At 52.9% G+C, this 70,813-nt stretch overlaps 1 protein-coding gene across 2 annotated transcripts; it reads right to left on the reverse strand.

The window, feature by feature from the left end:
- Positions 1–16,938: 16,938 nt before the first annotated feature.
- Positions 16,939–59,557, reverse strand: ARHGEF10L (Rho guanine nucleotide exchange factor 10 like). 2 transcript variants are annotated; one of them, XM_054294849.1, is made up of 27 exons: positions 59,530–59,557; positions 56,811–57,029; positions 55,181–55,208; positions 54,577–54,662; positions 54,152–54,235; positions 52,932–53,110; positions 51,586–51,702; positions 48,368–48,476; positions 43,190–43,296; positions 41,336–41,413; positions 41,083–41,262; positions 39,661–39,777; positions 39,470–39,562; positions 36,732–36,905; positions 35,173–35,318; positions 33,388–33,578; positions 32,187–32,302; positions 30,767–30,894; positions 29,521–29,621; positions 27,906–28,027; positions 26,931–27,017; positions 25,998–26,218; positions 24,708–24,862; positions 21,617–21,759; positions 20,441–20,615; positions 19,047–19,169; positions 16,939–17,881 (listed from the first exon to the last, which is right to left on the reverse strand). In XM_054294849.1, the coding sequence occupies exons 2-27, from the start codon at positions 56,995–56,997 to the stop codon at positions 17,391–17,393; spliced, it is 3,738 nt and encodes a 1,245-aa protein (XP_054150824.1). In that variant the 5' UTR covers positions 56,998–57,029; positions 59,530–59,557; the 3' UTR covers positions 16,939–17,390. The 2 variants fall into 2 exon arrangements, with proteins under 2 accessions (XP_054150824.1, XP_054150825.1); XM_054294850.1 differs by lacking the exon at positions 51,586–51,702.
- Positions 59,558–70,813: the final 11,256 nt, after the last annotated feature.

Genomic DNA, 70,813 nt, shown 5'->3' on the forward strand with positions numbered 1-70,813 from the left:
CCAGGGAAGGGGGAGGCGGATCCGCCTCCGAAGAGCCAGGATGGGATAATCACGGTGAGTGCGAGCAGCAAAGTGGCATCTCCACATCTCCTCGCTCCCTCCCGACCTCCTTCCCTGCCTCCCTCCCTCCCCTTCCCTGTTTTTCTCCCCCCCTGCACGAATCCGTCACCTCCCCCTCTTTTCGGAGCCGCTGTCATCACATTGTCACCCGGCGATGCCGAGTTAGGCTCTGAGTGAGATGGGAAAAAATCCGGAGGAAAAAGAAGGGGGAAAAAACCATCAGAATGCTCCAACCCCGCCCCAAACTCGATTTGCCATCCCGATAACACAAAACCTGGGAATTTATTCCTAAACCGGAGGCGATTTCGGCAGGAGGAGCTGACAGCGGCGCCCGAGCCGGCAGAGGGGAGAGGGATTGTGGAATTGGGGAGGTTGGGAAGGATCTCCAAGGTTGTGGGGTCCAACCACGAATCCAGAGCTGAACATCCATGGGGTGTGAACGCTTCCAGGGGTGGGAATTCCATCATTTCCTTGGGAAAAGAAGGACAAGGAAGAACGGAGACGGGCCAAGCCTTGCTGGGGGCTTCAGGAAGGAAAGGGCAAGTGGGGCTTTGGGAAGGAAAAGCCAAGTTGGGTTTTGGGAAGGAGAAGGCCAAATTAGGCTCTGGAAAAAAAAAAAAAAGGCCAAATTGAGCTTTAGAAAGACAAGACCAAGTGAGGCTTGAGGAAAGAAAAAGCCAATTTGGGCTTTGGAAAGAAAGAGCTGAGCTGGGTTTGGGAAAGAAAGACCCAAGCGGGGCTTTAGAAAGACACGGCCAAGTCGGGCTTTAGGAAGGAAAGGTCAAGTCGGGCTTTGGAAAGGAAGAACCAAGCGGGAATATAGAAAGGAAGGAATCAGGACAGGCTTTAGGAAGAAAGGGCCAAGCTGGGCTCTAGAAGGAAAAGGTCAAGTTGGGCTTTAGGAAGGAGAAGGCCAAGTCAGGCTCTGGAAAGGAAGAGGCACATGGGGATTTAGAAAGGAAGAAAGAGCCAAGTTGGACTTTAGGAAGGAAAGGCCAAATTGGGCTCTGGGAAAAAAGGACAAGTTGGGCTTCGGAAGAAAGAGCCAAGCAGGGCTCAGGAATAAAAAAAAGCCAAGTCAGGCCCTAGGAATGAAGAGCTGAGCTCGGCTTTAGCCCGTGCTGGGCTGGGGTTAAATCTCTTTGCCAAGCAGAAACGCAAAGCCCCTCGGGTTTATGGCTTTTCTCGCCTTCCCTCCCCTTTCCCGCTCCAGCCTGTGGAATGCGGAGGAGGAGGCCGAGCGGGATCTCCCCGGGCCGGGCTGACAAGGGCAGGACAAATGAGAGCGTTTAGGCGCTAATTAGGCACTAATGACCCGCTCGGAGGTCTCGGGAAAGCAGCGCAGCCGGGCGGCAGCTCAGCAATTTGTCAGGTTCTTGCCAAGCCCGGGGGAAGCGCGGCCGAGTCATTGACCCCATTACGGACTCGGCCTCTTCCAGACAGCCGGCTGGGAATAAAAACCGGCTTTATTCCCGAGCTTTTTCCAAACAGAGCTCCTTGAGCAGAGCTAAGAGGCTTTTCTGGGGTGCTGAAGGGTGCGGCGCTGCCTTTGCTGAGCCACCGTGGGGAAAAAAGGGGGTTTAGCCCCAATTTTCCAGCTTTTCTTCCCCCAGAAGAGCCTTTGGAAATATTAAAACCTCTTCCCGTCGCTATTTATAGAGGATATTTATAGACGAAAGGAATTGATTGTACTTTGGGGGGGAGAAAACCGCGGTTCTGTCCAAGTTTCAGATTTAAACCCTGCCAAGCTCGTTCAATTTTAACGAGAGCTTTGGCGCTCGGCTCGGCTGGAGTGAAACCTCATCGTCCCTCTCCGCTCCGAGAGACCCCAAATCCGACCGGCAGGGCCTGGATGGGATCCCAGCCTCCCAGGAAGGAGCTGGATCCAAGCGGAGCCGCCCCGGGGTGGTTTTGGCAGGGAAAGACGCAAAGATGAGCCCCCACCGTGACGGGAGCAGACAGCTCCAGGCCTGGCACCAGCAGCGCTTGGTTTCTGCTTTGGATCCAAGTCCAAGCTTTTCCTCCCTTCCGGTTGACTTCCTCCCTGCAGGCGCCAGCGGGATCCAGGCGTTTCACGGGAAAAGGATGGAAAAAAAGGCAGGAATTGGCCTTTTTGGGCAGTGCTGGTGCCCAACAAAAGGAGAAACCCAAGGTGGGTTCACCTTCAACTTCACCTTCAGCAGCCAAGGCGGGGTTTGGATAATCCCAACTCATCCGTGACTGTCACGCTCCAAAGGAGGAAAGGGAGAGGTTTGAGCAGAAGGGGGAGGAAGAGGACGTTGATTTGAGATAACAGCGCCCCAAAGGCTCGGATCTCACGGTGGGAATGTACACAACCTGCTCCAGCACCAGGATCATCCCCACAGGCACCAAACCCTGGGAAAACTCATCCCTCTTCTGCCTTATCCCCCCCCAGGAGATCCAGGGATAGCCTGGATTTGGCCCTCAGGGATCATCAAAGCCTCGTTAATTATCCTTTGGCTCTGCGGGCTGGGATCATCTGTGGGCCAGGATCATCTCTTGGCTGGGATCATCTTCCAGCTGGGATTATCTGTGGGCTGATGTCATCTCCTGGCTGAGATCATCTATGGGCTGGGATCATCAGCAGGCTGGGATCATCTCCCAGCTGGGATCATCTGCGGGCTGGGATCATCTCCTGGATGGGATCATCTGTGGATGGGCCAGGATCATCTGTGGACTGGGATCATCTCCCAACCGGGATCATCTGTGGGCTGGGATCATCTCCCGGCTGGGATCATCTCCGGGCTGGGATAATCTGCATGCTGGGATCATCTGTGGGCTGGAGTCATCTCCCAGCTGGGATTATCTGTGGGCCGGGATCATCTCTTGGCTGGTATCAACTCCTGGCTGGGATCACCTGCGGGCCGGGATCATCTGTGGGCTGGGATCATCTCCCAGCTGGGATTATCTCTGGGCTGAGATCATCTCCTGGCTGAGATCATCTCCTGGCTGGGATCATCTGTGGGCCAGGATCATTTCCCAGCTGAGATCATCTGTGGGTCGGGATCATCTCCTGGCTGGGATCATCTACCACCTGGGATTATCTGTGGACTGGGATCATTTGTAGGTTGGGATCATCTCCCGGCTGGGATCATCTCCCGGCTGGGATCATCTGTGGGCTGGGATCATCTCCAGGCCAGGATCATCTCCCATCTGGGATAATTTGTAGGCTGGGGTCATTTCCTGGGGATTGTCTATGGGCTGGGATCATCTGTGGGTCAGGATCATCTCCTGGCTGGGATCATCTCCCAGTGGGGATCATCTGTGGGCTGGGATCATCTCCCAGCTGGGCTCATTTATGGGCTGGGATCATCTGTTGGCCAGGATCATCTGTGGGCTGGGATCATCTCCAGGCCGGGATCATCTCCCGGTGCCACCACGGGGCCTCCTCACACCCTTAATGCGCTGTGACTTCCGCGGCTCCGGCGGCGGCTCCGCCGCAATCCCGGGGATCGACGCCACCGATCCAGTCCCTGACCTGTCACGGAGCCTTAAAATCAACCAGGGACGGCTCGGGGACACGGCGGCACCCGCGAAGGGTGGGAAGGATTCACGGAAGCGACAGCGCGGGAGCAGATCCCGGGGGAATGAGATGAGCGGGGTGGGGAGCGCACGGCAGATCCGTTGGGAAAGGGGAAAGGTGGGAAAGGCTCGATGCTGATAAATTAATGAATTAAGAGAAGAACGAGAGGTTTGGTGTTGCTGTGGTTCAGCCTGTCCTTGTCTCCAGCCTTTGCTTCCCATAATGAAAATTCTCATGGTTGTTTTAGGATTTATGAGCATTATGTGCAACAAAATCCCCCCAAAAAAATCACAAAAAAAAGGGAGAAGTGACCCAGCACACGATGGGGTGGGACCAGCCCTTATCCAGGGATTATTCCCAAAAACTTCAACATTTAATCCCAAATCCTCCCTTTCCCCAAAACCTCTAAATCCAGGAAAAGCCATGAAAATCCTACTTGGAACAGGAGGAAAACAGCCTCTATTGAGGCTTTACTTCTACTCGAGAACTTCCGGAGCTCACTTGAATTTATTGTTCCTGTTTTCCCAGCAAATACAACCAGGAAAGGGAACAAAACCCATCCCAATCCCAGTTTGAGACATGGAAAAGGAACAAAATCCATCCCAATCCCAGTTTGGGATGACACTAAACCCATCCCAATCCCAGTTTGGGAGACAGGAAAGGAACAAAATCCGTCCCAATCCCAGTTTGGGAGACAGAGATGGAACAGAACCCATTCCAGCCAGGAAAATTCCCAGGATGTTGTCCAGGAAGTGTCATTGACGATCTCAGGTTGGGATGGGGCCTGCATCACATTCCAGGAGCATCCCACTGGATAATTGCCTCCTCCCGATGCTTCAATCCCATTATTTTGTTTATTTCCAAATTATTTTTTCCCTTTTCTCCCTTCCCATAAACAAAACCCGAGGCTGAGCAGGAGAGGGAGACACTCAAGGTCATCCCTGAGCTTTTCCAAGGGCTGACACGGAATCGATGCTCCGGAGCTTTTCTCCTGCTGTTCCATGCACCAACTCTGTCATTTTTTTGGGAAAAACGAGCTGGATTTCCCTCCAATCCCAATGGAACCGTAACACTTCCATTATCCAGCTCCCAAATCCCTCAAACGATCCCATTAATTGCTCTTCCCTCCCTTTTCACGGGAGCTTTTCCACTCTGAGTTCATCCCATTACGGCTCCCAGCTCATCCCATTATGTCGCTTCCCATCTTCCTCCCGGCCCATTAAAAGCTGGAATTAGGCTTTTAGTCCCGGTTCCAAATGGAACAACTCCATTGATTCCCTGGAATGTTCTGCACGTAAAAGGTTCCCGAACGTGCTGGGAATGCGGCGTTTTCCTCCTTTCCAGACCCATCCGAGCCTTATTCCCTATTCCTTGTGCAAAATTTCTTTTTATCCTTTACAAAATTCCTTATTCCTTCACAAAATTATTTATTCCCGCTGCAGAATTCCCTATTCCCTCCACAAAATCCTTTATTCCGTCTGCAAACCCCCAGGAAAACCCCATGGAGGGAGTTCCAAGATTCCTTGTTCCCTCCACAAAAATTCCTTTTTCCCTCAGCAAATTTCCTTATTCCTTTCCAAATTTCCCTTTTCCTTCGCAGAATTCCTTATTCCCTCAGCAAATTGTTTTCCTTTCAAAAATTCCTCATTCCCTCTGCAAACCCCCAGGATAACCCCACAGAGGGGGTCCAGCACTACAAAAATTCCCTCTTTTTCCCAAACTTGATGATTTTGGAGACCTTTTCCAAGCTTGGTGCGCCAACAGGGAGCAATTCACAATTCCCAGTCCTAAAATGTTCCCAAATGTGCTGGGACTGCAACATTTTCCTCCTTTCCTGCTCCATCCAAGCTGGAATTTCAATCAATGCCAGATTCCACAGAATTTTTGTTCCCTTTCCTCAGGAAAAGCTCAGCTGGGCCTCCCCCACCTTTGGGGTTTCCACCACAGTGGGAAAAAAATGAGGGAAAAAAGGCAGATTTTTGGGGTTTTCCCCAAAAATTCCGGGCGTTTTACAGCCGTTGTTGGTGCAATGCAGCACAAGGGACTCGGAGCAATTCCTGCTTCCCAAATTAATGCCCTAATTCCAGGCCCTGCTAATTAAAGTCCTTCCCTGGCCAGAGGACGGAGGAAATGGAGCAGATCCCGAAATCCAGGACGCCGCTGGCACAGGGGCGACCCCAAAAAGGAGGTTGGGACGTCAAAGGTGCCCTCAGGGAGGTGTCCCCCATTCCAGAGGCTTGGAAAAGCTCCAGGGCCAGCTGGGATTTATGGAGCAGCTCAAGGAGAGGATGAAATCCCAGTGTGGAGGGCGGGGAGGGCAGAAAACACAGCCCAATCCCAGTTAGGATCACTGGGATGGCACAAATCCCATCCCAATCCCATCCTGGAAAATAGGGATAACACAAATCCCACCCTGGAAAACAAGGATGGCACAAATCCCATCCCAATCCCAGTTTGGGTCACTGGGATGGCACAAATCCCATCCCAATCCCAGTAAAACTCAAAAAAGAGGGAAATTGGGAATAAAAAAGGGGAAGTTCCAAAAATAATGGGGAAATTAAAAAAAAATAAGAATAAAAAGGGGGGTGGGGGGGGGGAATTAGGGAGAGGAAAAAAGGGGAATTCCTTAAATAATGGGGAAATTTAAAAAATAAAGGAAAAAAGGGGGGGAATTGGAAAGACATAAAGGGAAATTAAAAAAAATTATTAGCATTTTTAAAAATAAGGGGGAAAAGGAGGGGAATTGGGAAAATGAAGGGAAATTCCAAAAAACCCCAGGAAAATACTTAAAAATTGGGGAGAAAGGGGGGGAAATGGAAAAAAAATAAAGGGAAATTCCATAAATAATGGGAAATTCTAAAAAGGAAGGGAAAAAGGGGGAAATTGGAAAGATATAAAGGGAAATTTAAAAAAAATCATTGTAATTTTTTAAAAATGAAGAGGAAAAGGAGGGGAATTGGGAAAATGAAGGGAAGTTCCAAAAATAACAGGGAAATTTTAAAAATAGGGAGAAGGGGGGAATGGGAAAAAATAAAGAGAAATTTCATAAACAATGGGGAAATTTAAAAATAAAAAGGAAAAAAGGGGGGAAAATTGGAAAGCTATAAAGGGAAATATAATAAATTTTTGGAAATTTTTAAAAATAAGGGGGAAAAGGGCAGAAATTGGGAAAATGAAGGGAAATTCTAAAAATAACAGGGAAATTTAAAAAAATAGGGAGAAAATTGGAAAAATAAAGAGAAATTCCATAAATAATGGGGAAATAAAAAAAAATAGGGAAAAAAGGGGGGGAAATCAGAAAAAACTAAAAGGAAATTCCAAAAGTAATGGGAAAGCTGCAAAATTTAAGAAAAAACTTGAAAATTTAAATGGAAACTGCCCAAAGCTGCTGCTTCCTGCAGGAAAAATCCTTTTTTTTTGCGTCCTTAGGGAAGGATTTGCAGATCCTGCTGAGGTCAAAGCTGGGCTTAAACCCAGCCTAGGCCGAGCTTGACTCCCTGTCCCCAGTTCCTGCTGCCAAATTTTTTCCTTTATTATTTTGGAAAAGGTTTGGGTTAAAAAGGTTTGGGGGCAGCTCCAAATCTGAGCATCCTAAAAACCTCTGGATCATAAAAAATCTCCCTGTGGTGAAAACTCTGGCACCTCAAAAATTCCTCTGGGATGAAGAAAAGCGTGAAAACACAGAATTCCCAGGGGATAAATGGATTTTTCTCGTTTTCCCTCCTGTTGCAGAGCAGAATTTGCAATATTTTGCTGGAATGAAGGGAAGGGGCTCAGCAGAGCCTGGATTTTCCCTGGACACATCCAGAGGGAATTTTTTCCCCTTTTTCCCAGACTGGCTCTGACTCCTGGGTGCAAATGGGAGAAAAATGGGAACAAATCGGTCACGGTGTAAAACAAGGAGTGGGATTTCCTCCCTCGGCTCTTCCCTCCTCCCCACGTGGCTCCAAAATCCCAGATCCATCCCAAATCCAGGCTTTTATTCCTTATTAATCACCGTGGAGATGTTTAAGTGCTTCTCAGGCTGGGATTCAGGGGGAATTTTTAGCTTTTGTGGGGCTTTTGGGAATGTGCAGGAGGGGTTTTTTTATCCTTGGGTGAGGAACAGGAGCGTTGAGGATGGGGGGAATCCAGGGAGGATCGCAAGGGAGTCCTGGAGAAGGAAAGTCCTTGGAATGAGGAAATCCAGGGCAGGAATATTTGAATTATACATCGAGATTTAAATATGGATGGGAATAAATCCAGCGGGAAATAGGAGGGGGGAAAGGGGAATAAAACCAAAAATTTTTGGGAGGGGAGACCCCCCCACATACCCAACACACCCCAAAATTCCTTCTTTTATCCCAATCTATTGGGATTTAAACTCCATCTTGGAGCCTTCAAAAAAGAGAAATTCCTTTTTTTTCCATTATTTTCTCATATTCTTTTTTCCCATTATTTGCAGGTTTTCCTTTTCTCCCGTTCCCAAATTTTCCAAGAAAAGGTGGGGAAAAGGCCCAGGAGCTCTTCCCAAATGAAGGGACAACACAGAGTGGAAAATCTCACCATTCCCTCTTTTTTTCCTCCCACAGAAGGGTTAATCCAGCTAAGAAAAGGAAAAGGGAATAAAAACCCACTCGAGCCATTCCATCCCATCCCTCCCGGCGGATAAATGCGGGAAAATTACCTGGAGCAGCTCCATGACCCCGAGTTATTTCCAGGCAATTTCGGGGGATAACGGTGATTTATGGACAAGAACGAGGAAGGGCAAATGATCCCGGATCCTGGATTCTGGATCTTGGCTCTTCATTCCAGGATCTTGGATCCTGGATCTTGGATCTTGGGTCCTGGATCTTGGATCTTACATTTTACATCTTGGATTTTGAATAATGGATCCCATATTGTGGATTTTGGATCCTGGGTCCCGGCAGGACACGGAGGAGCTGCCAGGCCTGGAGCTGAGCTGCTCCTTCCACAGGGAATTCTAAACCTCTGGAATTATTCCCTCTGTTTAGAAACCTGGTGGAAAAACTGAGCCTGTGCCGTGGAAGGGGGAATTGCTGGAATTTGGAGCACTGGGAATGCGTTCCCATGGATTGATCCTCCACTCAGCATTCCTGGGATGGGGGGAAAATTGGGAATGGGGAGTCTGAGCTTCCATGTCCTGGGATGGAGGGACCTGGAGTATTGGACTCCAGACCCAATTCCCACTTTCCATAAAAATCAGCATTTATTTCAAATCCCTTTTCCTGGAGAACTGAAGATATCAGGGATTTAATTTTTTTTCCCATGGAAAACCCCACTGTATCCACGCCCAGGGGAATGGGATAGGGAATACGGGAAGCCAAGAAAAACCTGGAATTTTGGAGCACTGCCCCCTCCCTTCTCCTGCTTCCTCCAAGTCCCCCATGAGGCCTCTCCTTTGGATGCTGGAATTCCCTCATCTCCCTATCCGAAGAATAATTTAATTAACTTGGAGAAACATAATTAATTTTAATTGTGGGCGATAATTCATTGTTTCATGGGATATTAATAATTATATTTGGGAAATTCAAGTGCCTGGGAAGTGCTCTGGAACGTCCTAATTAACGGCTCGGATGGGAAGCGTTTAATTGGAAACGTTGGGAAATTGGTTCTGCTCCCCAGGGCCGGAATCCGTGACCCGAGGACATGGAAAAGGAGGAAGGGAGGCAGATTGAGATTCTCCCGCTGCTTCCCAAATCCCAAATCCACCTGGATATTAATTTTTCCTGGGATTTTTGGCTCCCAGCCCTCTGCCCCCCAGGAATTTTGCAGGTGGGAAATGTTCTTTTTCCATGTTTTCCGTTGTTTTCATAATCGTCTCAAGTACCTGAATATCCCAATTCCATGAGGGAATTACAGGCTCAGAATTTCCAGCAGCCTCAGAAAGCCAGGAAAGGACCCCCCATGGAAGTGTTTGCATTCCTGGAGTGGGATCAGCCCCGGGAAGGATTTGTCCTCTAATTGCTCCATCTGTGCCTCGGGAAGACGCAATCCCAGCCCTGCCTTGGCTCCAGTTTTCCCGTTTCTCCTTCATTTTTCACCTGCCTGGGAGGAAAACTTGGGAATTTCAGGTCCTGATGTCCCCCTGATCCAGGACTGGGATGCTCAGACCCTCCAAATCCTGATGTCCTTTAATCCAGGATTTGGATACTGGGACAACTCCAGGTCCCAGTAATCCCCCAGGCCAGGATTGGGATGCTTGGAGCCCCCTGATCCAATATCCCCCCTAAATCCCAATGTCCCCACAACCCAGGACTTGGATGTTTGGACAATCCAGATTCCAAAATCCCCCCACCCAGGCTGGGATTTTGATGCTTGGAGACTCCTGATCCAATGTTCCCCTGAATCCCAATGTTCCCTCGAATCTCAATGCCCCCCCCAGTCCAGGACTTGGATGCTCAGACCCCCATGTCCCAGTGTCCCCCCTAAATCCCACTGTCCCCACAGTCCAGGGTTTGGATGTTTGGACAACCCAGATCCCAGAATCCCCCCTCAAGCTGGGATTTTGATGCTTGGAGACTCCTGATCCAATGTTCCCCTGAATCCCAACATTCCCCTAAATCCCAATGTTCCCTCAAATCCCAGTGTCCCCCCCAGTCCAGGACTTGGATGTTCAGATCCCTCAATCCCAATGTTCCCCCTCAATTCCAGGACAAGGATGCTCAGACCCCCATGTCCCAATGTGCCTCCCTAAATCCCAATGTCCCCACAATCCACTACCTGGATTTTGGACAACCCAGATCCCAGAATCGCCCCTCAGGCTGGGATTTTGATGCTTGGAGACTCCTGATCCAATGTTCCTCTGAATCCCAATGTTCCCCTAAATCCCAATGTTCCTGCAAATCCCAATGTCCCCCGAGTCTAGGACTTGGATGTTCAGATCCCACAATCCCAATGTTCCCCCTCAATTCCAGGACAAGGATGCTCAGACCCCCATGTCACAGTGTCCCCCTAAATCCCAATGTCCCCACAATCCAGGGCTTGGATGTTTGGACAACCCAGATCCCAGGATCCCCCCATCCCAGGCTGGGATTTTGATGCTCAGACCCCCACCCAGGTCCCAGTGTTCCCCCAAATCCCAATGTTCCCCTAAATCCCAGTGTCCCTGCATCTCAGGACATGGAAGCTCAGACTCCCCAATCCCAATTTTCCCTCCACCCCAGGACATGGAAGCTCAGACTCCCCAATCCCAATTTTCCCTCCATCCCAGGACATGGAAGTTCAGACTCCTCAATCCCAATTTTCCCCCCATCCCAGGACATGGATGCTGAGACCTAAACGTCTGAATTTTGGTGGCTCCACCTGCTGGAAGAGGCTCATGGACAGCTCCCAAATCCTCATCCCTGAGCAGTAGGGGTGGGAATGGTCCAAATTCATGGAATACTGCAGGGATGGGGTTAAGGAAGGGGGGAAATTCCTTAAAATCCAGTGACTCTGAAATACTGAGGGGGAATTTTTTCCTTAGGGAATGGGAGGACACTGGGAGCAGCTGGATGCTGAAGGGACTTGAGCCTCGTCCTCAAACTCCTTGAGGAATTCCAATGTCCATGGTGGGGATTGATGGATCCACTGGCATCTGGACAGGCTGAGTGATGCAGGACCAACCAGTGGCTCCCAACCCTTGGGAATTCATCAAGGAAATCCGGGAATTGCCCCATAAACTCTTGGAGCCCGCAATAAAAAAAATTAAACACTGACGGCTCTGCTGCGTAAACACGGCCAAGAAAACTGGGATTGGGAATGGGGGAGAGGAAAATGATCCCACAATTGTTTTGTTTCCCTGTTTTTTCCCAGAAAACAGCACCGAGAAAGCCAGGAGAGGAGCGACGCCTTCCAGCCGCATTCCAGACTCATCCAAGGACCGGTGGCTCCGTCTCCTGCAGGAGAAGGGCGAGGGGGGTTTATTTTAAATCCCTTTCCTGCCCTAATCCATGTGACGCTAATCAGGGATCCGGCCCCTCGGGAATCAATGATTAATGGAGTTAAATTTAGCGGGAGCTTGCCGGAGTAAAATTAGGCGCCATGCATAAAACATCACAGCTCCTCGTTAGCACGGCTAATTACACTAATGGGGGGCGCTCACGCGGGCCTGGAATTAGGGATGGACCTCCCGACCTCCTCCCAGCTGCCCAAATCCGTGGTGGAGCTGGGAAAGAGCCTGGCCTGGAGCCTTAATGAGAAGGTAATTAGCATACAATTAATGCTCAGGGGTGGGGGTGAAGAGGGGCTCGGACATCCCGGAGGTCCAGGGTGTCCTGGGGATGGGTTTGTCCCACCCCCAGGGCTTGGGGGGCTGAGGGTCCCCATGGTCCAACATTCCCAAGGGTTGGGAGGAGGGATTGGTGCAGCACATGGCCTCTCATCCCAATGGGGTGGTTGGGATTGACATCAATTATGGGTTTCCTCCACTGTGGGTTTCCCATGGAGTCAGGAACCATGATGGGCTGGGGTCTGGCCACTGATCCAGCATTCCCAAGGATTGGGATGAGGGTTTGGATCCCAATGGGCTGTTTGAGATTGACATTGTTGGGGGTTTCCTCCACTGTGGGTTTGCCATGGAATCAAGGACCATGATGGGCTGGGGTCTGCAACATTCCCAAGGATTGGGATGAGAGTTTGTTGCAGCACGTGACTCCTTATCCCAATGGGATATTTGGGATCAGCATCACTGTGGGTTTGCTATGGGGCCATCATCATTATGGGTTGGCTTTGGCCAGTGGCACGGCCATGATTCCAACATCCCCTTCCACCATGGCTGTAATTTCAACATCCCCCTCCAGAGTGGCCATCATTCCAACATCCGTCATTCCACTATGGCCATCATTCCAACACCCATGGCTCCAACATCCCATTCCACTGTGTCCATCATTCCAACATGTTCGTCATTCCAACATCCGTCATTCCAATATGGCCACCATTACAACATGGCCATTGTTCCAACACCCATCATTCCAGCATGGCCACCATTCCACCACGGCCATCATTCCAATACCCATCATCCCAACACCCACCATTCCAAAATCCATCATTCCAACATGGCCATCATTCCAACATCCCATTCCACCATGGCCACCATTCCAATACCCATCATCACAACATCCACCATTCCAATATTCATCATTCCAACATCCTCCATTCCACCATGGCCATCATTCCAACATTCACCATTCCACCATGGCCACCATTCCAACATTCCACCATGGCCATCATTCCAACATCCACCATTCCAACATCCCCTTCCAGCACCGCCATCGCTGTTTCCTCAGCCCAGCTTCCCAAAATCCCTGGAATCCCGCAGCTCCCGACCTTGCTGCTTCCTCATCATCTCCCAACCTCCTGGTCAACCACCAGCTCCATGGGAAGCGATTCCAGAGCCCAAATCCAGAGGGAGAAGGAGGGGGAAGGCAAAGCCATCAGCATTTCCAAGTGGTTCCTTCAAACCCAGCGCAGAGAACACAAATCCGGCTGTAATTAATCCCATTATCTTGGGAAGAGGGAGCTGCGGAGCGCTGAGAGGGTTGTCAAAAACCAGGAATCTGGCCGGGATAAGCCTCTGGGGGAGTTTAAGCTTGGACAGGCACCAGCTCTAAGCTGGTTTTGGGGGAGATGGGAGTGACAGGGAAATAAAGACGGGAGGACTTCAGCCTGGAGCAGGAAAATCCAGGAATGATTAATCCACCGCCCTGTTCCTTAAGGAATGAGACAAAAATAACCCAAAAAGGCCTCAGCAGCAGCTCCGTTGAATTCCCTGCAAAGCCCAAGTCAGCGGGCAGGAGTAGGATGGAATGTGGGATAGCCAATGGAATGTGGGATGTCCCACGGAATGCGGGATGTCCCATGGAACGTGGGATAGCCAATGGAATGTGGGATGTCCCACGGAATGTGGGATGTCCCATGGAACGTGGGATGTCCAATGGAATGTGGGATAGCCAATGGAATGTGGGATGTCCGATGGAACGCGGGATGTCCGATGGAATGTGGGATGTCCGTCTCCCACCCAAGGATCCACATCCTGCCCTGTGGAGCTGCTCCACATCCAACAGATCCTTCAGGAGAGGCATTTTGGGGCAGGAAAGGCTTTTCCAGCGAGCTCAGGGGATGAGGTCGGATTCCAGAGCCGGAGCAGGATCTGGAATGTTCCCAGCTCCCTCAGCTTCTCCCCTTGGCACCCTTTGCTGGCAGAGCCCAATTCCCAGGAAGAGCAGGGAACAATGATCCCTGATTGAGGCAGCTGCCTCGGATCTGGAAACTTGGAAAAACTCCTCCCAGCAGCTCCAGATCCCAGGAACAAAACCTGGAGCATTCCATGTCCATCTTTTCCATCTCCAGTTCCCGTCAGACCGGAGTGTCCCATGAACATCTTTCCCATCCCCAGTCCTCACCACACCTGGAATGTTCCATGTGGATCTTTTCTATTCCCAGTTCCCACCAGCACAGCTGGAACGTTCCATGTCCATCTTTCCCATCTCCAGTTCCCTCCACACCTGGAATATTCCGTGTCTGTCTTTTCCATCCCCAGTTCCCACCACACTTGGAATATTCCATGTCCATCTTTTCTATTCCCAGTTCCCACCAGCACACGGATGGAGCCAGAGAGGAGTTCACATGGAAGTGCTTCCTTGGGAAGAGCAGCCAGGAGGAAAACCCTTGGAATTTCCTCTGCATCCCAGGAGAGCATGGAGAACTGGGGTGAGTTGGGATGAGCTGGACAGGGACCTCCTCAGCAGGGACTGGAAAACTTGGGAAGGGCAATTCCTGCTCAAGGAAGGGGAAAAACTCAACCGAAGGCAAAATATTCCTGGATTTCTCCCCTGAAAATGCCTCTGCTCCCTAGGAACCCATACTGGAAATCCTGGGAAGGGTTTCCAAATCGGATGAGCCCCCAGTTTCAGACACTCCAGATCCCAACCCAACCTTCTATGGAAGCTATGGAAGTCCTTCCATAGCCCATTTTCAGGGTGGAATATTCCTGGATTTCTCCCTTAAAATTGGCTCTGCTCCCTATTTACCTCTACTGGAAATCCAGGGAAAGTTTTCCAAACGGGATGAGCCCCCAGAAGTTGCAGATTCCAGCTCCTCCTTGCATGGAAGGCAGGGAAGCTCTGCCCACCTTGAGGGTGAAATATTTCTGGATTTCTCTTCTAAAACTGGCTCTGCTCCCTATTTACCTATACTGGAAATCCAGGGAAAGTTTTCCAAACGGGATGAGCCCCCAGGAGTTGCAGATTCCAGTCCCTCCTTGCATGGAAGGCAGGGAAGCTCTGCCCACCTTGAGGGTGAAATATTTCTGGATTTCTCCTCTCAAATTGGCTTCGCTTCCTGTGAACCCACACTGGAAATCCTGGGAAGGTTTTACAAAGGGGATGAGGCCCCACAAGTCATGGACATTCCAACCTCTCCATGCATGGCGAGTATGGAATTACCTCTACTTGCATGGAACACCAAGAAGCTCTGCCCACCTTGGGGGTGAAATATTCCTGGATTTTTTCCCCTAGAATTGGCTCTGCTCCCTATTTACCCATACTGGAAATCCAGGGAAGGTTTTCCAAACGGGATGAGCCCCCGTGAATCTCAGATTCCAGCCCCTCCTTACATGGAAGGCAGGGAAGGCTCTGCCCACCTTTGGGGTGAAATATTTCTGGATTTCTCCTCTCAAATTTGCTTTGCTTCTGTGAACCCACACTGGAAATCCTGGGAAGCTTTTCCAAAGGGGATGAGCCCCCACAAGTCATGGACATTCCAACCTCTCCATGCATGGGAAGTACGGAATTATCTCTCCTTGCATGGAATACCTAGAAGCTCTGCCCACCTTGGGGATGAAATATTCCTGGATTTCTCCCCTAGAATTTGCTCCGCTCTCTATCCACCCACACTGAAATCCCGGGAAGTTTATCCAAAGGGGATGAGCCCTCACGAGTCCCATTTCCAAGCCCTCATCCCGCGGAATTCCCAGGAGCCGCTGCCGCCTGCAGAGCTCGTCAATCAGCCCCGAATGCAGCCAACGTTGATTATTTTTAGCCGGGGCCGCTGCGGTGTTTGTGCGCAGGAATCAGACCATGAAATCCCTGGATCCGGAGCATTCCCAGCTCTCCGGCGCCCGGAGCAGCTGAGCTGTGCCGGGGTGAGGCATCCAAAGCCTCCGAGTGTCATTCGATGCCACCTGATGTCCCCAAGGCGGGCGGCGCAGCTGGTGCCGGACACAGGAGCCCCGGGGCAGGCAGGAGCGGGGTCTGCCCTGGAATCAACCCCTGACCCCAATTCCCAGCCTGGAATGGGAAATGTGGGAAAAGCAGCACTGGCATCGGACAATCCAGCTCGGTGCCCGGCTCAGAGGGAGCGGGGGCAGCAAATCCGCTTTTTTTGGGATCGTTTCGGCCCCTGGAGCTGGATCGGCCCCATGGGGGCAGCGGCTGCTCCGTGGATTCCAAGGATGCAGTGAGGGCTGGGACAAGGAGAGGGGAATATCCCTGAGAGGTTTGGGATGAGGAGGGAGGGAATATCCCTGAGAGGGTTGGGATAAGGAGGGAATATCCCTGAGAGGCTTGGGATGAGGATGGAATATCCCTGAGAGGGTTGGGATGAGGAGGGAGGGAATATCCCTGAGAGGCTTGGGATGAGGATGGAATATCCCTGAGAGGGCTGGGATAAGGAGGGAATATCCCTGAGAGGGCTGGGATGAGGATGGAATGTCCCTGAGAGGGTTGGGATGAGGATGGAATATCCCTGAGAGGGTTGGGATGAGGTTGGATGGAATATTCCTGAGGGGGTCTGGATGAGGAGGGAATGTCCCTGAAATGGTTGGGATAAGGAGGGAATATCCCTGAGAGGACTGGGATGAGGAGGGAATATTCCTGAGATGGTTGGGATGAAGACAGGATATCCATCAGCATTTCCCATTACAGGGCTTGGGAATATCCATCCCATCACTGGGATGCTCCCCATGGAATTCCTGTTACAGGCAGGAATGGATCCAGTCCTAGGATGAGTTCCCAACTCCCTGGGCTGGGATTTTTCCAGTGCCGATGGAGAAGGTGGAAGTAGAGGAATGAGGGATGGATTTTCCCTCCATCCCACCCCATTCCTAGTGGGAAAAGAGGAAATTTTGGGGGTTTTTACCTGATTTTTAGGATGTGCAACTCCAGGGGGGTGCATCAGAATTCCAGAATTCCAGGATGGGCTGGAATCATCTGGAAGCTCATCCCATTCCATTGGAAACCTGCATTCCCAGGCTGCTCCAAGCCCCATCCTGGAGCATTCCCAGGGAAGCAGAACCCTTGGAATGCTGCTCCCAAATCCCAGAAAAGCCCCGAATCCACAAACCAAGGAAACCACAGCCATTCCTATGGGATTTATTTCCACGCTCCCCCTGTTTTCCTTTCCTCGGAAGCCGAGCGGGCTCGGCTCCCAAATCCAGGGGATTCCAGTACGGAAGATCCGCAAATTCCCAGTCGGGAACAGGAGTGGATATTGCAGCCAGAGCCGCTTTTTCGGGAGCTGCTCCCTCCCTTCCCGGCATTCCCAATATATACAGATTCCTTCTTTTTACAGGTAATAATTTACATCCTATTTATAATCCAGGGATTTCTATCTCTAGGGATTACCCACACACACACACACACACGCAGGGAAACCGGGAAAACCCCGCCGCTCCCAACTCCAGATCCGCTGGATCTGCTGGAGAATCCCGCGTTTTTCCCAGTTTTTTTCCTCGCAGCGGCTCGAGCACTGCTCCCGGGAATTCGGGGGACTCCTGAGGTAGGAAATTCGGGAATTCCGGGCGGCCTCAGAGTGCCAGCGGGAGCTGCCAGATGAGCAGGGAGCTGTCGGCAGCTCCGGAGCGGCGCGCGGATTCCGCACGGAAATCCCGGTACCCGCGGCCTCCGGAGACGATGGCCACGGAGGAGATTTCCTTGCGGGAAGAATCCCGGGAGCACGGCCGGCTCCGCACCCACACGTCGGGATCGTCGGCCAGCTCGTAGATGGATCCGTCCTCCTCGGCGTGTCCCGGCGTTCCCGGCGTTCCTGGTGCCGCTTCCCGCACGGAGAGCAGCTGGCCGGGCAGGTGGGATGTGGAGCGCAGCCGGTATTGTAACAAAATCCCTTTTTTCCGCATTTCCCGCGGCTGGAGCCCCTCGGGATCCGGGGATTTCTCCCCCTCGGCCTCGTCGGGCTCGTCCTGCTCGGCCCGGAGGGCGTCGGGGGCCAAAGTGCTCAGAGCCAGCGCCAGGAACTGCACGGGGCCAGCGTGGCCGTTCAGGGACACCATCCCCTTCCCTGGAAAACAGCGGGATCAGCATGGGAACGGGAACAGGAACAGCGGGATGGGAACGGGAACAGCAAGATGGGAACAGAAACAGCAGGATCGGGATGGGAACAGAAACAGCGGGATCGGGATGGGAGCGGGAACGGAAACAGTGGGATCGGGATGGGAATGAGTCTGGGAATGGGCTGGGAATGGGCCTGAAATAGGCTGGGAACAGAAACAGCGGGATTGGGATGGGAACAAGTCTGGGAATGGGCCAGAAATGGGCTCGGAACAGAAACAGTGGGAAGGGAACAGAAACAGTGGGATAGGGATGGGAATGGGAATGAAAACAGTGGGATCAGGATGGGAATGAGACTGGGAATGGGCCAGAAATGGGCTGGGAATGGAAACAGTGGGATGGGAACAGAAACAGCGGGATCGGGACGGGAATGATTCTGGGAATGGGCTGGGAATGGGCTGGGAACAGAAACAGTGGGAAGGGAACAGAAACAGTGGGATAGGGATGGGAACAGGAACAGAAAGAGCAGGATGGGAACAGAAACAGTGGGATCGGGATGGGAGCAGGAACGGAAAGAGCGGGATCAGGATGGGAATGAGACAGGACATGGGCTGGGAACGGGCTGGGTACAGAAACAGTGGGATAGGAACAGAAATAGGGGGATCGGGATGGGAATGAGACAGGGAATGGAAATGGAAACAGCAGGATGGGAATAGAAACAGCCTAGGAATGGGCTGGGAATAGGAACAGCGAGATTGGGATGGGAATGAGCTGGGAATAAGCTGAGAATGGTTGGGAATGGGCTGTGACTGGAAACAGTGGGATTGGGGTGGGAACAAGATGGGAATGGGCTGGGAATGAGCTGGGAATAGGCTGGGAATGGCACTGTGTTTTGGGAATCGCATTGTTTTTCAGCTGTGCTGCTGTTTTTTGGGAACAACGCCGGTTTTTGGGAAAAAAGCCATTTTTTGGGAACAATGCTGTTTTTTGGGAATGGTGCTGGTTTTTAGGAACGGCACTGCTTTTTGGGAATGGGCACTGTTTTTTGGAAACGGCGATGCTTTTTGGGAATAAAGCCATTTTTTGGGAATGGTGCTGTTTTTTGGGAACAGCACCATTTCTCCGGGATTGGTGCTGTTTCTCCAGGAACGTCGCTGCTTTCCCGGCAAGCTCACCGGTGATTTTCGGGATGCCCTCCAGGCGCGGCACGGGCAGCAGGACGATGATTCCCAGATCCGTCCCCACCCAGAGCGAGCCCTGGCACAGCAGCAGGCTGGTGACGCGCACGAGCTTCTGCCCTGCAGCGGGAAAATCCGGGAAAAACCGGGATCAGGGAGAATTCCTATGGCCCAACTTCCAGCTGGCCACAGGGTTTCCATAGGGATCGGCCTCAGGAAGATCCCGGCAGATCCGCACCCAGAGGGGAGCACTGGGAATAGAAAGGAATCAATAGAGGAAAAAGAAGAAGTGGGAGAAAAGCGAGATTCCAACAGAAAATGAGAATTTTATGGGAAGGAGTTAGCGGGAGTTGGGAAAGCAATAAATCCAGGGAAAGAGAGAAATTCAGGGAAAGAGAGAAATCCAGGGAAAGATGAATCCAAGGAAAGCGATAAATCCAGGGAAAGAGAGAAATCCAGGGAAAGATGAATCCAAGGAAAGCGATAAATCCAGGGAAAGAAGTAAATCCAGGGAAAGGTTAACTCAGGGAAAGAGAGAAATCCAGGGAAAGATGAATCCAAGGAAAACGGTCAATCCGGAGAAATCGATAAATCCCCAGCGCTGTGGCTCATGGAGGAGCTGCCGCATTCCAGAGGGTTTGGGAGCAGGAGTTCAAATGGATTTAATCCCAACATTCCCGCCCACAAATCCAGGGATGGGAGGGATATTGGGAAATCGGGATATCAGACATGTCTGGAAAAAGAGGGAAAAGGGGAAAAACCAGGGAATTACTCAAGTCTGGTGCTCAGAACTAATGAAGGGATTATGGAGCTGTGGAGTGGGAATGATGTTGGGATAACGCAGAGAGAGAGTGGGAATGAGGCTGGATAACCTGGAGAGGGACAGGGATGGGGGACACGGATGGGATTGCCGGACAAAGTCAGGATCCAGGGGTGGGATCATGGAACAAATTTGAGATCCAGGGAAGGGATCAGGGCATGAAGTTGGGATCCAGGGATGGGATTATGGGACACAATTCCTGCCCAGCTCCTTCCCTGTTCCTTAGGAAAGCTGCAGATCCTGGTGGGACACCCTGGGGTGCCCCATTCCCTGATTCCCCTTGGATCCTTTAATTAATCTCCCTCATTAGCTGTTAATTAGGATCCCACTGGGCAGCGGGTAAGTCCCATCCCTAATTCCCTATGGATCCATAAATTAACTCCCACACCTCGTTAGTGCTGATTGGGCACTCACTGGGCAGCAGGGCGGTCCCACTTCTTGATTCCTCATGGATCTATTAATTACCCTAATCAATCGTTAATTGCTCATTGGCCAGCAGCAGGGTGGTCCCATTTCCTGATTCCTCATAGATCCAATAATTAAGGACCCTAATCAATTATTAATTGCTCACCGGGCAGCAGCAGGGTGGTCCTGGTGGCCACGTTGATCTCCTGGAGGTGCTCCTGGGTCTCGGTGTGGAACAGGCGGATGGAGGAGCCCTCGGCAAAGGCCATCCACACCCCGCTGCCCGCCCGCACCATCAGCGTCACCGCCGCCGCGGGGTCGGGGTGCGCCTCGAAACAGTGCTGGGGGTTCCCAACATTCCCGGGATTACTGACATTCCCAATATTCCCACAATCCCCCCAGGAACAGGCGGATGGAGGCCATCCACACCCCGCTGCCCGTTTGCACCACCAGTGTGACGGCCACCATGGGGTTGGGCTGTGCCTCAAAATGGTGCTGGGGGATTCCCAACATTTCCAGGATTACTGACATTCCCGACATACCCAAAATTCCCAGAATTCCTGCTCTGGGAGCACAGAGCTGTATCGGGAATTCGGTTCCCAGCCCTCCCCACCAGAATCCAGCCCCACTCCAAGCTCCTTCCAGGGCTTTTTCCCATTCCTCTTCCCCATCCCCTTCCCATTCCCACTGTTCCCCTGTTCCTGTTCCCATTCCCATTCCCACTCCCATTCTTCTTCCTCTTCCTGTTCCCATTTCCATACCCATTCCTGATCCCATCCTCATTCCTGTTCCCACTCCCATTCCCGTTCCTGTACCCATTCCCAATCCCATTCCTGTTTCTATTCCCATTCCCGCTCCCATTCCCATTCTTCTTCCTCTTCCTCTTCTCATTCCTGTTCCCGTTTCCATTCCTATTCCCACTCCCATTCCTGTTCCTGCTCCCATTCCCATTCTTCTTCCTGTTCCTATTCCCATACCCATTCCTGATCTCATTCCCGTTCCCATTCCTGTTTCCATTCCCATTCCCATTCCCGCTCCCATTCCCATTCTTCTTCCTGTTCTTGTTCTCATTCCCGTTCCCATTTCCATTCCCACTTCCATTCTTGTTCCCATCCCCAATCCCATCCCTATCCCCATTCCCAATCCGGTTCCTGTTCCCGCTCCCATCCCTATCCCTATCCCCATCCCTATCCCCATCCCCATTCCAAATCCCGTTCCCACTGTTCCCGCTCCCATTCCAATCCCTATCCCCATTCCCATTCCCATTCCCATTCCCATTCCCATTCCTATCCCCATCCCTATCCCATTCCCATCCCCATTCCCGTTCCCGCCGTTCCCGTACCTGGCTCTGCAGCTCAGGTGTCCCCAGGACGCTGACGAGGTTCTGGGAGCTGGCCCAGAGCGACTCCTCCAGCACCAGCAGCGCCCGCACGGGGCCCGGCCCCACCTGCAGCACCCGCACCGAGTCCGCGTCCCACAGACCCTCTGGGAACGGGATCACCGGGAATGGGGTCAGGAACGGGGCCAGGAATGGGCCTCAACCCCACCTGGAGCATCCCCACCGAGCCCGCGTCCCACAGACCCTCTGGGAACGGGATCACCGGGAATGGGGTCAGGAATGGGGTCAGGAATGGGCCTCAACCCCACCTGGAGCATCCCCACCGAGTCCGCGTCCCACAGACCCTCTGGGAACGGGATCAGCGGGAATGGGGTCAGGAATGGGCCCAGCCCCACCTGGAGCGCCCGCATGGAGCCCACATCCCACAGACCCTCTGGGAATGGGGTCAGGAATGGGGTCAGGAATGGGCCCCGAACCCACCCAGAGCATCCACAACAAGCCTGTGTCCTTTAAACCTCTGGGAACGGGATCAGCGGGAATGGGGTCAGGGATGGGATAACAGGGAACAGGAAAACATGGAATGGGAAAACATGGAACAGGATAACATCAACAGAATAACAGGGAATGGGATAATGTGAGATGGGATAATGGAATGGGATAACAGAATGGGATAATATGAAATGGGATAATGGAATGGGATAACAGAATGGGATAATGTGGAATGGGATAACGGGGAATGGGATAACTGAATGGGAAAATGAGGAATAGGATAACAGGGAATGGGATAATGGAATGGGATACCAGGGAATGGGGAACAGGATAACAACAGGGAATGGGATAACAGGGATTGGGATAAAAGGCAACAGGGTAACAGGAGAAACACAGAACACTCAGCACACATGGAACAGAGTAAGGGAAAACAGGGAATGCTGAGCACACACAGAACGGGATAACAGGGAAAACAGGGAATGCTGAGCACACGTGGAATGGGATAACAGGGAAAAGGGAATACAGGGAACTCGGCACAGCCGAGAAGCTCCAGGTGCAGCTGAGCTCCCCCCAAGGGTCACCAGGAGGGTCATTCCCACTTCCCAACAATCCCAAAATTCCCTTTTCCCGCTGCACAGGGCACTGGAGCAGGAAAGGAGCAGCCACCTCCACCCTGAGGGCTCCTTAGAAAAGCCCAAATTCCAATTTTTTAAATGGATTCACTCCACTCCAGGCCCAGTCCCAAGGATCTGGGAGCAGCTGGATCCATGATGAACCCATGGCCAGAGGCTCCGATCCATCATCACTTTCCTCCTTTTTATTCCCAATCCATGTTTTTGTATCCAAACCCTGATATCCCAGGAATTTGGAGCCTTTGGATTCTCCAAGCCCTGCTCCCAGCACATCCCAATTTCCAGGGAAAAGGAGCAATTCCAGGGAAGCTCATTCCTCCCAAAAAATCGGGATGAGGTTAAGAACTCCCCACTGTGGCTGCTGTTTAATCAATTAAAATGAATTAAATCCCTTTAATTGGCTCCAAGCATTGTCATCATTTGGGAAAGGGGATGGGCACAATCCCAAAAATCCCATTTTAGGGGGATTTGGTGGCTCAGGATTCAAACAGGTGCTGCTTCCTGCAGCTTTTCCTGGAGAAAACTCGGAATTGTGTCCAAAAATTCCACCAGATTCCCAGCTCTCCCAAACCCCCTAGTGATGAAAACAGGGAATTTCCCAACCCAGGAATTCCTGCAGAAGAGGGATCGCAACAGGATGGGACCTCAGCCTGAGCCAAATCCCGGGAAAACGACCCCAAAATCCAGGGAATAAAGGGAATTTTCCACCTGGGGGAGGTGGTGGGGACCAATGCCATTTCCAGCCCTAACACTGGGAATTTTGGGAAGGCAAAAATTCCCATTCCTTGTGATCCCACCCTGGATCTTGCAGCAGCCCCTCTCCAGGACCATTTCCCCAAGGTTTTCCCCCAAAATGAGTTTGTTTGGAGCCACCATGGGAAAATGGGATTTTCCTGCTCTGGGGCTGCCAAGGGAATGGGAAAATATTGGGAAAACGCAGGAAAAATGGGGATTTATCCAAAATGGGAAATCCTAAATGGGGATTTACCCTAAATGCAATGTCCTAAGTGGGCATTTATGCCAATCCCAATAGGATATCCTAAATATTGATCCTAAATATGGATTCATCCCCATGGGATATCCTAAATGGGGATTTATTCTAAAAAGGGATTTATCCTGATGGGATATCCTAAATAGGAATTGATCCCGATGGAATATCCTAAATGGGGATTTATCCCGACAGGATTTCCCAAATAGGGATCCATTCCAAACCCAACGGGATATCCTAAAGGGGGATTTATACTAAAGGGGGATTTATCCCAATTCCGACAGGCTATCATAAACAGGGATCCATCCCAATCCTGATGGGATATCACAAACAGGGATTCATCCCAATCCCGACAGGATATCTCAAAGGGGGATTTATCCTAAGGGGGGATTTATCCTAAAGGGGGATCTATCCCAATCCCGACAGAATATCTTAAACAGGGATTCATCCCAATCCATGTGGGATATCCTAAAGGGGGATTTATCCTAAAGGGGAATTTATCCTAAAGGGGAATTTATCCCACTCCCAATAGGATATCCTAAACAGGGATTCACCCCAATTCATGTGGGATATCCTAAAGGGAGATTTACCTAAAGGGAGATTTATTCTAAAAGGAGATTTATCCCAAAGGGGGATCCATCCCAATCCTGACAGGATATCCTAAACAGGGATTCACCCCAATTCATGTGGGATATCCTAAAGGGGGATTTATCCCAATCCCAATAGGATATCCTAAACAGGGATTTATCCTAAAGGGGAATTGATCCCCAACCCAACAGGATATCCTAAAGGGGGATTTATCCTGAAGGGGGATCCATCCCAAAGGAGGATTCATCCCAAATGGGGATTCATCCTAAAGGGGGATTTATCCTAAAGGGGAATCCATCCCAAAGGAGGATTCATCCCAAGGGGGGATTCATCCCAATCCCGATGTGATTTCCCAACAGGCCCCGTCCCATTCCCGCGGGGTTTTCCGGGCTCTCACCGTGGTTGCGGGGGAAGGCGGCCACGGCGCCGTCCTGCAGCCCGGCCAGCAGGAACGCGGGGCTGTTCCGCAGGCACAGCACGGGCACCGCGCCCGGCACGCGGCACCGCTGCAGCACCGGCGTCCCCGCCGCCACCGCGCCGAACACCAGCACGCTGCGGGACAGAGGCACCGTCAGCGTCGGGATCATCATCGGGATCATCGGCATCATCATCATAGGGATCATAGGGATCATCGGGATCGGCCCCAGAGCGCAGGCAGGGACAGCAGGGTTGGAATCGTCAGGATCATCGGGATAGGGATTGGCCCCAGAGTACGGGGAGAGAATGGGATTGGGATCATCAGGATTGGAACTGGCCCCGGAGCAAGGGGAGAGAACGGGATTGGGATCATCGGGATTGGGATTGGCACCAGAGTACAGGGAGAGAACAGGATTGGGATCAGCCCCGCAGCACAGGGAGAGAAAGGGATCGGGATCAGCTCCACAGCACAGGGAGATACCTCAGGATTGGGATTGGCCCCACAGCGTGGGGAGAAAATGGGACTGGAATCGGCCCCACAACACAGGGAGATGGTGGGATCAGAGCTGGGATTCAGGATCAACCCTGGAGCATGGGCAGGGATCAGGATCGGCCCCAGAGCACAGGCAGGGAGAGTGGGGTCGGGATCATCAGGATCGGAATCGGCCCCGGAGTACAGGGAGAGAAAAGGACTGGGATCGGGATCGGCCCCGCAGCGTGGGGAGAGAATGAGATTGGGATCACAGGGATCATCAGGATTGGGACTGGCCCCGGAGCCCAGGGAGAGAACCCGGGATTGGGATAGGCCCCGAAGCGCTGGGAGAAAATGGGATTGGGATCGGCCCCACAGTGCAGGGAGACAGCGGGATCAGGGCTGGGATTCAGGATCAACCCTGGAATGTGGGCAGGGATTGGGATCAGCCCCGCAGCACAGGGAGAGAGCGGGAGCGGGATCAGAATTGGCCCTGGAGCGCAGGGGAGAGAAACGGATCAGGATCGGGATCAGCCCCGGAGTGAGGGGAGAGAGCAGGATCGGGATCGAGATCGGCTCTGGAGCATGGGGAGGGAACGGGGTGGGAGCTGGGATTTGGGATCAGGGCTGGGATCCAGGATCAGAGCTGGGATCCGGGATGGGAGCTGGGACCTGGGATCATGCCTGGGATTTGTGACGGGACCCAGGATTTGGGATGGGAGCTGGGATTCGGGATGGGAGCTGGGATTTGGGATGAGGGCTGGGATTCACAATGGGAGCCAGGATTCGGGATCTCACCTCCCGTCCTGCAGCCCCAGGCACACTGCGGGGTGGGGGGCGTTGGGGGTCGGCTCCGGGGCCATTCCCTGCTCCGCGGGATCCTCGGGATGCGGCTCCGGGATGAATTCCATGCACAGCACCGGGGCCGGCACCGGGAAGGATTTGACGGTTCGGGGCACGGAGCGGTTCAGGGAGAAGATCTCCACCTGCCCCCCCGCCCCCTCCTGCCCCCCTCCCACCTGGGGGAAAGTGGGAAAAGCGGGAATGAGCATCCCGGGATTGCAGCAGAGCCATCCCAAATCCCAATCCCAATCCCAGATCCCAAATAATCCCAAATCCCAGGATCTATTGGGGTTGTGCTCACCCACAGATCCCCACCTGCCCTCCCAGCCCCTTCTGCTCCCCTCCCACGGGCAGGAAAAGTGGGAATGAACACCCCTGGGAAGAGGATTCCAGCCAGAGCCATCCCATATCCCAAACCCCAAACAACCCCAAATCCCAAATCCCAAACAACCCCGAATCAACCCCAAACCCCAAACAACCCCAAACAACCCCAAACCCCAAATCCCAACCCCCAAGTAACCCCAATCCCCAAATAACCCCAAAACCCAAAAAAACCCAAACCCCAAATCAACCCCAAATCCCAAACCCCAAATAACCCCAAAACCCAAAAAAACCCAAACCCCATATAAACCCCAAATCCCAAACCCCAAATAACCCCAAACCCCAAATAACCCCAAACCCCAAACACCACCAAACCCCAAATAACCCCAAACCCCAAAAAATACCCAAAACCCCAAATAACCCCAAATCTCTAATCACCCCAAACAACCCCAAACCCCAAACCCCAAAAAACACCAAACCCCAAACAACACCAAACCCCAAAACAACCCCAAATCCCAAACCCCAAATAACCCCAAATCCCAACCCCGCAGTCTGGGCTGTGCTCACCCACAGGAATCCCTGGGGCAGGGAGGTGCTGACGGCCGAGAACCCCAGGAGCGAGGAATGGACGGGATTGTGGACGGCAGCTCCGAGCTGGGGGAACCAAAACGTCGGGATCGGGATTGGGATTGGGATCGGGATCGGGATTGGGATCCAGCCCGGCTGCAATTCCCCAATTTCCCCTCAGAATGCCCCAGTTCCTGCCTTTTCCAGCTCCTCCACTGTGGGATTTATGGGATTTGTGCTTTTCCACCCCAAAATCATGGCTATGAAGGAAAAGGGGTTGGAGAACCCAAATCACCCCAAGCAGGCAGCAGATCAGTCAGAACCCCAAAATTCAGGATCGGGCTGCCATTCCAAATTTTCCCCCTTAGATTCCATCAATTCCTTCATTTTCCAGCCCCTCCACTGTGGGATTTGTGCCTTTCCGCCCCAAAATCATGGATATGAAGGGAAAGGGGATGGAGAACCCAAACCATCCCAAACTTGCAGGGGATCAGTCAGAGCTCCAAAATTTGGGATCCAGCTGCCATTCCAAATTTTCCCCCTTAGATTCCATCAATCCCTGCCTTTTCCAGCCCCTCCACTGTGGGATTTGTGGGATTTGTGCTTTTCCACCCCAAAATCACGGATATGAAGGGAAAGGGGATGGAGAACCCAAACCATCCCAAACTTGCAGGGGATCAGTGGGAACCCAAAAGTTCGGGATCCGGCTGCCATTCCCAACTTTGCTCATTGGAATGCCCCAATCCCTGCCTTTTCCATCCCCCCCAGGATGGGATTTGTGCCTTTCCCAGCTGGATTTGGGGTTTTCCATCCCCTCCAGTTTGGGATTTGTGGCTTTCCCACCTGGATTTGGGGTTGTCCATCCCCTCCAGGGTGGGATTTGTGTCTTTCCCAACTGGATTTGGGATTGTCCATCCCATCCAGGTTGGGATTTGTGCCCTTCCCGGCCGGATTCGGGTTTTTTCCGGCTCTCACCTGCAGATCCAAGGCTTTGGAGGAGAAGGCTGGAATGTGGCAGGACAGGATGGGGCACCAGAAGGGCGCTCGGCTCTTCCTGTCCTCGTCGGGGCAGAGCCAGCCCGGCTGGTTCTCATCCCCTGCAGAAAACCGGGAGAACCGGGATCACCCCAGCCCAAACTCCCCCTCTGGGATCCATCCCCACCCCAATCCACCGCTTTCCATGGATTTGGGATGTGTCCCATCCCCTCCTCGGAATTATTGCAGTGTGGAGGGGGAAAAAAATCCCAAAAAACCAAATTTATGGGAAAGAATTCCATCGTAAGGCATTCCCTGAGATCAGGCTGGGATGGGGATTCTGGCTCGTGGATATGGGATATCCAACCTCGAAAAGATCCCAAACCTTCTCCAAAACCTTCCCAATCTCCTTCAAAACCTCCCAGACTCCCAAATCTCCCCAACCTTTTCCAAAACCTCCCAAACCTTCTCCAAAAACTTCCAAAAACCTTGTCCAAAACTTCCTCCAAAACCTTCCCAACCTCGTTCAAAACCTCCCAGACCTTCTCCAGAACCTCCCAAATGTCCTCCAAAATCTCCCAAACCTTCTTCAAAAACTTCCAAAAACCTTCTCCCAAACCTCCCCAACATTCTCAAAAAGTTCCCAAACCTTTCCCAGGACCTCCCAAACCTTCCCCAGAACCTCCTCCAGAACCTCCCCAAACCTTCTCCAGAAGTTCCCCAAAACCAACCCAACATTGTCGAAAGCCTCCCAAAACTTCCCCAGAACACCCAAACCTTCCCCAAACCTCCCAAACCTTTCCCAAAACCCTGTCCAACCTTCTCCGGAACCTCCCCAACATTCCCCAAACTTCCCCAAAACCTCTGGAACCTCACCAGCCTTCTCAGAACCTCCCTAAAACCTTGGGGAACCACAAGTTCCCCAAAGCCTCCCAAACCTTCTCCAGAACCTCCTCAAAACCTCCAGAACCAACATTCCCCAAACTTTTTCAAACCTTCTCCAAAAATCTCCCCAAACCTTCTCCAAAAACCTCCCCAAACCTTCACCAGAACCTCCCCAACCTCCTCAGAAAATTCCCAAACCTTCTCCACAAGGTTCCCCAAAGCCCCAATCCTTCTCCAGAACATCCCCAAACTTCCAGAACCTCCCCAACATTCCCAAAACTTTTCCAAACCTTCTCCAGAACTTCCCCAAACCTCCATAACCTCCCCAGCATTCCCCAAACCTTCTCCAGAACCTTCTCCAGAACATCTCCAACATTCCCAAAACTTTTCCAAATCTTCTCCAAAAACCTTCCCAACCTTCACCAGAACCTCCCCAAAATCTTCTCCAGAACCTCTCCAGCCTTCTCAGAAAATTCCCAAACCTTCTCCACAAGCTTCCCCAAAGTCTCCCAAACCTTCTCCAGAACCTCCCCAACATTCCCCAAACCTTCTCCAGAACCTTCCCAAACATTCTCCAGATCCTCCCCAGCATTCCCAGAAAATTCCCAAGCCTTCTCCACAAGGTTCCCCAAAGCCCCCAACCCTTCTCCAGCCCTTCCCGCCCTGCTCCATGCCCTGGTTCCCGCTTTCCCCTTTCCCCTCCCGGGATCCCGGGCAGGGCAGGACTCACGCAGGCCGATCTTGGCCAGGTGCAGCCGGTTCACCCAGGAGATCTTGCTCAGGGGGCTGGGGGTGATGAACACCACCATGACACTGATGGGGCGCCCCGACCTGCGGGACACGGCGGCCTTCAGCCTCATCCTCACCCCCATCATCCTCACCATCTTCATCGTCACCCCCATCATCCCCATCATCTTCATCCTCACCCCCATCATCCTCCTCTTCATCATCATCATCTTCATCCTCATCCTCATTATCCTCCTCTTCATCACCTTCATCCTCCTCACCATTATTATCCTCAACCCCATCATCCTCCTCATCTTCATCCTCATCCCCATCATCCTCATCATTATCTTCATCCCCATCATGTTCATCCTCACCCCCATCATCCCCCCCATGATTGTTATCCTCATCCCCATCATCCTCCTCCTCCTCATCTTCATCCTCATCCCCATCATCCTCCTCCTCATCATCTTCATCCTCATCATTATCCTCATCCCCATCACCTTCCTCATCTTCATCCTCACCCCATCATCTTCCTCCTCATCTTCATCCTCCTCTCTCCTCACTATCGTTATTCTTATCCTCATCATCCTCCTCATCTTCATCCTCATCCCCATCATCCTCCTCCTTCTCATTATCTTCATCCTCATCCCTATCATCCTCCTCCTCCTCTTCATTCTCATCATCCTCATCATCTTCATCCTGCTTTTTCCTCCTCCTCATCCTCCTCCTTTCTCCTCTTCCTCCTCCTCTTCCTTATCCTCATGTTCCTCATCATCACCTTCATCCTCCTCCCCACCATCCTCCTCCTCATCATCTTCATCCTCATCCGCACCATTCTCCCCTCCTCCTCTTCTTCATCCTCATCATCATCCTGCTCTTCTTCCTCCTCCTCTTCCTTATGCTCATCTTCCTCCTGCTCTTCATCCTCCTCCTCCTCTTCCTCCTCCTTCTCATCTTCCTCATCTTCACCCTCCTCCTCATCTTCCCCCATCTCTTCTTCATCCTCCTCATCATCATCCTGCTCTTTTTCCTCCTCTTCCTCCTTTATCCTCCTCTTCCTCCTCTTTCTCTTCCTTATGCTCATCTTCCTCATCATCATCTTCATCCTCTTCATCCTACTCTCCATCCTCCTCCTCCTCCTCCTCTTCTTCATCCTCCTCCTCTTTCTCATCTTCTTCCTCACCCTCACCCACCTCCTCTTCCCCATCCCCACTTTCCTCCTCCTCCTCCATCCCGGATTCCCGCCTCACTTGTCGGGTTTCCCGGGCAGCAGCAGCCGCAGCCGGCACTTGTTGGCCGAGTGGATTTCTTCCTCCTTGACCTTCATCATCCTCTGCAGGGCCAGGCACCAATCCTGCGCCACCGTCATGTTCAGGTTCTGGAGAACACCGGGAACGCTCCCTCAGAGCCGGGAACAGCCCGGATCCCACCCGGAGCAGCTGTGGCGGTTCCCGGGAATGCGGCGGTTCCCGGGAATGTGGTGATTCCCGGGAATGTGGCATTTCCTGAGAATGTGAGAGCTCCCCAGGAACGCGGCGGTTCCCGGGAATGTGGCGGTTCCCGGGAAGGAGGTGGTTCCTGGGAATCTGGAGGTTCCCAGGAATGCGGCAGTTCCTGGGAATGCGGCGGTTCCTGGGAATGTGGTGATTCCGGGGAATGTGGCATTTCCCAAGAATGTGGAAGGTTCCTGGGAATGTGGCGGCTCCTGGGAATGCGACGATTCCCAGGAATGCGGCGGTTCCTGGGAGCACAGCAGTTCCTGGGAATGTGGGCAGATCCCAGGAATGCGGCGGTTCCCAGAAATGTGGCACTCTTGGGAATGTGGTGGTTCCCGGGAATGTGGGCAGTTCCCAGGAATGCAGGCGGTTCCCGGGAATGCAGGTGGTTCCCTGGAACCTGGCGGCTCCAAGGAATGCAGTGATTCCCAGGAATGCGGCCGTTTCCAGGAATGCGGCGGCTCCTGGGAAGGCGGCAGTTCCTAGGACTGCAGAAGTTCCTGGGAATGCAACAGTTCCCCGGAACGTGGGCAGTATCCAGGAATGCGGCAGTTCCCAGGAATGCAGCAGTTCCCAGGAATATGGCAGTTCCCAGGAATGTGGGCGGTTTCCGGGAATGCGGCAGTTCCCAGGAATGCAGTGGTTTCCAGGAATGTGAGCGGTTCCCGGGAAGGCGGGTGGCTCCCGGGAATGTGGCGGTTCCCAGGACCATGGCGGTTCCTGGGAATGCAGTGATTCCTGGGAATGTGGCGATTCCCAGGAATGCGGGCAGTTCCCAGGAATGTGGCGGTTCCTGGGAAAGCAGCAGTTCCTGGGAATGTGGCAGATCCCAGGAATGTGGTGGCTCCCAGGAATGTGGGCAGTTCCCGGGAATGTGGCGGTTCCTGGGAATGTGACGCTTCCTGGGAATGCAGGCGGTTCCCAGGAATGAGGTGTTTCCCAGGAACGCGGCGATTCCCGGGAATGCGGAGGTTCCCGGGAATGTGACAGTTCCCAGGAACGCAGCGGTTCCCGGGAAGGTGGCGGTTCCTGGGAATGCAGCAGTTCCTGGGAATGTGGCGATTGCCAGGAATGTGGGCAGTTCCCAGGAATGTGGTGGTTCCCGGGAAGGCAGCAGTTCCCGGGAAAGCAGCAGTTCCCGGGAATGCAGCGGTTCCCGGGAATGCGGCCGTACCTGGTAGGTGCCGTGCAGCGTGCTGACGAGCAGCGTGATCTGCTCCACCACCGCCAGGTCCTTCTGCAGGTCCTGCAGCTCCTGGAAGAGCCGCGGGGGGCCCAGGTAGACCTTGTCTTTGGGGAGAAAAACCGGGATTTCAGGCACATGGAGCGCCACGGGATCCACCGGGCTGGAGAAGATCCGAGATGGAGCCCAGCCCGTGACCCAACTCCACCAGGGATGGCCCCGAGCACCACGGATGCTGCTCCTCAAACATTTCATCACCCACAGTCGTGAAATCCCCCAAATCCCAGCCCGGAGAGGTTCTCCTGCCGGGAATGAGGCTGGAGCGCCATATCCATGACTGCATCATCTCCCAGAGTGATGAAATCTGCCTAAAATCCCCCAAATCCCAACCCAGGGAGGTTCTCCTGCGGGGAATGAGGCTGGAGCGCCACATCCGTGACTGCATCACCTCCCAGAGCAGTGGAATCGCCTCAAACCCCCCAAATCCCCTAAAACCCCCCAAATCCCATCCCACCAAGATCATCCCAACAGGAATGAGGCCCTGACCATCGCCCAGAATGGAGAAATCCCCTAAAACCCCCCCAAATCCCAGCCCAGGGAGGTTCTCCTGCCAGGAATTTATCTGGAGCACCACATCTCCAACTCCATCACCTCCCAGAGTGGTGAAATCCCTTAGAACACCCCAAAACCCCACCCAGGGAGGTTCTCCCACCAGGAACAAGGCCCCGAGTGCTGCATTGGTGATTCCACCACCTCTCAGAAGGGTGAAATCCCCTAAAATGCCCCCAAATCCCCTAAAACCCCCCAAATCCCACCCCCTGGAGGTTCTCCCACCAGGAACGAGGCCCCAAGCGGTGCATTGGTGACTCCACCACCCCTCAGAGCCTTGAAATCCCCAAAAACCTCCTAAAACACCCCCAAACCCCCTAAAACACACCCAAATCCCAACTGAGGGAGGTTCTCCCACCATGAACAAGGCCCCAAGCACTCCGTTGGTGACTCCATCACCCCTCAGAGGGGTGAAATCCCCTAAAACCCCTAAAACCCCCCAAATCCCCTAAAACCCCCCAAATCCCCACTGAGGGAGGTTCTCCCACCAGGAACGAGGCCCCAAACACTCCATTGGTGACTCCACCACCCCTCAGAAGGGTGAAATCCCCCCATCACCCCCCAAATCCCCCCAGGATCTCACTGTGGGCGGCCTGGCCGGCGGGCGCGTGCCGGCGTTGGCCGGCGTTGGCCACAGCTGTGGCGGCGCTGTCCTTGTCCCCGGCGCCGCTCTCCTGGCCCACCTCCACCACCTGCACCTGCGGGAGGGCCGTGCTCCACTTCAGCACGTACTTGGGGCCCAGGGGCACCAGGCTGCTGATTTCCAGCTGGCCTCTGCCAAGGCAAGAATTCCAGGTCAAGAAAACCCCATGGATTGTCCCAAAATCCATGGATTTTCCCAAGAAACTCCCCAAAAATATGTGTCCTGCAAGCCAAGCACTCCACACCATGCAGGAACCCCAGAATGTGGTTTTCCAGAACCTCTGATTTCCAACTGGCCTCTGATTTCCAGCTGGCCTCTACCAAGGCAAGAATTCCAAGTAAAAAGAAAACTGCCCGGATTTTCCCAAAATTCATGGATTTTCCCAAAAAAACCCCTCTGTTTTTTCTCCCCCAAAAAATATGTGTCCTGCCAGCCAAGCACCCCACACCATGCAGGAACCCCAGAATGTGGTTTTCCAGAACTTCTGATTTCCAACTGGCCTCTGATTTCCAGCTGGCCTCCACCAAGGCAAGAATTCCAAGTAAAATGAAAACTCCCCGGATTTTCCCAAAATTCATGGATTTTCCCAAAAAAACAAACATCTGTTTTTTCTGCCCCAAAAACTACGTGTCCTGCAAGCCAAGCACGCCACACCATGCAGGAATCCCAGAATGTGGGGCCGCTGATTTCCAGCTGGCCTCTGCCAAGGCAAGAATTCCAAGTCAAAAAAAACCCCTGGATTTTCCAAAAACCATGGATTTCCCCCCAGAAAAGGCATCCCACAGGCCGAGCACCCCACACTGTGCAGGAACCCCCAAACTTGGGGCACACGACACAGCACAGCACACACAGCACCTACCCTGCAGGCACTGGCCTGGAGAGGGGGAAAAGGAGGGATTCAGTGGGATTTTGGGAATTTTGTGAGGTTTTCCCACTTGGCGGCGTCAAATCCCGCCAATTCCACCCCATTCCCAAATCCCACAGCAGCTCTGAGACCCCACAGCAGCAGGGAGGGAGATGGGTCAAAGGCGGGCAGGTAAACCCCAAACTCTATGGGATTTCCCAAAAAACCCCAAACTCAATGGGATCCCCCCCCAAAAACCCAAACTCTATGGGATTCCCCCCAAAAACCCCAAACTGAATGGGATTCCCTCCAAAAAACTCAAACTGAATGGGAATTCTCCCAAAAAAAAAACCCAAACTCAATGGGAATTCTCCCAAAAAAACCAAACTCAATGGGATTCCCTCCAAAAACCCCAAACTCAATGGGATTCTCACCAAAAACCCTAGACTTGATGGGATTTCCCCCAGAACTCCAAACTGGGTAGGATCCACCTTAAAAACCCCAAACTCAATGGGATTCCCCTAAAAACCCCATATTTTATGGGATTCCCCCCAAAAGCCTCAAACCTGATGGGAACTCCCCTCAAAAACCCCAAACTCAATGGGGATCCCCCAGACACCCCAAATTCAATGGGATTCCCCCCAGAAATGAGGAGGAGGAGGAGGAGGAGGAGGAGGAGGAGGAGAAGGAGAAGGAGAAGGAGAAGGAGGAGAAGGAGAAGGAGAAGGAGAAGGAGGATGAGGAGAAGGAAGGAGGATGAGAAGGAGAAGGACGACGAGGAGAACAAGGATGAGGAGGAGGAAGGTGATGATGACAAGGAGGAAGAAGAGGATGAGGAGATCTCCCGAGGGTTCTGGGCTCAGGAGGTGCCCCGCACGTACTTGAAGTTGACGTTGGCGCAGACCAGGAGGTCGCTGAGCAGGAACACCTTCCTCTCCTTGGACTTGAGCAGCTGCCCGCGGTCCCCGTACACCGTCTCGGTCAGCGTCTCGCACAGCAGCAGCTGCCGCTGCCCCGAGCTCAGCAGCTGCAGGACAACCCCCACGTGGTCACTCCAGGATGGAGATGCCACCCTGGAGCAGCCAATCCCACCACAGAGTCGGAACCATCAATTCCCAGCATTGTTAAATAATAAAGCTTCTCCAAGAGGTCCCAAACGTCCTGCAGAACCTCCCAAAACCTTCTCCAGAATCTCCCGAAAAAGATCTCCAGAACCTCTGAAAAACCTTCTCAAGAACTTCTCTAAACCTTCTCCGCCACTCCCCAGAACTTCTCCAGAAGGTCCCCAACCTCCTCTAGAACCTCCCAAAACCTTTTCCAAAAGCTCCTGATCTCCTCCAAAATCTCCCCAATCCTTCAATCCCTCTCCAGATCCTCCCAAAAATTCAGAGCTTCCCAAAACCTTCTCCAGAACCTCCCAAAACCTTCTCCAAAAGCTCCCCATCTCCTCCAGAATCTCCCCAATCCTCCTCCAGATCCTCCCAAAAACCTTCTCCAGAGCTTCCCAAAGAACATCTCAAAATCCTACCAAAAACCTCCTCCAAAAGCTCCCGAACCTTCTTCAGAACCTCCCAAAAACCTTCTCCAGATCCTCCCAAACCTCCTTCAAAAGCTCCCCCAAACCTTTTTCAAAAGCTCCTAAACCTCCATCAGAACCTCCCAAAAACCTTCTCCAGAACCTGGAGACCCCACACATGGAGTGGGAGCTCCAAATCCAAACCCAGCAGATCCTTGGGGAGGAATCCCCGAATTCCACCCTCAAGGCTTGGTTTGGATCAAGATCCTCTGGGACCAAACAAGGACCCTGCTTCCCTAAATTCCCAATGTGGGGAGGGAGTCACAAATCCCACCCAGCAGCTCCAAATCCTGCTGAGGATGAGGATGAGGATGAGGATGGGGTGCAGGAGGTAGAGGATGAGGAAGAGGAGGAAGAGGAGGAAGAGGAGGAAGAGGAGGAAGAGGAGGAAGAGGAGGAGGATGAGGAGGATGAGGAGGAGGATGAGGAAGAGGATGAGGAGGATGAGGAGAAGGTGGAGGATGAGGAGGACAAGGAGAAGGTGGAGAATGAGGAGGAGGAGGTGGAGGACAAGGAGGATGAGGAGGAGGTGGAAGATGAGGAGGCTGAGGAGGATGAGGATGAGGAGAATGAAGAGGATGAGGAGGATGAGAAGGCTGAGGATGAGGGTGAGGAGGAGGATGAGAAGGATGAAGAAAAGGAGGATGAGGAAGATAAGGTGAGGACAAGGAGGACAAGGAGAATGAGGACAAGGAGGACAAGGATGTGAGTGAGGAGGAAGATGAAGAGGATGAAGAAAATGAGGTGAAGACAAGGAGGACAAGGAGAATGAGGACAAGGACGAGGAGGATGATGAGGACGAGGAGGACAAGGAGAATGAGGACAAGGATGAGGATGAAGATGAAGGTGACGAGGAGCCCCCACCTTGTTGAAGCTGCTGCGGTCGCTGATGCTCTTGCTGAGCTGCTGCATCTCGGCCACCTGGTCGGCCAAGCGCTTCTGCTCGTTGAGCTTCTCGGCCAGCGTCTCCAGCTCGGTCAGGGCCAGCTGCAGGGACAGGCGGTCGGCGTGGCCACGCGGGGTGTTCTTCAGCATGTCCTGGGACACGGAAACACCGGGAATGGCCCTGAGGAACCGCCACGGCAACGCCGATGGAGCCTCCAACACCGGGGTTTGGAGGGTGATCCTTGGGTGGATCCAAAAATCCAACCTGGGTGCCCACTCCCAAGTGTGTCTCTGTCATGCAGCCCCCAAAAGGGTGCTTCTCCAGAAGCTCCCAAAAACCTTCTCTGGAACCTCCCCAGTCCTTCTCCAGAACCTCCTAAAAACCTTCTCCAGAAATCTCTGCAACCTTGCCCAAAACCTCTCTAAAACCTCCAGAACCTCCTCAAAACCTTCTCTGGAACCCCCCCCAGTCCTTGTCTAGAACCTCCTCAAAACCTCTCCAGAACCTCCTAAAAATCTTCTCCAGAATCTCGCATCTTTGCCCAAAACCTTCTCCAGAACCTCTCAAAAACCTGCTCCAAAAGCTCCCCAAAATCTTCTCCAAAAGTTCCCCAGGACCTTCTCCAGAACCTCCCTTCTCTCACCTGCAGGAAAAGGATGCGCTGAGGGAATTGGGAGCACTTTGGGCACCTCCAAATTGGAAGTTTAGGAGATGATCCTTAGGATAGATCCAAAAAATAAAAAAAAACTGGCCCTGTCCTGCAGCACCCAAAAACCTGCTTCTCCAGAACCTCCCTAAAACCTTCTCCAGAACCTCCAAAAAACCTTTTCCAGAATCTCGCATCTTTGCCCAAAACCTCTCCAAAACCTTCTCCAGAACCTCCCAAAAACCTTCTCCAGAACCTTCAAAAAAATCTCCAAAAGCTCCCCAAAATCTTCTCCAAAAGTTCCCCAGAATCTTCTCCAAAAGAATATCCAAAAGAATTCCCAAAAGTTACCCAAGACCTGCTCCAGAACCTCCCCAAAGTCCTCCAGAACCTCCCTTCTCTCACCTGCAGGAAAAGGACGAACTGAGGGAATTGGGAGCACTTTGGGCACCTCCAAATTCAAAGCTTAGGAGATGATCTTGGTATAGATCAAAAAATTTTAAAAAATCAAAAAAATCCAAAAAATCAAATAAAAATGGCCCTGTCCTGCAGCACCCAAAAAGCTGCTTCTCCAGAACCTCCTCAAAACCTTATCTGGAACCTCCCCAGTCCTTGTCCAGAACCTCCTCAAAACCTTCACCAGAAATTCCAAAAAACCTTCTCTAGAATCTCCGTAACCTTGCCCAAAACATTCTCCAGAACCTCTAAAAAACCTTCTCCAGAACCTCCCAAAATCGTCTCCAAAAGTTCCCCAAGACCTTCCCCAGAACCTCCCCAAAGTCCTCCAGAACCTCCCTTCTCTAACCTGCAAAAAAAGGATGGACCGAGGGAATTGGGAGCACTTTGGACACTCCAAATTCAAAGCTTGGGAGATGATCCTTGAGATGGATCAAAAAATTTTTAAAAATCAAAAAAATCCAAAAAATAAAAAAAAAGGCCCTGTCCTGCAGCACCCAAAAAGCTGCTTCTCCAGAACCTCCTCAAAACCTTCTCCAGAACCTCCTCAAAACCTTCTCTGGAACCTCCCCAGTCCTTGTCCAGAACCTCCTCAAAACCTTCACCAGAAATTCTAAAAAACCTCTAGAATCTCTGCAACCTTGCCCAAAACATTCTCCAGAACCTCCAAAATACCTTCTCCAGAACCTCCCAAAATCTTCTCCAAAAGTTCCCCAAGACCTTCCCCAGAACCTCCCCAAAGTCCTCCAGAACCTCCCTTCTCTCACCTGCAGGAAAAGGATGGACTGAGGGAATTGGGAGCACTTTGGGCACCTCCAAATTCAAAGCTTAGGAGATGATCCTTGGGATGGATCCAAAAATAAAAAAAATCAAAAAAATACAAAAAGACTGGCCCTGCCCTGCAGCACCCAAAAAGCTGCTTCTCCAGAACCTCCCTAAAACCTTCTCCAGAACCTCCAAAAACCCTCTCTGGAATCTCTGCAACCTTGCCCAAAACCTCTCCAAAATCTTCTCCAGAACATCTCAAAAACCTCCTCCAAAAGCTTCCCAAAACCTTCTCCAGAACCTCCTCAAAAACCTTCTCCAGAACCTCCAAAAAACCTTTTCCAGAATCTCGCTTCTTTGCCCAAAACCTTCTCCAGAACCTCTCAAAAACCTCCTCCAAAAGCTCACCAAAACCTTCTCCAGAACCTCCAAAAAAACTCCTCTGGAACCTTCCAAAAAAATCTTCTCCAAAAGTTCCCTAAAACCTTCTCCAGAACCTCCCAAAACACGTTCTCCAGAACCTTCCAAAAAACCTTCTCCAAAAGCTCCCCAAAGTCTTCTCCAAAAGTTCCCCAAGACCTTCTCCAAAAGCTCACCAATCAAAGTCCTCCAGAACCTCCCTTCTCTCACCTGCAGGAAAAGGATGGACTGAGGGAATTGGGAGCACTTTGGACACCTCCAAATTGAAAGCTTAGGAGATGATCCTTGGGATGGATCCAAAAAATCTGGCCTTCTCCTGCAGCACCCAAAAAGCTGCTTCTCCAGAACCTCCCTAAAAACTTCTCCAAAAGCTCCTAAACGTCCTCTAGAACCTCCCTGATGTCTTCCAGAACCTCTCACCCGTCTCACCTGCAGGAGGAGGATGAACTGAGGGAACCTCTGGATGGGCTTCACCATCAGCCCGTAGAGCGTGACACGATCAGCGCTGGCCATCTGCCGCTTCTGCCGGGGGAAAATGCCACAAAAACGGGAATTTTAGGGAAAATGCCATGAAAAGGAGATTTTTGGGAAAAGCGGAGCCGCGGAGGGACCACGCTGACCTTGAGGAAGTCCAGGAAGGCGGGTTTGGTCAGACAGGCCTTCTTGATCAGGGACATGGCCGTGGTGAAGTTGTTGACGTAGTCGCTGTAGACGTCCAGCACCATGGACTTGGAGAACTGGGAGAGGACGAGAGTGTGGGAATGGCATGGGGTTTCCCAAAAAACAGGGTGGGATTCCCAAAAAGCGAGGTGGGCAAGGTGCTGGGGGTGTCCCACCCCTCCAGTCCTCCATCCATCCCTGGTGGGACCCCAAGGGATGTCTGGGGCTGATTCCTGGTTTTCCTTCCTACTGAGGTCGCAAGTCCGGCACCATGGACTTGGAGAACTGGGAGAGGACGAGAGTGCGGGAATGGCATGGGGCTTCCCAAAAATGGCATGGGGCTTCCCAAAAATGGGGTGGGACTCCCAAAAAATGGAGTGGGCAAGGTTCTGGGGGTGTCCCACCACTCCAGTCCTCCACCCATCCCTGGTGGGATCCCAAGGGATGTTCAGGGCTGATTCCTGGTTTTCCTTCCTACTGAGGTCACAAGTCTGGCACCATGGACTTGGAGAACTGGGAGAGCACGGGACACTGGGAATGAGGTGGGGATTCCCATAAAATGGGGTGCTGGGGGCATCCCAATTTGGGCTCCATCACTCTACTCATCCCTGGTGGGATCCCAGGGGATTTTGGGGGTGATTCACGACTGATGAGATGCCAGGGGGATTTTGGGGGGCAATTCCCAGTTTTTGATAGGACCCCAGAGGGATTTGGGGCCATTCCTGGTTTTGGCTGGGACCCCAGCAGAGACTGGGGCCACTCTTGGTTTTTGCTAGGGCGCCAACAGGATTTGGGGCCATTTCTGGTGTTTGCTGGGATCCCAGCAGGATTTGAGACCATTCCTGGTTTTTGCTGGGACCCCAGTGGGATTTGGGGCCATTCCCAGCTTTTGCTGTGATCCCAGCAGGATTTGGGGCCATTCTTGGTTTTTGCTGGGACCTCAACAGGATCTGGGGCAATTCCTGGTGTTTGCTGGGACCCCAGCAGGGACTGGGACATTCCTGGCTTTTGCTGGGACCCCAGTGGGATCTGGAGCCGTTCCCAGTTTTTGCTGGGATCCCCATGGGATTTGGGGCCATTCCCAGTGTTTACTAGGTCCCCAACAGGATTTGGGACCATTCCTGGTTTCTACTGGGATCTCAGCAGGATTTAGGGTCATTCCTGGTGTTTGCTGTGATCCCAGCAGGATTTGGGGCCATTCCTGGTTTCTACTGGGACCCCAATAGGATTTGGGGCCATTCCTGTGTTTGCTGGGACTCCAGCAGGATTTGGGGCCATTCCCGCTCTTTGACAGGATCCCAGCAGAATTTGGGGCCATTCCTGTTTTTTCCTGTGACCCCAGCAGGATTTGGGGCCGTTGTTCCCGTTTCCCCCGCACGCACCGAGGCCACGAAGAGGTCGCCGATCTTCTCGTTGGAGTCCCACTCGGCCACGCGCGAGGCCAGGGCGATCTGGAACATGGAGTGGCACTGCAGGATCTCCTTCAGCCGGAAGAACACCAGCTGGCACTTGCGGGCGCTCAGCACCTTGGGCTCCATCTCCAGCAGCGGGTTCCGGTAATCCTGCGGGAATCGCGGCGCTGGGATCGCGGGATCGGCGCCGGGGGGTCCCCGTCCCGCCCCGGCCCGGCCCCACCTGCAGGATGCGCTTCAGGGAGTCCACGTAGCTGCGCTCGCTCTGCACGATGGAGCCCAGGATGTGCCGCCGGAGCACCTGCGGGGCACGGGAATGGGGCCTGATCCCAAAATCCACAATCATGGGGCCGGGGAAAGGCCCTGACCCCAAAATCCCCCATCATGGGACTGGGGAAAGGCCCTGATCCCAAAATTCCCAATCCTGGGACTGGGGAAATGCAAGAACAGCCCTGATCTGACAATCCCCAATCTTGGCATAAGGGAAATGTAGGAATAGCCCTGAACCCAAAATCCCCAATCCCAGGACCGGGAAAAGGCCCTGATCCCAAAATCCCCAATCAAGGGATCAGGGCGTTTCCCCAGTCCTAGGATTGGGGATTTTGGGCCTGATCCCAAAATCCCTAATTCCAGAATAGGGGAAAGGCAGGCACAGCCCTGATCCCAAAATCCTTAATCCTGGGACCAGGGAAAGGCAGGAACAGCCCTCATCCCAAGATCCCCAATCCTGGGACTGGGGAAGTGCAGGAACAGCCATAATCCCCAAAATCCCCAATCCTGCAATCAGGGAAATGTAAAAACAGCCATAATCCCAAAATCCCCAATCCCACGATCAGGAAAATGAAGGCACAGCCCTGATCCCAAAATCCCCAATCTTGGGACTGGGGAAATGCAAGAACAGCCCTGATCTGACAATCCCCAATCTTGGAATAGGGGAAGTGCAGGAACAGCCCTGATCCCAAAAACCCCAATCCCAGGACCAGGGAAATGCAGGCACAGCCCTGATCACAAAATCCCCAATCCCAGGATCAAGAAAGACAGGCACAGCCCTGATCCCAGAGTCCTGAATTCTGGGATCAGGGAAAGGCAGGATCAGCCCTGATCCCACAATCCCCAATCCCGGGATTGGGGAAATGCAGGAACAGCCATAATCCCAAAATCCCCAATGCTGGAATATGGGAAATGGAGGAACAGCCCTGACCCCAAAATCCCCAATCCCGGGACCAAGGAAATGCAGGCACAGCCCTGATCCCAGAGTCCCAAATCCCAGGATCAGGGAAATGCAGGCACAGCCGTGATTCCCAAATCCCAGGAGAGGGGAAAGGCAGGCCCAGCCTGTGGGGCTCAGCCGTGGTCCCCCAGCCCCGAATCCCAGGAAAAGGGAAGCAGCCCCGGCCCTGCGGAAGCGCTGACCCAGCAGCGCCGTTCCTGCTGACTCGGCATTTCCCTGTTGCTCAATCACGGGGCCCGGGGGACGCTGTGACCCCCCCAGAGCCCGGGAAAGCCCCAGTCCCAGGAGATCCCGGGAAAGGCCCAGTCCCCAGAGATCCTGGGAAAGCCCTGATCCTAGGAGATCCCAGGAAAGCGCCAATCCCAGGAGATACCAGGAAAGCCCTGATCCCAGGAAAGCCGTGATCCCAATCCCAGGAAATGCTGGGAAAGCCCTGATCCCTATCCTAGGAAAGCCCCAATCCTAGATCCCAGGGAAACCCTGATCTCAGGAAAGCCGTGATCCCAATCCCAGGAAAGCCCAGATCCTGGGAAATCCCCAATCCCAGATCCCAGGAAAGCCCCGATCCCAGGAAAGCCCCGATCCCACGAAAGCCCCGACCCCAATCCCAGGAAAGCCCCGACCCCAGGAAAGACCCGATCCCAGATATCCCTGATCCCAGGAAAGCCCCAATCTCAGGAAAGCCCTGATCCCAACCCCAAGAAAGCCCCAATCCCAGGAAAGTCTTGATCCCAGATCCTGGGAAAGCCCCGGTCCCAGGAAAGCCGTGATCCCAAATCCCAGAAAAGCCCCGATCCCGGGAAAGCCCCGATCCCGGGAAAGCCCCGCTCCCAGTGGATGCCGGACCTGCTGCGGGCTCAGCCCCTCGGGCGCGGGGCCCAGCTCGGGCGGGGGGTGCCTCATGTCGGACACGGTGACCTCCAGGAAGCCGGTGTCCTCCTCCTCCGAGTCCCCTGCGGCACGGGGACACCAAAAAACCCCAAACTGACCCAAACTGAGCCCAAACTGAGCCCAAAATGACCCCAACTGAGCCTTCCAGGGCTGGAGGCACAGCCCGCTCCTCCCGGTATTCCCGGTATTCCACAGCTGGACACCGGGATGAGCTGGGCAGGAGCGGGGATGGGACCAGGAGGGGACAGGGAGGGTCCCCATCCCAAAAATCCGCCTGGGAACAGCGTCTCATCCTTGCTCCAAGACAGCGGGAAACGGGAAAAGGAGCCGGGAAAAGGAGTCAGGAAAAGTGGGAAGTGCCAGAGTGGGGACCAGGACAGTGCCATGGGGAGGGGACAGGGAGGGTCCCTATCCCAAAAATCCGCCCGGGAACAGCGGGAACAGCGTCTCATCCTCGCTCCGAGACAGCGGGAAACGGGACAAGGAGCCAGGGAAAGGAGTCAGGAAAAGAAGCCGGGAAAAGGAGCCGGGAGCCCAGGAAAAGTGGGAAGTGCCGGAGTGGGGACCAGGACAGCGCCACGGGGAGGGGACATGGAGGGTCCCCATCCCAAAAATCCGAGCGGGAACAGCGTCTCATCCTCGCTCTGAAATACCGGGAAACGGGAAAAGGAGCCGGGAAAAGGGATCGGGAAAAGGAGCCGGAAGCTCAGAAAAAGTGGGAAGTGCCGGAGTGGGGACCAGGACAGCGCCACGGGGAGGGGACATGGAGGGTCCCCATCCCAAAAATCCGCCCGGAAGCAGCGGGAACAGCGCCTCGTCCTCGCTCCGAGACACCGGGCACCGGGACAAGGAGCCGGGAGCGCAGGAAAAGCGGGACGCGCCGGAGAGGGCAGCCCTTACCCGAGGCCGAAGCAGCCGAGGAGGAGGAGGGCGAGCGAGCCAGGGAAAGCTCGGGATGAGCCAAGGAAAACGCGGGAAGGGAGCGCGGCCGTCGCCTCCACATGGCCCCGGCCCCATCCCGGGCCAGAAATCCCGGGAAGGGGAAGGGCTGGGGGGAGAGGAGGAGGAAGGGAAGGGAGGAAGGGAGGGAGGGAAGGGAAGGGCTGCGGGGACCTTTTTCCTTCCCTAATTTCGGCTCCTCCTCCCCGGGGATGCTCTCCCGGGATTGCCGCGCCCCAAAGCCGCGCTGGCCATGCGGGAACGGCGGAGCGGATCCCATGGGAACGGCGGGACTGATCCCATGGGAAGCTGCGGGAACAGCGGGACACACAGAGCCAATCCCATCCCATGGGAAGCTGCAGCAAAGCCGGGAACACACAGCCAATCCCATGGGAACGGCGGGACACACACAGCCAATCCCATGGGAATGCTCCGGGAATGTGCGGAACACACAGTTGACCCCATGGGAATGCTGGCACACACACATTTCCCATGGGAATGCTCTGGGAATGCCGGGAACACACAGCGGATCCCATGGAAAGCTGCAGAAATGCCGGGAACACACAGAGCAGATCACATGGGAATGCCAGGAACCACAGCTGATCCCATAGGAAAGCTGGGAATGCACACAGCTGATCCCATGGGAATGCTCTGGAAATGCCAGGAACATGCAGCTGATCCCACAGGAAAGCCGGGAACCACAGCTGATCCCATGGGAATGCCAGGAACACACAACAGATCCCATGGGAATGGTCTGGGAATGCCAGGAACACGCAGCTGATCCCACGGGAGTGCCGGGAACACACACAGAGCTCATCCCATGGAAATCTGCAGAAATGCCGGGAACACACAGAGCCGATCCCATGGGAATGCTCTGGGAATGCCAGGAACATGCAGCTGATCCCATGGGAATGCCAGGACACACACATTTCCCATGGGAATGCTCTGGGAATGCCAGGAACACGCAGCTGATCCCATGGGAAAGCCGGGAACATACAGCAGATCCCATGGAAAGCTGCAGAAATGCTGGGAACACACACAGCTGATCCCATGGGAATGCTCTGGGAATGCCAAGAACACACAATGGTTCCCATGGGAGTGCCGGGAATACACACAGCAGATCCCATGGAAATGCTGGGAACACACAAAGCCAATGCCACGGGAATGCTCTGGGAATGCCAGGAACACACAGCAGATCCCATGGAAAGCTGAAATGCCAGGAACCACAGCCAATCCCACAGGAAAGCCGGGAACACACAGCCAATTCCATGGGAATGCTCTGGGAATGCCAGGAACCACAGCTGATTCCATGGGAATGCCGGGAACACACAGAGCTCATCCCATGGAAATGCTCTGGGAATGCCGGGAACCACAGCTGATCCCATGGGAATGCCGGGGCACACACACACTTCCCATGGGAATGCTCTGGGAATGCCAGAACACACAGCTGATCCCATGGGAATGCTGGGAACCACAGCTGATCCCATGGGAATGCCGGGAACACACACAGCTAATCCCATGGAAATCTGCAGAAATGCCAGGAAGACACAGAGCGGATCCCATGGGAATGCTCTGGGAATGCCAGGAACACGCAGCTGATCCCGTGGGAAAGCCGGGAACCACAGCTGATCCCATGGAAAGCTGCAGAAATGCCGGGAACACACAGAGCCGATCCCATGGGAATGCCGGGAACACACAGCCAATCCCATAGTAATGCTCTGGGAATGCCAGGAACATGCAGACAATTCCATGGAAAGCTGCAGAAATGCCGGGAACACACAGCGGATCCCTCAGGAATGCCCTGGGAATGCCGGGAACACGCAGCTGATCCCATGGAAATGCCGGGAACACACAGAGCCGATCCCATGGGAATGCCGGGAAGCACAGCCGATCCTATGGGAATGCCGGGACACACACATTTCCCACGGGAATGCTCTGGGAAAGCCGGGAACACACGCGGCCGATCCCCCGGGCAGCTCCAGGCGCTGGGATCCAGCGGGATCGATCCTACCTCCCCTGGATCCTACCTGCCCCGGGCTGCTCCAGGGAAACCCGGGAGCTCCGGCGGGAGCGCGGCGGCTTCTCCGCCTCGGCCGCGCTCCTCCTGCGCTCCCCGTCCCCTGCGGCACAGGGAAAGGGCCCGGAATTGGGAATTCAAGGAAAAAATCCTGAGGGGAAAACCCAAGGAAAACCTCCTGGGAACTGGGAGTTCAGGGGAAAAATCCTGAGGGAAAAATCCAAGAAAAACCCAGAGGAATTGGGAGTTCAGGGGGAAAATCCTGAGGGAAAAATCCAGTGAAAACCTCCGGGGAATTGGGAATTCAGGGGAAAAGTTCCTGAAGGGAAAAAATCCTGAAGGAAAAATCCACAGGAAAGGCCCTGGGAATTGGGAATTCAGCAAAAGAAATCCTGAGGGAAAACTCCAAGAAAAAACCCTGAGGAAGTGGGAATTCAGGGGGGAAAAAGTCCTGAAGGAAAAATCCACAGGAAACCCTGTGGGAATTGGGAATTCAGGGAAAAAAATGCTGAAAGAAAAATCCACGGGAAAGCTCCTGGGAATTGGGAATTCGGGGGGAAAATCCTAAGGGAAAAACCCAAGAAAAAACCCCAAGGAACTGGGAATTCAGGAAAATAATTCTTAAGGAAAAATCCACAGGAAAGGCCCTGGGAATCGGGAATTCAGGGAAAGAAATCCCGAAGAAAAGTCCAAGGAGGAATCCCTGAGGAATTGGGAATTCAGGGGGAAAAATCTTGAAAGAAAATTCATGGGAAACCCTGTGGGAATTGGGAATTCAGGGAAAGAAATCCTGGAGGGACAAAACCCTGAAGGAAAAACGCAAGGACAGGCCGGGCACTGCCGGTTTATCCCTGAGGATAAAAGGAGGGAGGAGGAGCCTGCAGAGATCCCGGGAAGCTCCAGATCCATGGAAAGAGGCGGGAGAAGGGGAAGGAGGTTCTGGAGGGATGGGGTTCCCGGTTCCATAGGGATGGGATCCCCTGGTTCTGTGGGGATGGGATCCCTAGGATTCTGGAGGGATGGGATCCCCGGTTCCAGAGGAGTGAGGTTCCTGGGTTTCTGTAGGGATGGGATACTCAGTTCCATGGGGATGGGATCTCTGGGGTTCCCTGGGGATGGGATCCCCTGGTTCTGTGGGGGTGGGATCCCTAGGATTCCAGAGGAATGGGATTCCTGGGGTTCTGTAGGGATGGAATTCCCTGGGGATGGGGTCCCTGGGGTTCCCTGGGGATGGGATCCCTGGTTCCAGAGGAATGGGATTCCTGGGGTTCTGTAGGGATGGGATCCCCAGTTCCATGGGAATGGGACCCCTGGTTCCATAGAGATGGGATCCCTGGGGTCCAAAAGGATGGGATTCCCTGCTTCCAGAGGGATGGGATTCTCTGGGGATGGGATCCCAGAGGTTCTGGAGGGATGGGATTCCCTGGGGATGGGATCCCTGGGGTTCCATGGGGCTGGGGTTCCCAGAGTCTCCCTGGGGATGGGGTTCTGGAGGGATAGAGTTCCTAGTTCCATAGGGATGGGGTTCCTTGGGGATGAGATCCCTGGTTCCATAGAGATGGGATCACTGGGGTCCATAAGGATGGGACTCCCTGGTTCCAGAGGGATGGGATTCCCTGGGGATGGGACCCCAGAGGTTCCCTGGGGATGTGATTCCCGGGGTTCCCTGGTGATAGGGTTCCTTGGGGATGGGATCCTGGGGTTCCCTGGGGATGGAATTCCCTAGGGATGGGATCCCCAGGGTTCCCTGAGGATAGGGTTCCCTGGGGATGAGATCCCCAGAGGTTCCCTGGAGATGGGATTCCAGAGGTTCTGGGGGGATGGGATTCTTTGGGGATGGGATCCCCAGCGTTCCCTAGGGATGGGTGGGGTCCCTGGGAATGGGATCCCTGGGGTTCTATGGGGATGGGGTTCCTGGGGTTCCCTGGAGATGGGATTCCCTGGGGATGGGGTCCCAGAGGTTCCAGAGGGATGGAATTTCCTGGGGACGGGATCCTGGAGGTTCCCTAGGGATGGATGGGTTCCCTGGGGATGGAATTCCCTAGGGATGGGATCCCAGAGATTCCCTGGGGACGGGATCCCTGGGGTTCCCTGGGATGGAATTCCCTGGGGATGGGATCCCCTGGGGATGGGATTCCCTAGGGACGGGATGCCCAGTGCGGGTTCCCGGTGCTCACCGGCGCCGTCGCGGCGCTGCAGGAAGGTGACCCTGCGCAGCACCGCCATGCGCGTGCGCTCCAGCCCGTCCTTGGTGCCGCTGCGCGCCGCCCGCATCAGCTGGGACACCTGCAACGGAACGGGATCAGGGATCAGCTCGGGGATCAGCTCGGGGGCCATCACTGGGATCACTAGGATCATCACAGGGATCACAGGGGTCACCAGGATCACTGGGACCATCACTGCAGGGATCATCAAAGGGATCAGCTCAGGGATCAGCGGGATCATCACTGGGATCACAGAGATCACCAGGATCTCGGGGATCAGCAGGATCATCACAGGGATCATGAGGATTACAGGGATCAGAGGGATCATCATTGGGATCACAGGGATCAGCAGGGTCATCGCTGGGATCACAGGGACCACCAGGATCACAGGGATCATCACCGAGATCACTGGGATCACAGGGATTAACAGGATCACCAGGATCATCGCTGGGATTACAGGTGTCACCGGGATCTCAGGGATCTCAGGGATCACAAGGATCAACGGGATCATCACTGGGATCAGCAGGATCACAGGGATCATCACCAGGATCACTGGGACTCACTCCAGGGGTCACCAGGATCACAGGGGTCACTGGGATCTCAGGGATCACAGGGATCAGCAGGATGACCACCGGGATTGCAGGGATCACAGGGATCACAGGGATCACAGGGATCACAAGCTTCAGCAGGATCATCACTGGGATCACAGGGATCAGCAGGATCACTGGGATTGCAGGGATCCCCAGGATCACAGGGGTCACTGGGATCACAGGGATCAGCAGGATGACCACTGGGATCACAGGGATCAGCAGGATCACAGGGATCATCACTGGGATTTCAGGGATCCCCAGGATCACGGGGGTCACTGGGATCACAGGGATCAGCAGGATGATCACTGGGATCGCAGGGATCATCACCGGAATCACTGGGGTTGCAGGGATCACAGGGATCTCAGGGATCACAAGCTTCAGCAGGATCATCACTGGGATCACGGGGATCAGCAGGATCACAGGGATCATCACTGGGATTGCAGGGATCCCCAGGATCACGGGGGTCACTGGGATCTCAGGAATCAGCAGGATGATCACTGGGATCACAGGGATCATCACCAGGATTGCAGGGGTCACAGGGATCATCAGGATAACAGGGATAGGATAAGACCAGTGGGATCACAGGGATAACAGGAATAACAGGGATCACAGGCATAACAAGGAAAACAGGGATCACTGGGATCATCACCGGGATCACAGGGATCATCACCTGGATCACAGGGATCATCACCGGGATCACAGGGATCATCACCTGGATCATAGGGATCATCACCGGGATCACAGGGATCATCACCTGGATCACAGGGATCATCACCAGGATCATAGGGATCATCACCGGGATCACAGGGATCATCACCTGGATCATAGGGATCATCACCTGGATCACAGGGATCATCACCAGGATCACAGGGATCAGCACAGGGATCTCAGGGATCAGCAAGGATCCCTCCTGGATCCAGCCCCTCAGGAAGATCCCTGGAGCGCCATTCCCTGTTTTCCCAGACGGGAGCAGCAGGCACAGGGCCGGGGCTCCGGGATCCCCCCTGGATCCCCTCCGGATCCCCCCAGATCCCCTGGGATCCCCCCATGGATGGCAGCAGCCGGAGCTGTGGGGTCGTGCAGCGCAGCCAAGCGGGGCCGGGCAGGGATGCGGGGGCGGCTCCGGCCCTTCCTGTGCCAGGATGGGATGTGTGGGGCAGGGAAAGGGGGATCGGCCCTTCCCACCCCAAATCCTGGGGGTTTACCCCAAAGCTGAGAGTTCTACCCCAAGTCCCGGCATTTCTACTCCAAATCCAAGAGTTTCACCCCGAATCCAAGGGTTCTACCCCAAATCTCAGCATTTCTACCCCAAATTCCAATGTTGTATCCCAAATCTGACAGTTCTACCCCAAATCTCAGCATTTCTACCCCAAATTCCAATGTTGTATCCCAAATCTGACAGTTCTACCCCAAATCTCAGCATTTCTACCCCAAATTCCAATGTTGTACCCCAAATCTGACAGTCCTACCCCAAATCTCAGAATTTCTACCCCAAATTCCAATGTTGTACCCCCAAATCTGATAGTTCTACACTAAACCCCAATGTTGTACCTCAAATCTGACAGTTCTACCCCAAATCCCAGCAGTTCTAACCCACGGAATACCAGCTGGGATGGGATGGGCTGGGAAAGGCTCTGCCCTGAGGTTCCACAATTCCCAAAATTCTCATTCCTGAATTCCTTCCTGAATTTCTTCCTGAATTCCTTCCCTTGTAAATTCGTTCAGGAATTCTCTTCCCAAATTCCTGAACTCATCACTTTCTTCCTGAATTCCTTCCCAAATTCCCGAATTCCTGAACTCATAAATTTCTTCCTGAACTCCTTCCCAAATTCCTTCCGAAACCCCTGAACTCATCATTTTCTTCCTGAATTCCTTCCTGAATTTGTTTCCAAATTCCTGAATTCTTTCCTGAATTCCTGAACTCATGATTTTCCTCCTGAATTCTTGAATTCCTTACTGAATTCCTGAACTCATCATTTTCTTCCTGAATTCCTCCCCAAATTCCTGAACTCATTATTTTCTTTCTGAATTCCTTCGTGAATTCCTGAATTCTTTCCCGAATTCCTGAATTCCTGAAGTCCTTCCTGAATTCCTTCCCAAACTCCTGAACGCATTATTTTCTTCCTGAATTCCTTCCTGAATTCTTTCCTGAATTCCTGAATTCGTTTCCAAATTCCTGAATTCCTTCCCGAATTCCTGAACTCATGATTTTCTTCCCGAATTCCTGAATTCCTTCCCGAATTCCTGAACTCAGGAGTTTCTTCCTGAACTCCTTCCCAAATTCCTGAACTCATCATTTTCTTCCTAAATTCCTTCCTGAATTCTTTCCTGAATTCCTGAGCTCTTTCCCGAATTCCTGAACTCCTGATTTTCTTTTTGAATTTCTTCCTGAACTCCTTCCCAAATTCCTGAACTCATTATTTTCTTCCTGAACCCCCGAATCCCAGAATTCCAATGTCTTGGGAAGCCCCAGCAGCTCCAGGCTGATTTTCTGGGCCAGGAATGGGATGGGCCCAGCCTGGATCCATTCCACGAGGGAATTTCATCCCCCCCCAGGCCGTGGATTTTGGGGAATTTCGGGCTGCGGGACGGGGTCGGTACCTTCCAATCGGATTTGTGCTTCAGCTCCTGCATTTCCTTCCCCCCAACTCTCAGAGCCAGGAGCTCCCGCTTAGTCCTGGCGCATTTTTCCTTGAGTTTATGGAGGTCTGGAGAGAGCTGAGCCCAAAGCAAAGCGGGAGAGCGGCAGAGCAGAGATCCCAGGAAGCAGCAAAATGCAAAAAAACAGGAGAGATCATCCCAAAGGAGCAGGGAATGGAGGCAGCAGCACGGAATTCCGGCCGGGAGCAGCGGGGAAAGGCTCAGAAATGGGAGGAATCATCCCAAAAATCCTGAAATGCCAGCTGGGATGGAGCAGAGAATGCAGCAGGAGCAGGGAAAGGCTCAAAAACAGGAGGAATGACCCCAGAATTCCAGCTGGGATGGAGCAGGGAATGAAGCAGGAGCAGGGAAAGCAGCACAGAACAGGCAGCAGCATCCTGGAATTCCAGCTGGGATGGGGTAGGGAGTGCAGGAACAGCAGAGAAAGGTTCAAAAATGAAAGAAAAAATCGTGTCTGGGAGAGGGCAGGGAGAGCAGGAGCAGCAGGCAAAGGCTCAGAAATGGAAGGAATCATCCCAAAAATCCTGAAATGCCAGCTGGGATGGAGCAGAGAATGCAGCAGGAGCAGGGAAAGGCTCAAAAACAGAAGGAATGACCCCAGAATTCCAGCTGGGATGGAGCAGGGAATGAAGTAGGAGCAGGGAAAGGCAGAGAGAGGCTCAAAATCAGGAGAAATCACCCTGGAATTCCAGTTGGGATGGAGCAGGGAATGCAGGAACAGCAGGGAAAGGCTCAAAAACGGAAGAAATCATCCCAAAAATCCTGTTTGGGAGCAGGCAGGGAGGGCAGGAGCAGCGGGGAAAGGCTCAGAAATGGGAGGAATCATCCCAAAAATCCCATCTGGGGGCAAGCAGGGAAGGCAGAAGCAGGGAAAGACAGAGAGAGGATCAAAACCAGGAGGAATCATCCCAAAAATCCAGAAATTCCAGCTGGGATGGAGCAGAGAGTGCAGGAACAGCAGGGAAAGGCTCAAAAACAGGAGAAATGACCCCAGAATTCCAGCTGGGATGGAGCAGGGAATGCAGCAAGAGCAGGGAAAGGCTCAAAAATGATGGATGAGTGTTCCAAGGGCTGGATGAGTGTTCCAAAGGGATGGATGAAGATTTCAAAGGGATGGGTAACTATTCTAAGGGATGGATGAGTGTTCCAAAGGGATGGATGAGGGTACCAAGGGATGGATGAGGGTTCCAAGGGATGGATGAGGATTCCAAAGGGATGGATGAGGATTCTAAAGGGATGGATGAGGGTTCCATAGGGATGGACGAGGGTTCCACAGGGATGGGTACCTTGGGCTGGAACGCCGTGCGGAGCTTGGCCGGCTCCGCGTCCCGCCGGGATTCCGTCCGGGATTCCTCTCCGGACTCGCCCTCGCTGTAGCTCTCGAACTCGCTGGAGCTCCAGCCCAGGTCCTGCCCCAGGCGCGTCCCCTCCCCGCGCTGCACCTCGGCGTAGATCAGCCCCGCGCCTGCCGCGACCGCAATTCCCAATGCATTCCCATTCCATTCCATCCCCAATGCATTCCCAATGCATTCCCATTCCATTCCCAATGCATTCCCACTCCTAATGCATCCCCATTCCCAATGCATTCCCATTCCATTCCATTCCATTCCATTCCCAATGCATTCCCACTCCCACTCCATTCCCGTCCCCGCTCCATTCCCATCCCCACTCATGCTCCATCCCTGTTCCACTCCCACTCCATTCCCATTCCTGCTCCATTCCCACTCCATCCCCTTCCCCATTCCCATCCCCGCTCCATTCCCATCACCATTCATGCTCCATCCCTATTCCCGCTCCATTCCTGCTTCATTCCCATTCCATTCCCATTCCCATCCCTGCTCCATTCCCATCCCCATTCCATTCCTGCTCCATTCCCATCCCCATTCCCATCCCCATTCCATTCCTGCTCCATTCCCATCCCCATTCCCATCCCCACTCCATTCCCACCCCTGCTCCATTCCCACCCCTGCTCCATTCCCATCCCCATTCATGCTCCATCCCTATTCCCGCTCCATTGCTGCTCCATTCCCACTCCATCCCTGCTCCATTCCCATCCCTGCTCCATTCCTACTTCACTCCCACTCCCACTTTTCCTGCTCCATTCTCGCTCCATTCCCGCTTTTCCCTGTGCTCCCAAGCCATGGGAATTCTTGGCTTTGACTGTTTGGAAGGGAGTTGGGAGCACTCCGGGATGGATGGGAGAATCCAGGGGAAATTGATCCCTTGGGAGTGACGGGGATGAGGGGGGTAGAGGAAGGAAGGAGAGGAAGGAGGATTTTGGGAATTGGGGAATCCTAGTGCAGAACTCCAGAATTCCCATTCTCTGGAACCCTCAGGGTCCTGCAGCCCCATCCCTCCCAAATCCCGGGATTTCCCTGGTTATTCCCACCCACAGCCTCCTGGAGCATGGGACTCTCCTTCCTGACAGAAAAATGGGGATGGGAGCCCCTGGAAAACCGGGAAGAGGCAGATCCCGGCTGGAAAAGCAGGAAGAGCGTTCCCGTACCGTCCTGATCCACATCCAGGCCCTCGCAGGGAACGTCGTCGTAGATGACCTCGTCCTCCACCTCCGGGAAGGAGAAACGCTCCCCTGGGAACACCAGGATCGGGATTGGGATCGGGATCGGGACTGGGATCAGAATCAGCAGCCCAGGACCCCAATGGGGAGCAGAAACCCTCCCAAACCCACCAGGGGTTATCCCAAGGGTTAATCCCAGGGGTTTAATCCCAGGGATTATTGCGGGGGTTAATCCCAGGGGTTATCCCGGGGTTTAATCCCAGGCGTTTAATCCCAGGGGGTTTCATCGCAGGGTTATCCCAGCGGTTTAATCCCAGAGGTTATCCCAGGGTTTAATCCCAGGGGTTTCATCTCAGGGGTTTAATCCCAGGGGTTTAATTTAATCCCAAGGGTTAGTCCCAGCCTTTCCCCACCTCTGCAGATGCTCTCCCTCTTCCAGGTGCGGGTCCGGATCTGGGAATCTCCTCCGGCTTCGCCATTGCTCACCTGTGCCGGGATCCTGCGGGAGCATTCCAGGGAAAAATCCCTCAGGATTGAGGGCAAATCCCCCAGGATTGGGGGCTCCCAAAGCTCCCACCCGCTGCCACCCCCATTCCCACCACAGGAACAAAACAAGGAATTTTTTAAAGGAATTCCCCACCCCTCCCGTCTGCTCCTTGGGATCCCAGGATTTAAGGTCATCCCACGTTTTTAGGGATGTTCTGCCAACACACTCAGGGATGATGGAAAAGATCCCAAAATCCCGGAGTTCTCCTGCTAGGAGCTCTTGGAAATGCAGAGAAGTTGGGGGAAACTGAGGCTCAGCAGCAGCTGCGACACCAAACGGAGGGGACGGATCCCAAAGATCCATCACGGGACACAAAATCCCACCAGAAATCCTGGAATTCCCACCAAAACCTCCTGAAACCCACCAAAATCCCAGGAAACTCCCAGGAAATCCCAGGAAACTTCCCCAAATCCCAGCAGAACCCCCCAAATTCCCTGGAAATCCCACTAAATGCCCCAAATCCCACTCACCCTTCCTGGGTCTCCGGCTCCAGCCCTTCTGTGGGGAAGGAAAGCAAAGAGAAACAGTGTTGGCACCCTGGGGTGTACCGGGAATACCGGGAATGAGCAGGAATTCCACATGGGGATATCAGGGATGAGCAGGAATTCCCCATCAGGAATGAGCAGGAATTCCATACTGGCAACACTGGGAATTCCACACTGGGAATGAGCACAAATTCCATACTGGCAATACTGGGAACTCCCCACCAGGAATGAACAGAATTCCACATGGGAATACCAGGAACTCCATACCAGGAATAAGCAGGAATTCCATACTGGGAATGACCAGGAATTCCCCGCCTGGAATGAGCAGGAATTCCATACTGGCGATATTGGGAATTTGACCCTGGGAATGAACAGGAATTCCACATGGGAATACTGGGAATTCTGCACCGGGAATGAGTAGGAATTCCATACTGGCAATACTGGGAATTCCACACTGGGAATGAACAGGAATTCCACATGGGAATACTGGGAACTCCATACCAGGAATAAGCAGGAACTCCACACTGGGAATGACCAGGAATTCCATACTGGGAATTGCACACTGGGAGTGAGCAGGAATTCCATATTGGCAATACTGGAAATTCCCATACTGGCAATACTGGGAATTCCACACTGGGAATGACCAGGAATTCCACATAGGAATATCGGGAACTCCATACCAGGAATAAGCAGGAATTTCGTACTGGGAATGAGCAGGAATTCCACACCGGGAGCACTGAGAATTCTGCACCGGGAATGAACAGGAATTCCACAGGGGAATACTGGAAATTCCACACTGGGAATGAGGGGGAATTCCTCATGGGAATACCAGGAACTCCATACCAGGAATAAGCAGGAATTTCATACTGGGAATGAGCGGGAATTCCACACGGGGAATACTGGGAATGAACAGGAATTCCACATGGGAATACTGAGAATTCTGCACCAGGAATGAACAGGAATTCCACACTGGGAATACCAGGAATTAGGCACTGGGAATGAGCAGGAATTCCACAAGGGAATACTGGGAATTCCACACCGGGAATGAGCAGGAATTCCACACTGGGAATACTGGGAATTCCACATGGGAATGCCAGGAACTCCATGCCAGGAATAAACAGGAGTTTCATACTGGGAATGAGTGGGAATTCCACACTGGGAATACCGGGAATGAAGAGGAATTCCACAAGGAAATACTAGGAATTCCACACTCGGAATGAGGGGAAATTCCTCTGGGAGTACTGGGAATTCTGCACCAGGAATGAATAGGAATTCCACACTGGGAATACTGGGAATTCCACATGGGAATGCCAGGAACTCCATGCCAGGAATAAACAGGAGTTTCATACTGGGAATGAGTGGGAATTCCACACTGGGAATACCGGGAATGAAGAGGAATTCCACAAGGAAATACTAGGAATTCCACACTCGGAATGAGGGGAAATTCCTCTGGGAGTACTGGGAATTCTGCACCAGGAATGAATAGGAATTCCACACTGGGAATACTGGGAATTCCACACGGGGAATGAGCAGGAATTCCACAAGGGAATACTGGGAATTCCACACCAGGAATGAGCGGGAATTCCACACTGGGACTACCAGGAATGCTCCTCACCGCAGCTGGGCGGGCGCCGCCGGCGCGGGGGCGCCTGGAGAGCGACATCAGCACCGGGATCGGCTCCGGGATCAGCTCCGGGATCGACTCCGGGATCAGCTCCCGAATCCGAGTCCTCGTCCTCCCCTTCCTCCTCCTCCTCCTCCTCGCTGTCCTCGAAGTCGAAGGCCTGGCCCAGATCCTCCATCCCCGCAGGGCCGGGGGGATCCGGGGGAGATCCTGCGTGGGAATGGCATGGAAAACATGGAATGGGGCAAGGGAGAGCAGGAAACGGGAATGGGGAGGGATGGGGAAAGGGATGGAGGGAAAAAAGGGATGGAGGGAAAAAAAGGGATGGAGGGGAAAAAAGGGATGGAGGGGAAAAAAGGGAGGGAGGAAAAAAGGGATGGGGGAAAAATGAATGGATGGAAAAAAAGGGATGGATGGAAATAAGGGATGGAGAAAAAGAAGGGATGGAGGAATAAAGGGATGGATGGAAAAAAAGGGATGGAGGGAAAAAAGGGATGGAGGGAAAAAAGGGTTGGATGGAAAAAAGGGATGGAGAAAAAGAAGGGATGGAGAAAAAGAAGGGATGGAGAAAAAGAAGGGATGGAGGGAAAAAAGGGACGGAGGGAAAAAAAGGGATGGATGGAGGAAAAAAAGGATGGATGGAGGAAAAAAGGGATGGATGGAGGAAAAAAGGGATGGAGGAAAAAAGGGAATGGAGGGAAAAAAAGGGATGGATGGAGAAAAAGGGATGGAGAAAAAAGGGACAGAGATGGGAGATAGAAGGGAGATGGAGACAAAGGAGGGAGAAGGAGGATGCAGGAGATGGAGGAAATGGAAAAGGAGATGGAGGGAATGGAGGAGATGGAATAGAAGGGGGATGGAGATAAAGTGGGAGAGAGAAGGGGGATGGAGGTGGAGGAAGAGGAGGACGATGAAGGACAAGGGGAGGGAAGAGATAGAGGAGGGAGATGGAGGAAGAGGAGGGGGAAAAAAGGGATGGAGGAGGAGAATGGGGATGGAGAAAACCAGGGAAGAGGGATGGAAATGGACGATGGAAAAGGGGATGGAGGAGAGGGAAGAGGAAGGGGGATGGAGGAGGAAAAGGGGATGGAGGAGGAGATGAAGGGAAAGGGGGATGGAGATGGAGGAGGGAGGAAAAGGGGATGGAGGAGATGGAGGGGAATGGGGGCAGAGAGGAGAATGGAAGACAGAAAAGGAGAAGGGATGGAGGAGGAAAAGGGGGATTGGCACCATGGATTCAGGAATGACACAGACTCCAGGCCAGAAGCCCCCAGTTTATTGGAACCCCTTTTTATACCCTGGTCTGGCGCACCTGATTGGCCATTTAATTAACACATTCCACATGAGTGGCTAATTAATCACCTTTGGGGTGAACATCATCCGAGGAAAACGGCTTGTTCCCAACAGCCCCTGCAGGGTTTTTACCATTTGTTTACAATTCCTTCTCTCTGCCTCCCCAAAATTTCCCAGACCATTGTTCCAAACACCACCCACAGGTTTTTTTACCATTGTTCCCAACACCACCTGCAGGTTTTTTACCATTTATTTCCAATTCCTTCTCCCTAAAACTTCCCAGATGGATCCATGGGAAAGCTCATCCAGCTTTCCCTCTCTGACCAGGCTGTCACATCCACAGGGGACGGAGGAGGAGGAGGGAAAAGGGGCACGGGAATGGAGGGAAAGGGGAGGGAAAACAGGAGAATGGGAGGGAAGGGGGAGGGAGAGGGATGGGAAGGGAACAGGCACTGGGAATGGAGGGAGGGAAATAGGGAAACAGGGAAACAGGGAAATAGGGAAACGGGGAATCAGGGAACAGGGAAACAGGGACAGGGAAATAAATAGGGAATCAGGGAACAAGGAAATAGGGAATCGCGGAAATAGGGAATTAGGGAAACGGGGACAGGGAAATAGGGAATCAGGGAGCAGGGAAATAGGGAACCAGGGAACTAGGGAAATAGGGGAACTAGGGAAATAAATAGGGAACAGGGAAATAGGGAATCAGGGAAATAGGGAATCAGGGAACAGGGAAACAGGGAAATAGGACAACAGGGAAACAGGGAAATAGGGAACCAGGGAAATAAATAGGGAAATAGGGAATCAGGGAAATAGGGAATTAGGGAACCAGGGAACTAGGGAAATAGGGGACCAGGGAAATAGGGAATCAGGGAAATAAATAGGGAATCAGGAAACAGGGAAATAGGGAATCAGGGAACAGGGAAATAGGGAACCAGGGAAATAGGGACAGAGAAATAGGGGAATGGGGAATCAGGGAGCAGGGAAATAGGGAATCAGGGAAATAGGGACAGAGAAATAGGGGAACAGGGAATCAGGGAAATAGGGATAGGGAAACAGGGAATCAGGGAAACAGACATAGGGAAATAGGGAATCAGGGAGCAGGGAAATAGGGAAACGGGGAATCAGGCAACCACAGAAATAGGGACAGGGAAATGGGGAATCGGGGAAATAGGGAACAGGGAAATGGGGAATGAGGGAGGCAGGGAAATTGGGAACAGGGAACCAGGGACAGAGAGCAGGACCAGCAGCCCCCAGGATCCAAGATCCCTCCGTGTTTTCCCAATCCCCAGAGGCTCCAGCTGGGATATCCGGGATACTCTGGGTGCTGCTCCCTCCTTCCCACCCCGGGCTGGCCGTCCCAAAATTCCCAAAATCCCCAAAAATCCCAAATTCCCGAAGCCAAGGCTGACAGTACCTACTGCGGGCGGGGGGGGGCGAGGCCATGGCGGGGGGGGCTCAGCTGCTCCAGGGGCGTTCCTGCGGAAAACAGGGAAAAAGGGTTGGGAAAATGGGAAAAAGGGTTGGGAAGGGGGGAAAAAGGGTTGCAAAAGGGGGGTAAAGGGGCTGGAAAAGGGGGAAAAAAGGGCTGGAAAAGGGTTGTGAAAGGGTTGGGAAAGGGGGGAAAGGGTTGGGAAAGGGGGGAAAAGGCTTGGAAAAAGGGTTGGGGAAAAGGGTTGGAAAAAGGGGGAATAGGGTTGGGAAAAAGGGTTGGAAAATGGTTGGAATAAGGTTGGGAAAGGGGGAAAAGGGGCTGGGAAAAAGGGCTGGAAAAGGGTTGGAAAGGGGGAAAAAGGGTTGGGAAAATGGGTTGGGAAAGGAGGGAAAAGGGTTGGGAAAAGGGTTGGAAAAGGGGGAAAAGGGGTTGGAAAAGGGGCTAGGAAAAAGGGTTGGGAAACGGTGCAAACGGTTGGGAAAGGGGGAAAAAGGGTTAGAAAAACGGTTGGGAAAAAGGGTTGGAAAAAGGGGAAAAGGGGTTGGAAAAGGGGGGAAAAAGGGCTGGAAAAGGTTTGGGAAAAAGGGCTGGGAAAAGGTTGGGAAAGGGTGGGGAAAAAGAATCGGAAAAGGGGGAAAAGGGTTGGGAAAAAGGGTTTGGAAAGAGGGAAAAAGTGTTGGAAAAGGAGGAAAAGGGGAGAAGGGTTGGAAAAGGGTTGGGAAAACGGGTTGGAAAAAGGGTTTGGAAAGGGGGAAAAGAGTTGGAAAAGGGGAAAAACAACTGGAAAGGGGTGGGAAAAGGGTTAGGAAAGGGGGGAAAAAAGGGTTGGAAAAGGGTAGGGAAAATGAGTTGGAAAAAAGGGCTGGAAAAGGGTTGGGAAAGGGGGAAAGGGTTGGATGAGGGGAGAAGGGTCGGAAAAGGGGAAAGTGTTGGGAAATGGGGAAAAAAGGTTGGAAAAGGGGGAAAGGGGAAAAAGGGGGTGGAAAAGGGGGATCAGCCCAAATCCCAGCCCTGGAAAGGACCAGGAGGCTCCAGCGGGACGGATCCAGCTCAGGCTCCAGCTCGGGCAGGGAGCTGGGAAGGGCTCAGGGAGAATTTCTCCCGGGAATTGTGGATCCTGCTCCCGGGGAAGGGCGGGAAGCGCCAGGATCCGGCCGGGATCGATGCCGGGATCGATGGAGCCTCCGCCCGGAACCGAGAGCGCCTGGAGGGCGCCGGGAAGGGCGGCAAGGTCGGAGCCTTGGGACGATCCCAAGGGATGATCCCGGGAAAGGTTGGGATTTTCCCTCCTGGAATTCTTTTCCTGCAGTGGGAACCTCTCCTGGGTCATCCCACCTGGGAATTTTCCCTGTGGATGCGACGCCAAGCGGGCCAGAAATCCAGGAGGGGAATCCACCTGGAGATCAATCCACAAAAACTGGGGAAAAAATCCCCAAAAACCAGGAGAAAATCCCCAAAAATGCGAGATTAATCCACAAAAAATCCAGATCAATCCACAAAAAAATGGGAGAAGAGTCTCCAAAAACTGGGAGAAAAATCCCCAAAAAAATGAGATGAATCCACAAAAAGAACTAGGAGATCAATCCACAAAAAAAAAAAGGGAGAAGAATTTCCAAAATCCCAGGAGAAGAATCCCCAAAAACTGGGAGGAAAAATCCCCCAAAAAAACGAGACGAATCCACAAAAAAAATGGGAGAAGAATCCCCAAAAACTGGGAGAAAAATCCTAAAAAACCGAGATTAATCCACAAAAATATCCAGATCAATCCACAAAAAAAATGGGAGAATTTCCAAAATCCCAGGACAAGAATCCCCAAAAAAACAGGAGAAGAATCCCCAAAAACTGTGAGGAAAAATCCCCAAAAAACCAGATGAATCCACAAAAACCTAGGTGATCAATCCCCAAAAGCCAGGAGTTGAATCCACAAAAAACCAGATCAATCCACAAAAAAATGGGAGATGAATCCCCAAAAACCAGGACAAGAATTTCCAAAATCCCAGGAGAAGAATCCAGAAAAACCAGGAGAAGAATCCCCAAAATCCCAGGGAAGCTCCGGAACTGGAGATTCCCGGGACACCGAGAATTCCCAATTTCTGCAGCTCCAGAAAAAGCCCCAAAATTGAGACTCCTCAGGAAAAACAACCCCAGGATTGGGGTCGGGATTGGGATCCGGTCCCTTCCCGCTCCGGGTCCCTCTCCCAGTGGGAATTGTGGCCAATCCCAAATTTATCCAGGGAAAAGGTCACTCCCGTTTGGAGCGCTGAGCTCAGCCCAGCCCGGCCCAGATTTATCCCAGGCCTCCAAAATAATCCTGGGACTGGGATGGATCCAAGGGGAAAAGGGATTTTTCCCAGAATGTTCCATGCAGACAGGGGTAGGAACATCCCAGGAGCAAAACAAATCCCATGGGATGAGGAAAAACGGGATCTGTGGGAATGCACAGGGAGAGGAAGAGTGGGAAACGGGAAAATCCATGGGAATGGGGAATGGGGATTCCCAGGAGCTGCTGGGGATCCGTGGAAATGAAGTGGGAGAGGAAAATCGGGAAGCAGGAATGCATGGAAATAAACTGGGAGAGGAAAATCAGGATTCAGGATAATCCAGGGATGGCGAATCAGCCCTGGGAATGTGGAGGTTTGGGAGCTGCGAGGGATCCGTGGAAATAAATCAGGAGAGGAAAAGCGGGAAGCGGGAGAGAACATCCCAGGAGCAAAACAGATCCCATGGGATGAGGAAAAATTGGGATCTGTGGGAATTAACAGGGAGACGAAAAGCAGGAAGCAGGAAAATCCAGGGATGGGGGAAGGGAATGGGGAATGGAGATTCCCAGGAGCTGCTGGGGATCCGTGGAAATGAAGTGGGAGAGGAAAATCGGGAAGCAGGAATCCATGGAAATACACTGGGAGAGGAAAATCGGGAAGCAGGAATCCATGGAAATACACTGGGAGAGGAAAATCGGGATTCAGGATAATCCAGGGATGTGGGGATGGCGAATCAGCCCTGGGAATGTGGAGGTTTGGGAGCTGCGAGGGATCCTCGGAAATAAATCAGGAGAGGAAAAGCGGGAAGCGGGAGAGGAAAATGGGAAGTGGGATCCATGGGGATGCATGGGGCAGGAAAAAGGGGATGCAGGAGAAGCCAAGGATGCTGGGATGGGAAGATCCCTGGGAATGGAGATTCCCAAGGAGGCCCCAGCGCCGGCAGCAGCGGGATCCAAACCCCGGCCCGGCCCGGCCTCTCCCATCCCGGGATATTTTTATCCTGGGATATTTTTATCCCTGGCACCGGAGCTGCTGCCTGGAGGAGACACTGAGGGATCCGCCCTGGATCATCCAGGGACCATCCCAGGGATCCAAATCCATCCTGGGACCATCCAAGGACCATCCCAGGGATCCAAATCCATCCTGGGACCATCCAGGGACCATCCCAGGGATCCAAATCCATCCTGGGATCATCCAAGGACCATCCCAGGGATGCAGATCTGCACTGGGATCATCCCATGCATCCAGATCCATCCTGGGATCATCCCACGGATCCAGATCCATCCCAGGGACCATCCCAGGGATCCAGATCCATCCTGGGATCCTCTCAGGGATCTGAATCCATCCCATGGATGATCCCAAAGATCCAGATTCATCTCAGGATCATCCTGAGCCCTTCCCATGGATCTGGATCCATCCCTGGGATCATCCCAGGGATCCAGACCTGCCCCAGGATCATCCCATGGAACCAGATTCATCCCAGGGATCATCCCAAGGATCTGGATCCATCCCAGGGACCATCCCATGGATCCGGATCTGCCCTGGGATCATCCCATGGATCCGGATCCATCCAGGGACCATCCCACAGATCTGGATCCATCCCAGGATCATCCCAGGGACCCAGATCCATCCCAGGGATCATCCCAAGGATCTGGATCCATCTCAGGATCATCCTGAGCCTTTCCCATGGATCTGAATCCATCCCAGGGATCATCCAGGAGTCTGGATCCATGCCAGGATCATCCCAGGGATGTGGATCCAGATCTGCCCCAGGATCATCCCAGAGATCCAGATCCATCCAGGGACCATCCCACAGATCTGGATCCATCCCAGGCATCATCCCATGGATCCAGATGCACCCCAGGACCACTCCAGGGATGTGGATCTGGATCTGCCCTGGGATCATCCCAGGAATCCAAACCCATCCTGGGACCATCCCAGGGATCATCCCATGGATCCGGATCCATCCCAACCCGCTGGGCTTGGATCGGGGATTGGGAACAGTGGGGGGAAAATCCAGGATCCATCCCAGCAGGGAATCTGGGATCCAATCCTGTAGGAAATCTGGGATTCCTTCCAGCAGGAAATTCAGGATCCATCCCAGTGGGATTCGCTGGAATCGGCCCCACCCTGCTGCTGATCCCAGGAATAAATAACTGGGAATAAATAAATAATAATCTTCCCCAAAATCCCCTTTACCTTCCTCAAATTCCCCTTCATTTGGCCCCAAAAATTCCCTTTATTTTTCACCAAAATTCCCTTAATTTTTGCCTTTCATCAGACCCCAAAATTTCTTTTATATACCAAATAAAAATTCTTTTCATTTGTCCCCAAATCCCCTTTATTTGTCCCAAAATTCCCTTTATTTTTGTTATCGACAGGAATTCCCCTTCCCATTCCCGGCTCATCCCAACGGGAAAACCTCTGGATATCGGGATTTGGGGTGGGAATGGGGATTTCAGGTGGATCCATGGATTTGGAGTGGGAATGGGGATTTGGGGGTGGGAATGGGGATTTCTGGGTGAATCCATGGATTTGGGGGTGGATCCAGGGATTTAGGGCTAGACCCAGAGATCTGGGGATGGATCTAGGGATTTGGGGATAGATCCAGGGATTCTGGGGATGGATCCAGGGATTTTGGGGATGGATCCAGGGATTTTGGGATCGATCCAGGGATTTGATGTGGGAACAAGGATTTCCAGGTGGATCCAGGGATTCGAGGCTGGATCCATGGATTTGGGGCGGATTTTTGGGAAGCAGGGGGCAGCAAGAAAATCATGAATGGCTGCGACAGCTCTGCCCAGCGGGGAAATCTCTGGATGTGGGAATCTGGGGATGGAAATGGCGATGTGGGGTTGGAAATGGGGATTTGGGGCTGGATCCAGGGATCTGGGGGCAGGATCCTGAGATTTAGGGCTGGATCCAGGGATTTAGGGACAGATCCAGGGATGTGGGGATGGATCCAGGGATTTGGGGCTGGAAACAGGAATTTGGGGATGGATCCAGGGATTTGGGGCTGGATTCGGGGCTGGATCCAGGGATCTGGGGTGAGATCCAGGTATCTGGGTCTGGGTCCAAGGATCTGGGGCTGGATCCAGGGATTCGGGGACGGATCCTGGGATCTGGGGCTGGGTCCAGGGATTTGGGGCTGGAAACAGGAATTTGGGGATGGATCCAGGGATTTGGGGCTGGATCTAGGGATTTGGGGCTGGATCCAGGGATTTGGGGCTGGAAACAGGAATTTGGGGATGGATCCATGGATTTGGAGCTGGGTCCAGGGATTGAGGGACAGATGCAGGGATCTGGGGCTGTCTCCATGGATCTGGGGCTGGGTCCAGGGATTTGAGGCCAGAAACAGGAATTTGGGGATGGATTCAGAGATTTGGGGCTGGATCCAAGGATCTGGGGCTGGAAACAGGAATTTGGGGATGGATCCATGGATTTGGAGCTGGGTCCAGGGATTGAGGGGACAGATCCAGGGATTTGGGGCTGTCTCCAGGGATCTGGGGCTGGATCCATGGATTTGGGCTGGGTTTTCGGGAAGCAGGGGCGCCAGGCAAAGCGGGGACGGCCGGGGCAGAGAGCAGCCGGGAAAACCCCTGGGAGTTGGGGGCTCCGGGGCTCCGGATCCCGGGATTCGGGAGCCGGGAACGCGCTGACCTCCTGGGCAGGCCGCGGCCGCCGCTCGGTGTCCGCATGGGCCGCGGGCCGGGAGGCGCCGATCCCGGCGGGATCCGCTGGTCCCGGGATCCGCCCGGGGCTCTCCCGGTACCGGCGCTGGGCCCGCGATCCCCGAACCGCGCCGGGAGCGCCGGGCCCGGCCCGGAGCCGCTGCCAGCGGAGCGAGGGATGCCGGGATTTGGGAATCATCGCCTTCCCTCCTCCCCTTCCTCCTCCTCCTCCTCCTTTCCTGCCTTTCCCCTTCCTGCTCTTCCCGCTTTTCCTGCTCTGCCTCCTCCCGCTTCTCCTGCTTTGCCTGCTCCTCTTTTTCCTCATTTTCCTCCTCCTCTTCCTTTGCCTGCTCCTCCTTTTCGTGTTTCTTCTGCTTTTCCTTCTCTTTTTCCTTCCTTTCCTCCTCCTCCTTTTCCTGCTTTCCCTGCTCCTCTTTTTCCTCCTTTTCCTTCTCCTCTTTTTCCTCCTTTTCCTCTTTTCCTTCTCCTCTTTTTCCTCCTTTTCCTCCTTTTCCTCCTTTTCCTCCTCTTTCCTGCTTTTCCTGCTCCTCTTTTTCCTTCTCTTCCCTTTCCATATTTTCCTCTTTTTCCTCCTTTTCCTGCTTTTCCTGCTCCCACTTTCCTGCTCGTCCTTTCCGTGGTTCTTCTGCTTTGCCTTCTCCTCTTTTTCCTCCTTTTCCTCCTCCTCCTCCTCTTCCTGTTCCTCTTTTTCCTTCTCTTCCCTTTCCAGCTTTTCCTCTTTTTCCTCCTTTTCCTGTTTTTCCTCCTCCTCTTTTTCCTTCCCTTTCCTACTTTTCCTTCTCTTCTTTTTCCTCCTTTTCCTCTTTTTCCTCTTTTTCCTCTTTTTCCTCCTCCCCCTTTTCCTGCTTTTCCTGCTTTTCCTGCTCTTCTTTTTCCTTCTCTTCCCTTTCCAGTTTTCCATCTTTTTCCTCCTTTTCCTGCTCCCACTTTTCCTGCTCCTCCTTTGCGTGTTTCTTCTGCTTTTCCTTCTCTTTTTCCATCCTTTCCTCCTCCTCCTCCTTTTCCTTCTCTTCCCTTTCCAGCTTTTCCTCTTTGTCCTCCTTTTCCTCCTCCCTCTTTTCCTGCTTTTCCCTCTGCTCTAGTTTTTAGGAGGGAAAAATCTTTCCCGGATTATTTTTGGGCAGCAGCAAAAGCGAGCATGGGGCTTCATGAATTAAAGGAAATTTTCCTGAGGTTTTTGGGAATTAAAGTGATTTTTCTTGATTTTTCCTAATTTTTTTTTTTCTTCTGAGAATTAAAGTGGTTTTTCTGGAGCTTTATTCCTGGGATTAAAATGAATTTTCCAGGGTTTTTTGGGGTTATTTTTGGGGCTTTTTGGGTTTTTTTGGTTTTTTTTTGTTTGTTGGTTGGTTGGTTGGTTTTTGGTTTTTTGGTGGTTTTTTTTTGTTTTTTCTGGGAATTAGAGTGTTTTTCCTGGAGCTTTTCCCAGGGATTTAAAATTATTTTTCTGGAGGTTTTTTCCTGGAAATAAAGTGAATTTTCCTGGTTGTTTTTGTTGTTGGTTTTGTTGTTGATGTTAATTTTTGAGGGGTTTGGGGCGGGGGTCTTTTTGTTTTGTTTCTTTCCCCAGAAATTAAAATTATTTTTCTGGAGGTTTTTTGCTGGGAATTACAGTGATTTTTCTGGGAATTAAAGTGATTTTTCTGGAGTTTTATCCTGGGATTTACAGTTATTATTCCTATGATTTACAGTTATTTTCCCCCAGATTTACACTGGTTTTCTGGGAGGTTTTTTGGGAATAAAAGTGAATATTCTGGATTTTTTTTCCTGGCATTTACAGTGATTTTTCCTGGCATTTACAGTGATTTATTCCCCAGATTTGCACAGTTTTATTTTGGGATCCAGCCCTTTCCTGCAGCTGTTTTCTTAGGATACCAATGTTTCCCACAGGTTTGGTGGGTTTTTTGGGATCCAACCCTTTCCCACAGGTGTTTTTTTGGGATCCAACCCTTTCCTGCAGCTTTTTGGGGCAGATCCAACCCTTTCCCATTGTTTGCTTTTTTGGGGGTTTTTTTGGGATCCAACCCTTTCCCACAGTATTTTTGGGGGGGGGGATCCAACTCTTTCCCACAGGTTTTTTTTAGGATCCAACCCTTCCCCTCAGGTGTTTTCTTTGGATCCAACTCCTTCCCGGCATTTTTCTGGGATCCAACCCTTTCCTGCAGCTTTTTGGGGCAGATCCAACCCTTTCCCATTGCTTGGGGTTTTTTTGGGGATCCAAGCCTTTCCTGGTGGTTTTTTTTGGGGGGGGGATCCAACACTTTCCCGCAGCTTTTTTGGGGCAGATCCAGCCCTTCCCTGCCAGTTTCATTTTTCGGATCCAGCCCTTTCCCACAGGTGTTTTTTCAGATCCAGCCATTTCCTGGTGGTTTTTTTGGGATCGGGAATGCACACACCCCAAACCCGCCCCTCCAGAGCCCCCCCGGGCGCGCATTCCCGACCCATTCCCGGTTTTCCTGCCTCCCCCATCGCAGAGAAGCTCACCTGGGCCGGGAGAACGGGAGCGCGCCGGGATCGCCCCGCGGAGCGGCCGCGGCCGGGCCGGGCTCGGGCGGGGGCCGGGCGGGAGCGGGGCCGGGCTCCAGCCGAGCCTGAATTCCAGGGGATCGTTCCAGGGGATCGTTCATGGGGATCGTTCATGGGGATCGTTCATGGGGATCCTTCATGGGGATCGTTCATGGGGATCGCTCCAGGGGATCATTCCAGGGGATCGTTCATGGGGATCATTCATGGGGGATCATTCTTAGGGATCGTTCCAGAGGATCGCTCCAGGGGATCATTCCAGGGGATCGTTCATGGGGATCGTTCATGGGGATCGTTCATGGGAATCATTCCAGGGGATCGCTCCAAGGGATCGTTCCAGAGGATCATTCCAGGGGATTGGTCCAGGGGATCATTTCGGAGGATCATTCCAGGGGATCATTCGTGGGGATCATTCCAGGGGATCGTTCATGGAGATCATTCCAGGGGATCGTTCATGGGGATCATTCATGGGAATCATTCCGGGGATCATTCCAGGGGATCGTTCCAGAGGATCATTCCAGGGGATCATTTCGGAGGATCATTCCAGGGGGTCATTCCAGGGGATCATTCCAGGGGATCATTCCAGGGGATCATTCATGGGGATCGTTCCAGGGGATCATTCCAGGGGATCATTCCAGGGGATCGTTCATGGGGATCATTCCAGGGGATTGGCCGCACCTGTGGGGAGCAGGGATCCACGCCAGGAAGGGATCCGGGCTGGGAATTCTGATGGGGAATCCACCGGGAATTATCCAAGCTGAGATTTCTGATGGGGAATCCACTGGGAAGTGACCTGAGCTGGGATTTTGGGATGGGGAATTTACCAGGAAGTGATCCAAGCTGGGATTTCGGTATGGGGAATTAATGGGAATTATCCAGCCTGGGATTTTGGGATGGGGAATTCACTGGGAATTATCCGGCCTGGGATTTCTATCAGGAATCCACCAGGAATTATCCAAGCTGGGATTTTGGGATGGAGAATCCACAGGGAAGTGATCTGAGCTGGGATTGTGGGATGAGGAATTCAATGGAATTATCCAAGCTGGGATTTTGGGATGGGGAATCCACCGGGAAGGGATCCGAGATGGGATTTGGGATGTGGAATTCATGGAAATTATCCAACTGGGATTTTGGGACGGGGTGTTCACTGGGAATTATCCAAGATGGGATTTCGGGATGGGGAATCCATCGGGAATTATCCAGCCTGGGATTTCTGATCAGGAATCCACCAGGAATTATCCAAGCTGGGATTTTGGGATAGGGAATTCACAGGGAAGTGATCTGAGCTGGGATTGTGGGATGGGGAATTGATGGGAATTATCCATCTGGGATTTCTAATGGGGAATCCACTGGGAAGTGATCTGAGCTGGGATTTTGGGTGGGGGAATCCACCGGGAATTGATCCAAGATGGTATTTCTGATGGGGAATTCACTGGGAATTGTCCACTGGGATTTCGGGATGAGGAATTAATGGGAATTGTCCAGCCAGGATTTCTGCATGGGGAATTATCCAAACTGGGATTTTGGGATGGGTAATCCATCAGGAATTGTCCACACAGGATTTTGGGGGTGAGGAATTATCCAGCTGGGATTTCTGGCTGTGGGAATTCATGGGAATTATACAGCTGGGATTTCTGGATGGGGAATTCATGGGAATTATCCAGCCTCGGATTTCAGGATGGGGAATCCACCAGGAAGTGATCCAAGCTGGGATTTCAGGATAAGGAATCCACCTGGAATTATGCAAACTGGGATTTCTGATGAGGAATACATGGGAATTATCCAGCTGGGATTTCTGATGGGGAATTCACCGGGAATTGTCCAGCCTGGGATTTCTGGATATAGGATCCCCGCTCAGAGCGGCTCCATGACCAGGATGCGGCAGAACCATGAATGATCCCAAAAAGCCCCAGGAGTGACTTTTCCAAGGGTTTTCCAGGCAGGTCAGGGGGGGTTGATGGCTCCTGGCTTGGGAAAGAATTCCCAAAAGGTTCAGCAGGGTGGGTTGGATCAACCTGGAAATTGGGGATGAAGAGCTTGGAATGGGGTCAGGCCACAGGGGTCGGATCCCACCCACAGATCCTGGACCCAGGGAATGCTGGGAATGGGATCCCATTGGGAATCGGGCCCTAGGAGCCGGATCCCACCAGTGGATCCCAGAATTCCCCAGGACATTGGGATATGAATTCCCTGGGACACTGGGAACAGGGTCTCAGGGCTGGGATCCTGGAATTCCCAGGGAATGTGGAACTCCCTGGGATTTGGGAATGGGGTCCCAGGGCTGGGATCCCGGAGTTCCCCAGGATTTTGGGAATGCGGAACTCCCGGGATGTTTGGATGTGAAATTTTCTGGGATGTTGGGAATGAGGAATTCCCAGGACGTTGGGAATGGGGTCCCAGGGCTGGGATCCCAGAACTCCCTGGGACATTGGGATGTGGAACTCCCTGGGATGTTGGGAATGAGGTCCCAGGGCTGGGATCCTGGAGTTCCCTAGGATTTTGGGAATGTGGAACTCCAGGATGTTGGGATGTGGAACCCCCGGGATGTTGGGACGTGGAATTTTCTGGGATGTTGGGAATGAGGAATTCCCAAGACGTTGGGAATGGGGGTCCCAGGGCTGAGATCCCAGCACTCCCAGGACGTTGGGATGCGGAACTCCGGGATTTTGGGTTCCCATCCCTGGCCAGCCCCTCCCGCTCCCCTGGGAGCCAACCCATGCAGATGTATGCAAATGCATGCAGATGAGGGGCGGGGACCGCCCGGACCGGTCTGGGCGGGATCCGGGCGGG

The sequence above is a fragment of the Melozone crissalis genome, unplaced genomic scaffold (genome assembly GCF_028551555.1).
Source record: "Melozone crissalis strain CALT ecotype California unplaced genomic scaffold, PUWL_Pcris_2 ptg000337l_1, whole genome shotgun sequence".
NCBI lineage: Eukaryota > Metazoa > Chordata > Aves > Passeriformes > Passerellidae > Melozone > Melozone crissalis.

What these genes read in the sequence shown, in the direction of transcription:
- ARHGEF10L (XM_054294849.1), bottom strand. Translation starts at nt 56,997, where the DNA reads ATGGAGGATCTGGGCCAGGCCTTCGACTTCGAGGACAGCGAGGAGGAG. An exon ending in GAGCCGGAGACCCAGGAAGG is followed by an intron (nt 54,663 to 55,180) that starts GTGAGTGGGATT and finishes ATGCTCCCGCAG; the next exon opens with GATCCCGGCACAGGTGAGCA. An exon ending in GGGCATCCCGAAAATCACCG is followed by an intron (nt 17,882 to 19,046) that starts GTGAGCTTGCCG and finishes GCTGTTTTCCAG; the next exon opens with GGAAGGGGATGGTGTCCCTG.